At 36.9% G+C, this 61,778-nt stretch overlaps 2 protein-coding genes and 1 long non-coding RNA gene across 6 annotated transcripts; 1 reads left to right on the forward strand and 2 right to left on the reverse strand.

The window, feature by feature from the left end:
* Positions 1–1,654: 1,654 nt before the first annotated feature.
* Positions 1,655–2,546, reverse strand: LOC125186000. 2 transcript variants are annotated; one of them, XR_007170345.1, is made up of 3 exons: positions 2,283–2,546; positions 1,960–2,017; positions 1,655–1,843 (listed from the first exon to the last, which is right to left on the reverse strand). It is a non-coding gene; the product is annotated as an uncharacterized LOC125186000 (long non-coding RNA). The 2 variants fall into 2 exon arrangements; XR_007170344.1 differs by having other exon boundaries at positions 1,960–2,546.
* A 20,204-nt stretch (positions 2,547–22,750) lies between these two features.
* Positions 22,751–24,889, reverse strand: LOC125190589 (vesicle-associated protein 1-2-like). Its single transcript, XM_048087919.1, has 7 exons — positions 24,648–24,889; positions 24,486–24,556; positions 24,331–24,412; positions 24,123–24,238; positions 23,466–23,609; positions 23,218–23,295; positions 22,751–23,076 (listed from the first exon to the last, which is right to left on the reverse strand). Exons 1-7 carry the CDS (start codon positions 24,697–24,699, stop codon positions 22,975–22,977), a joined length of 645 nt encoding a protein of 214 aa, XP_047943876.1. The 5' UTR covers positions 24,700–24,889; the 3' UTR covers positions 22,751–22,974.
* Positions 24,890–29,187: 4,298 nt separating this feature from the next.
* On the forward strand, positions 29,188–35,617 carry LOC125190860 (protein NPG1). 3 transcript variants are annotated; one of them, XM_048088270.1, is made up of 7 exons: positions 29,188–29,317; positions 29,605–29,837; positions 30,697–30,958; positions 31,113–32,323; positions 32,457–32,604; positions 34,970–35,310; positions 35,433–35,617. In XM_048088270.1, exons 2-6 carry the CDS (start codon positions 29,664–29,666, stop codon positions 35,287–35,289), a joined length of 2,115 nt encoding a protein of 704 aa, XP_047944227.1. In that variant the 5' UTR covers positions 29,188–29,317; positions 29,605–29,663; the 3' UTR covers positions 35,290–35,310; positions 35,433–35,617. The 3 variants fall into 3 exon arrangements, with proteins under 3 accessions (XP_047944227.1, XP_047944225.1, XP_047944226.1); XM_048088268.1 differs by lacking the exon at positions 35,433–35,617 and having other exon boundaries at positions 34,970–35,431; XM_048088269.1 differs by lacking the exon at positions 35,433–35,617 and having other exon boundaries at positions 29,642–29,837; positions 34,970–35,431.
* Positions 35,618–61,778: the final 26,161 nt, after the last annotated feature.

Consider the following 61,778-nt stretch of genomic DNA (forward strand, 5'->3'; position numbering starts at 1 on the left):
TGTTATGCTAATTCTTTTGGTTAACAACAATGCAGTTATTGGCGATGATTTCCAAAAGTGCTACGACGAATGCATAGCCAAATATTGCCCAAGCGAGGGTTGTGAAAGAGGCTGCCGATCCTTGTGCGCTCGAGGTGGCCCACCAGGTACCGCCATGTTCATATATAGATTCAAATTAAAAAAAAAAAAAAAATTTGATAGAGGGAATTGCATAATACTCGGTAAAAAAAAAATGTCCACGATCTTGAATAACACAAGGTATTAGATGGAGTAGTTGAGTATATAATAAAGTAGAGTGATAAAAGTAATTAAATATTTTAATGAGGAGAGAGAATAGATGTATTTGTTTCTAAATAAGAAAAATAGACATCTTGAGTAAGAAAAATTAAAAATGAAATGTAGACATCTTGAATGAGATAGAGGGAGTAAATCATTAATTTATACTCCCTCCGTCCCGCTTTAGCAGTCCCATTGACTTTTCTGTCATCTTTTTGTAAAAATGATAAAAAATAGTTAAAGAGGAGAAATGGTAAATTAAGAGAGAGAATAATATAGAGAAGAGTCTTATCTACATTATTGTCTCTCTTACTTTACCATTTCTCCACTTTAACTATTTTTTTATTATTTTTACAAAAAGAGGGCAGAAAAGTCAATGAAATTGCTAAAGTGGGACGAAGGAAGTATATAATTTGTGATTGCACATTTGAGTCATTTGATTGTGCTATACTAAACATTTTGGTTAACAATGATGCAGTGGTTAATGCAGTAGGATGAATGCGCAGCTTATTGCAAAAAGGATTGTGAAAGAGTGTGTCGATCCAAGTGCATTCGTTCATAGACCCAAATACAAATCAAGAAAATAATTCTTAATATATTCAATTACTTATTTTATTAAGTTTCTATGCAATAACCAAGTTTGTATCTAGCACATGTCGTTTGTGCAAATTTATAAATGAAGATTGGTTGTGTTTGCTAAAGTCACTATACCGATTAATTGTTCTTATATGAGAACTCTAATGAATATTTTAGTGTGAAGAATTTTATGTTTTAGTTAGTTTGAACCATATCAAATATCTTATATCCATGATCTTAGTCGAATTAGTTTGAGTAATGCATAATCAATAATGTATGTATTTGCTTAATGCTGCATTATAGTATATATCTTGACATTCCGATATTGTTATTGTTCATTGACGCCTTAAAGATAAAAACTTCTGTTGTACTATAGTTTTGCTCACAAATTTTAAAAGTTGTGATTCAAACATCCGTCAAAATTGAATCTAACTGTAACACCCGCCTTTATTATTACCTTTTTATGTTAAGATTTTGTTTTGATAACGAGAGAGTGATAGACCGTGAATAAAAATACCGTCTTTGTTTTAATTGGTTGCGAAGGGAAGTAGTGAATGCTTGAATTGTTGTCGAATTGTTGGTTAATTTTGTGGTGTAAATAGTCGACGATAATGACGTGTGATTCGTTGATGGGAAATATTGGGCGGTTGTTTATAATTACTTGGAATAACACCAAGGTGCTAAAAATAAAACACCACAATTTAATCAATGCTTTAAATCAAATATTTAGGTCTATCACTTTTATCTATCTTATACCAGCCCATTTATCCTATTTCAATTGGGCTACTTTTATCAATCCATATTTAAAAACCCGCAGTCAAATCAATATCAATCCATATTTAAAAACCCACAGTCAAATCAAATTTCTACTCCTAATTTCAAAATACATGGTTTTTCCCATATCTCCACCCTCCTTAAAAATCTCCAACTAAAAATCCCTTCTTCTCGTATAATTCCCACACCGCAACTTCATGCGGTTATTTTTCTTCTTCTGCATCAAAAGGTAAATTCTCCTCATTCCATTGAATATAAAAAATCTCCATACTTATTGATTCCATAATTCGACATCACAGTGTGAAGGAGAAACTGAGAGCGCGCTGTGATTACCTTCTGTTTGTGCAAAGTTTGTTTCGTTCCAAAGGTATATCCATTTTTTCTGAATCCCCTGCATTCCATACCCACGTACATACACCTTATAGTACACTGTGAATCTGGAACAATTTATCTTAGAAATTTCTGAAACTTGTTGAATGACACTCCCTCCTAAGCCTTCGATCTTTAAGGCTTAGGAGCTGCCTCTTGTTTGTTCTTCAATTTTAAATTCTTAAAGTTCCAATGTTTGCCCAAAATGTTTGAATCGAACATGTTAGAAAAATTTTAATAAAATATTTAGATTGTGGATGTGGAAAGGGAGAGAGATAGTACTTAACTGTGTGAGACGGCTGCTGCCTGGCCGGAGTACGCTGGCTGGACGGCGCTAAGGGCCGATTGACGGTAGTGGCGGTGAGCTTTTACTGACGGTGAGGAGAGACCGAGAGAGGCAGAGAGAGAGCGAGCTATGACTGGGGTAGAAATTGGTGCTTCTGTGAAGAAATTTTTGAGAGATGAGTTGTGAATTTTTTAGAAGAGAGTTGTGAGAAGAGGCCGAGAAAGAGAGACTGATTTGTTTGTTGGAACACTTTTTAATTTTTCCTATTTTCTTTTTGCAAATGTGTTGATTTGGAAATACGCGTCATCTTTACAGGGGTGTAATCAAATACAAACCCATATCTATTATACAAACTACAAACTTTAATCTCATCCACTACTTATGCTAGATCTACGGTTAAATAATGGGCTGAATTTCGATGTCAACAGATAGCCACAATTCTGTCAACAGGGGTATATATGGATTGAGATTGTGTCATCAGTTACAAACGTCCCTAATTTCACTCCCAAACTATCATACCACTAACAATAATATTCTGTAACAACTTACTCCATGAAAAGTCAATGATCGTCCCTAATTTATCTCTAATCTCCCAAAATACAAATATTCACATGTTTGGAAAGAGATTACATTCAATAAATCAATATTCTACATTTTCTCTCCGGATTAATCTTCTTCGGCGTAAACTCCACGGATCTATTAACTAATGTCAACGAATGTAAAAAAATTGATGCAATTTTGTTATTTTTTCAAATGTTTAAACAACAAATGTCAAAATATTTTTTATTTATGCAGTTTCAATGAATTTTTCGCAGCAAGGATTTTCTTTCATAATCAAACCCTCTACAAAGAATCCACCTGAATAACAACACTTTATCATAACGAAACAAATCAACACCATTTCATAAGGAAACCTGTTCAAAATGAAATGCATTTAAAATGTAAACCGAGAGAATGGCAAAACCATGTTTCATAACTTGAAACAAATTCCTAATGTTTATAATTCATTTTAACAAAAGTGATTGCTTCTCAAGCCAAAAAATTCCAATATCAATATCCAAAAACTACCATTAACATTTAAAAAACATATTGTCAATTCCAAATCAACTCAATTCAACTTGCTTTTCTTCCTCGCGGGCTCATTGTGTTGCTCGTTGTTGGGAGCCTTGTTCAACATGCTATTCACTTGCCTCGCATAATCTGTTCCAAAATTAGGAGTCACGTTGATGTAATTACTCATGTAGGACGTGAACCTTTCTCTGGCAATGTTGAACGGTCCAAGGAGTATGGTCTTGCATTACCTCCCTCTCAAAATCTGCAGAGTCCTCACACTAACTCCTTGAAGACCAATAGTCATTAAATTGGCAGGGTTAGCAATGTAAGTCTCCTTGTGTCTCATCAAGAATACTGCCGAGTCATTAGTGAGCTTGGTTGTCTTCCAGGGCAAGTCCAGCAAGCGCGTTCTACGCTCCTTGATTATTACTTCAGACGGTGCGTGCAGTCCCTTGGACTTGAGATAAAAACCGAGAAAACCCCTCTGTAAAAAAGATCGGTTGTAATGTAAGCTCTTTCATATCAGCCTTGATCCATATATGTAAATAATGTCAAGAAATATTTCCATCAGCAAGCTGGAATGTCAACCAAATTTCAAAGGGAATGATCACACAACAGGGCTTGACTGTAAACTGGATGAAGTGGAAGCACTCTAGCCAGATGTTCAGAAACAACAACCAAAGCAGCTTTTGCAGGCTTCCTGTGCAACATATAACAATTTAGCTTTGTGTGCTTTACTTGAACAGTGGATAATATCAACAATAAATGTGTAGTGTTTTTACTTTGCTTAAATGAAATCACACTAAGATTACATTCCAAAAACACATAAGCATCATATCAGTAAAGGACTTAGTCCTTATACAATGAAAAACATACCGATTTGACCAACAACAAATCAGTGAAGGACTCAGTCCCTATACACAATCTCAACAGCCAATATCAACAAAAATAGTACGACGTCAACAACAAATATTACCAAACAAAGTGCAACAAATGTTAATGAGAGCAACAAATGAGAGCAAAAGTTGCAAAAGATGATGTTTACTGAAACACCAAAATGTCAACAACTCGTATTAAAATGTCACCATTCTGTGGTGACAATGTGTAGGCCACGTTAAGCAATGTCAATGAGAGCAACAAATGTCCACATATATGTCAACACTGAATGTCAATAAAAAATCCTAACAAATTAAGCAAAAAAATTATGTGGGTTTAACAAAAAATGTCAACAATATCAACAAAAACATCCAACCATACCCTTTGTAAATGCCAACTACATATTTCAACGACAAGAGATTAGTAGATAATGTCAACCACTCAGAGATCAACAACAACATAAAGTCACTATTGTTTCCACAGTCAGTGTTATGTACCAATGTTGCTACACAAAATAAGCCAACCAAGATTTTTCATTTTAGCACAACTCTAGTTTCTAATCTGCAAACGTTATTCATCAGCACACCATCTATTACCATATCACTATAGAACCTAATTGCTTACCAGCTGCTCCAGATTGCTTTGCCCTCACCATGTGTTGCTGCTTTACCCTTGGATTGACGTGTTGCTGATCCAGCTAAAACACCAATCATTGCAAAATGTCAATGAATAATGTCCATTACAGCACCAAATGAAAGATTTAATTCATATTATTTCATTGTCAACACCATCTTATTTCAATATCAACACTATCTCATTTCAATGTCTAACACCATCTTATTTCCACATCTATCATAAAATTTCAAAAAAATATGAAAGAATTTCACAACAATTGGATTCAAAGTCTAACCCAAGAACAACAGAAAAAAAAGTGGGGGGGGGGGGGGGGGGGGGGGACTGGTTAATTCGTGTAGAATTCTCAACAAAACAAACAAAAAAACGAACTAGAAAGCAAAAATCCGTGTGGGCTTTATGGTTTCTCAATAGAACGAACTTAAAATCGAATCATGTCAATGAAAGGAGGAAAAGTAGTTAATTGGACCAAAATAAAACAAAATTACAGGTCTAAAATTAGAGGAATGAAAATTGCAGGACTAAAAAATGTCACCACAGTTTTAAACTAGGGTTTTTTCACTGGATATCTCACCTTCGACCGACTCAATAGACTACTTTAGCAACAAAATTACAAGAATAAAAAATGTCACCACAGTTTTAATCTAGGGTTCTCGCCGGATAACTCACCTTCGGTTGACTCAGCACGTCATCGAACACAACTCATGTCGCCGCCGCCAAGAACTCGCTTCAACACCGCCGATGAATTGATCATGCCGCTACACACGATTCGGTTCAATGAAGACGATTAAGTTCAAAGGAGAGTCGAAAAGGTGGAATGGGGGAAAGAAGAGAGAGGAGACGTGAATAGTAGGCGGAGCGTCGAAATGACGGAATTAACGGGATTTCATAATCTCAACAAAATTAATTATTTCACCTTATTTTTTTTTACCCTAAATTACCCTCTGTTGACTGATTTAATAGGAAACGTTGACATTTGAAGAGCCCATATATTAAGACCGTAGATTAATTATAATGAGTGGCTAAGATTTAAGTTTGTAGTTTGTACACTAAAGGGGTTAGTAGATTATCATGACCCTATCTTTACATCTCTCATTTATTTTATTAATTATCATTATATTTTATAGGTTTATATAGTTATCTGTCAGACTGTCACGCTATTTTTATAGGCGGGTGTAATCTGTTTGATTAATCATCTTTTCATACACATAACATAAGGATCTTTTTTCAAAAAAAGTAATTGAAGCAATTGAATATATCCTAATCGGACTATATGACCAATCATTTAAAAACAGCCACACTGCAGTGTCCAAAATTTCTTAGAGCATCCACAATGGATGCCTGATCTCACACCCGATCGGCCGAGATCGGGCTCGGGCATGATCGGGCATCCATTGCAGGCGTCGGTCACGCCCGAGGACGACCGAGAGTTTGGTCGCCCATTGCAGGGGCGCGCCCGAGCCTGAGCCCGAGCCCGATGTTTTCCGATTTTTTTTTTTAATTTTAAATCATTTAACCCTAATCTAAGTTGTACCAACGACAGTTCGGGTAGTTCAAGCTGTACAATGTTTGGCTGATCTTGAAGGACAAGGCGAAGTTCAACGGAGGGATACCGGTTGGATCCTCGACTGCGAAGCGGACGAAGACCACCGCCACTGGCGGTTACACGAGCAGCGACCCATCTCCTGTGGATCTGAACGCTGAGCCGGAAGGGAGTTCCGACACGCCTAAGTCTACTTTTAGACGTCCCATTGGTACCAAGGCTGCTAAAGCCCAGGCCAAATGGAAGGCGAAGGCGGGCGCGTCTGGATCGGCGGCTCCCCCGCAGGCTGCGCCTCCTCCATCTGCTCAACTCATGGATAGGGCGATCGAGGAGTTCGGAGGTTATCGCGAGGTGGTTGAGTATAGGTTTATACTTGACGCCCAAAACAGCCTTCGTGAAGAAACCGATCCGAAAGCCCGACAGAGGACTAAGAATATGATCAAGAATTTGGCCCAGAGGTTGAATTTAGATGACTAGTTTGGTTTTTTCTTTTTTTAGTATTTTAGTTTTAATGTAGTTTTTTTTCTTAGCTAAGCATGATGTAGTTCCACTTTTCAATTAAGTAATGTACTTTTTTTTTTACATTTGTGGTGTTTAAAATAATATATTTTGGTATTTTATAGTAATTAAAAATAAAATTAAAAAACAATGATTTAAAATTGAAATGAAAAGTGGATAAGAGATAGGACATGCACTAGGGCTCTCACTAGGGCTTCCACTAGGGCATCCATTGTGGATGCTCTTACACCTGCTATTTGCAAACTTTGAAATCCATCTCACTTGAAACAAACATTAGCAAAATGACAAAATGCGCATGGAGATGGCTATCTATATATAAAACATGACCAATAGTTCTGTGGCGAAGCAAACCATTGGAGTGTTAAATCACCTGCTCATATGTAACTCTCAATGTGTTTAATGTTAGAAGTCTTTTCAACTACGATACATCAAATGTAGGACTTGAAAAGACTTAGAATGCATAAGGTCTTGTGTTTCTATTGATTACAGATTCAATATGTTTAGACTATAAATAATCTTGATGTGCTCATTTTGGGGACAGATTTCCAATATACAATATCAGATCCTTCTTATTTTCAAGAAACGAATAATCTAAAATGTCTTTCTTGTCTTGCCTTATTGTTTCTTACTGCGTTGGTGAGCTGGGTTGGTACCTCTGATATGGTATCAGAGCCAATCCATCCATCCTCTCTTCCCTCTTCCATCTATCTTTTACATTAAACATGGCAGAATCTTCTTCTAAAGAAACAGCAACTCCCTCAGCTCCTATTCAACTACAACCTTAGTCTATCTCCTTCAAACTTACCGATGACAACTATTTGATCCGACGACAACAGATCCTAACTACTGTTCGTGGCCTTGGGCTAGAACACTACCTTGTTGGTAGTGAAATTCCTCCTCAATTTCTTCAATCTGAAAATGAAGAAGTCTTGAATCCAGCTTATCTGGCCTGGAATCGACAGGACCAGCTTCTTTCGGCATGGATCCAGTCGTCACTCACCGAAAGTGTTATGGTGCTTGTTGTTGGTCTGGACTCCTCCAGAGAGGTGTGGAATGCTTTGGAAACCAATTTTTCCAGCCACTCTAAGGCAAAAGTTATGCAACATAAACTCCAGCTGCAGACCATGAAGAAGGATTCTCTTTCGATGAAAGACTACCTCAACAAAATCAAAATTTGTTGCGATCAGCTCGGTGCAGCAGGATGTCGAGTGCTCGTAGAGGATCAAATACTTCACATACTTGCCGGGCTAGGCCCTGAGTATGATTCAGTTATGGTCAACATAACATCTAAAGAAGATACATGGTCTATAGCAGATGTGAGTGCTCTACTGCTAAGTTTTGAAACAGAATGGAATCTTCAAAGTCAGGCTGTCAATATGGATGGATCTCAACCATCGGATAATATGGTGCAATCCTTTGGTCCAAGAAGGGATGCTGGTACAGGTTTGAGCACAACTTTGCCCCTCAAGCTCCACAGTCCTTTGTGAGACAACAACAACCGCAACACAACTTTCATTCCAATCCAGCGGCCAATGTGGTTCAGGCAGGAGGCAATCATGGATATCAAGCTCCTTATATTCCCACTTCAAGTCAGTCTGAATATGGTTTTGATGGTAGATCCACTACTTCTTGGTATCCTGATTCTGGAGCCACGAATCACATCTTAAATGATCTCTTAAATCTAAACTCCAGCAGTGAGTATAATGGAGGTAACTCTCTTCAAATGGGTAATGGTTGTAGTGTTAAAATATCTCATATTGGTCAATCTACTTTCATTGCTTCTAACTCTAGACCCCTCATCTTAAAAGACCTTCTTCATGTCCCACAAATTATAAAAAATTTACTTAGTGTCTCTCAGTTTGCAAGAGACAATAATGTGTTTTTTGAATTTCATCCTCAATTTTGTTTTGAGAAGGATCTAGCAACCAAGGATATCATCATCCGGGGCAGCCTTGATCGTGGGCTCTATCGTTTTCTCATTCACAAGAATCCTCCCTCTTCCATCAAGACGCAATGTCAACCTCTTCAGCTTCCCACCAACAATAAGACCTCCCCTACAATATGTTCAGCTACTTTAGGGTCTCCCGCACTTTTTTCTACTTCAAATGTTGCTAGCTCTCCTACTTTAAGTATTGAGTTATGGCATAAACGTCTTGGTCATTGTAATTTTGATGCTGTTACTAAAGCTCTTCAACATTGTAATATCCCTTTTAATACAATGAGAACAAGCCTTTTATGTCATCCATGTTGCTTAGCAAAAAGTCACAGACTTCCATATACCTCTTCCAGCTCTATTACACTGCTCCGTTACAACTTATACACATTGATCTTTGGGGTCCAGCCCCTCTTGTTTCCCGAAATGGTTTCTCCTATTATGTTAGTTTTATTGACCAATATAGTAGATACACTTGGCTTTATCTTTTGAAATCCAAACGAGAGGTGATTACAGTATTTGCTCATTTTAAAAGCTTGGTTGAGAAACAATTTAATTGTTCTATTAAAGCATTACAGAGTGATTGGGGTGGTGAGTTTCAAGCCCTCACATCTCTTCTTCAAAGTGTTGGTATTGTGCACAAGGTGTCTTGCCCCTACACTCCTCAACAAAACGGCTTGGCCGAAAGAAAGCATCGCAATATTGTTGAGATGGGTTTGGCTTTACTTGCCCAATCTGGTCAGCCATCTAAATTTTGGGACGACGCTTTCACCTCTGCATGCTTCCTTATCAACCGCACTCCATCCAAGCCTCTACAATTCATCTCTCCCTTCGAAAAACTCTTTCGTGCCAAGCCTGATTATCATATCCTCAGAATGTTCGGTTGCCTTTGCTATCCCTATACACGTCCCTACAACAAACATAAGCTTGAGTTTCGTTCTGCTGCCTCCACATTCCTTGGTTATAGCCCCTCCCACAAGGGCTATAAGGCTCTCCTACCTAATGGAAAAATCATCATTTCTAGAGATGTTACTTTCGATGAACACACATTCCCTTTTGTGTCTACTAATCTCACTCCCCATAAACCAAAGCCTAATCCACCAGTTAGAGACTTTCTACTACATTTCTCTCCTATTATCCCTCCTACTCATACAGTTCCAATTGTTCCCCTCTCACCAGATAATCCTCCATTACAAAATCATTCTCATCAGCATGATAACATCACTCCACCTTCGTCTCCCTTGCTCCATTCTCCTCATACTACTTCTCCTGTTCCAAGTGATACATCTTCAGTATCCTCCCAAACTCCCATTCAACCTACACCTTCTTCCGTTCCAGCCCCAGCTGCTCCTTCCCATCCTATGATCACCCGTGCGAAAGCTGGCATCTTCCGTCCTAAAATTTACCTCAATACCACCTACTCAAAATCCTCAATCGTTGTCTCCCTTGTCCTCCCAAAGTCAGCTACTACCGCTTTGCTAATCTCTGTTTGGAAGCAGGCAATGGAAGTTGAGTTCTTGGCCCTTCTCAAGAACAAAACATGGACCTTGACCACTCTCCCTCCTGGAAAGAACTTGGTAGGTTGCACTTGGATTTTCAAGTTAAAAAAGCATGCTGATGGCTCTGTTGCTCGCTGATAAGGCTAATTTCATGCATCGGTTATATGTGAAAAACGTTATAATTGCTGGGTCTAACACGTTTCCTAAGCCAGGTGTGTGAAGAAAAATCGCTAGATCGAGGAAATGCTGAAGGAGATGATCTAGCGAAGGAAAGAAACGAAGTGAGCAGGATTTAAAAGAAAAGAAGGCGTGACAGAGGAGTCAATAGCTGAGGGCAACAAAGTCTTATCTATACCTCGCTGGGCCCCACTCCAACGCCTATATATAGAAGAGCATGCAACGCACATCATATCACTTTTTCATTCTCTTCTTAGCTCACACACATTACACACACTTGGGAATGGGAGATCTGGGGTAATCGGGTACGAAGGGTTATTTTCTTTAGAAGTTTCGCGTTGCAACACCGTCCGAGTGTGGACGAAGATACAATTTCTCTTAATTTCAGTTGTTTGCTCGTTTTGCTGTCGAACTTCACTTTTGGGAGTCGACTTGGTTGTTGATGATACTTATTACCTTTTCGCTTTGGTAGATTTGCGTTTAGTAGTTGAATTTCAAGTTGATTTACGTAGATCTCTCTGCTGGAAGTTTATTTTTACAAGTATTATGTCAATCTCTGTTTTATTTTGATATTGTGGTGTTTGATATGGGAATTTGGTGATAGATCTGTGGTTTATTGACACTTTGGAGGTTGTTGTTCAAATCTGAAGTGATGAAGCGTTTCTGTTGGTTGGAGTTCGTGTTGGACGCTTGGATCCGGAGTGGATTTAGCGTCTGAGGTTGGATTCGAAGTGAGAAAAGAAAGTTGTTAGATGGATTTGAGTTTTCTTCTTGTTTTCTGTTTTGCTTCGTCTAGAGTCTGCAGATCTGTTCAGTTCTTCGTTGATTATGCTTTGATTTGACTTAAAATTAGTTTGCTCTGTTTTGATTTCGTTCATGTTAATTTTCTTATGAGTTTTACGCAATTTGGTTGTAGAAGATGATGTTGCTGTTAGTTAGTACTAGAGTTAGTTATTCTGCCAGCTTTTCGTACGTACTCTGCTTTTTCAGTCATGGTCCCCACAGTCAGTTTGTTTCCTAGGTCTAGGTAAGTAGAGCAGTTTTCTTAGATCAAGTGTTGAGTAGTTTATTTCCTTTGCAACGTTCTCTTATAATTTCACCTAGGTCTAGCTGTTAGCTTAGGAGTTTTAAAGATTCCCAAGTCAAGTTTAATTTGTTTTCCTCAACCCAAAAAAATGAGTGGCAGCAGCCAACACCAAAAACACACCCAAATCCTTGAATACGAGTATTACGCATCCTTCTCTGTGGGATCGATCCCTACTTCCCTGTACTAGGTTTAGTAAAGTGGTTGAGGGTTTTTGAAAGAAGTGCTATGTGTGTCCGACGACCAGGATTTCCTGCGACCAACGAGTTCCTAGACCGCGTGATCTAGTGGATTTGCTGGACCTAGGGAACCTGTTATTTTGGTTTGTAAGCTTAATAAGGCTATCTATGGGCTAAAACAAACATATCGGGCTTGGTTTCTCACAGTTCAAGGTGCTCTTTTTTTCCTCGGATTCTCTCAATCCTCGCTCTTTTACCGAGGTCAAGATAATGAAACTATTTACATTCTGTTATATGTTGACGACATGCTCATCACGGGTTCTTCCTCATCTGGAATCAAGAAAGTAATTCAACAGCTCAGTGATCACTTCTCGCTGAAAGATTTAGGGGAAGTGAGTCAATTCCTTGGTATTGAAGTCACTCATTCTATCGATGGGATACATCTCAGTCAGAGCGCCTATATTAAGGAACTTTTAGAAAAATTAAAGATGCAGGATGCTAAGGGTCAGCCTACGCCCATGATCTCAAATTCCAAATTGAGCAAAGTTGAAGGAAATTCTGTGGCTGATGGTAAAGCATATCGAAGTGCCGTCGGGGCCTTGCAATATGCAACGATAACACGACCAGAAATAGCATTCTCTGTGAATAAGGTAAGTCAGTTCATAGCCTCTCCTTTGGATGCACATTGGAAAGTCGTGAAACGAATCTTCAGATACCTAGCCGGAACGACGGATTATGGGCTTCACATCAAACATTCTAGAAACATTGTGAAGGCTTTTTCTGATTCAGATTGGGCAGGAGACGTCGATGATCGAAAATCAGTAACTGGTTATTGTGTCTATCATGGTGAAAATTTGATCTCGTGGTGTTCAAAGAAACAATCTGTGGTGTCTCGTTCCAGCACTGAAGCAGAGTATCGAAGTCTTGCCCAAGCGGCAGCGGAAGTGAGTTGGATTACCTCTATTCTTGGTGAAATTGGAATGAAATCAAAGGGAGCACTGATAATTTGGGTGGACAATCTAAGCACTATCGCCTTAGCATCAAACCCAGTTCTTCATGCACGGACAAAACACATAGAGTTGGATGATCATTTTGTTCGAGATAAAGTTGCTGCGAAGCAAACTGAATTGAGACATGTTCCGTCTTATGATCAAGTAGCAGACATCTTCACCAAGCCACTGAAGTGTTAAACCACCTGCTTATATGTAACTCCCAATGTGTTTAATGTTAGAAGTCTTTTCAACTACGATACATCAAATGTAGGACTTGAAAAGACTTAGAATACATAAGGTCTTGTGTTTCTATTGATTACAGATTCAATATGTTTATACTATAAATAATCTTGATGTAGTGCTCATTTTGGGGGCAAATTTCCAATATACAATATCAGATCCTTCTTATTGTCAAGAAACGAATAATCTAAAATGTCTTTCTTATCTTGCCTTATTGTTTCTTACTGCATTGGTGAGCTGGGTTGGTACCTCTGATATGGAGTTCCATTTGAAATCTTCATGTAGTTTTGAGAGTTGAAACTAATATCTGCGACGCGGCCGCCGTCTTCTCACTTGGGGTCCGAAAACATGTAAATACAGAGAATTCCATAGGGCAAGGAAGGCCGTATAGATGACTTTAAGCCACCTCCAACACAGATCAAGAACATACTCCTTGATAGCGGCAAGAAAAGCAGAAGCTTAAGTAAAGAAGAATACTCTTAATCCACTCTTCTGCAGCATCTAAAGCCTTACTCCTTATCATCCACAGACCCACCCTTACTGGCAGCGGGAGCGCTCACATAAATCAATTACTAATAATCAGATCTATTTAGCAGATTATTTAGACAAAACCTATTCGCGTAATTATCACATGTATCATAATCATAACTTGAATTAATCATGCTTTAAGAATAATGAAACATAAAACATGCTTTTCTACGGAGCAGAAAAATACCTAATTAATTCTCCAAAGAATTGAAGATGGCTAGCTTCTTCTCCACGTGATGCTTTGAGTACTAGACCACAAATCTTCTCTCTGGTTCCCGAACTGTATCCCAATATCAGTGTGGGCTGATCTTACTAGAATACTAGGACTTAAATAAAGAAGACAGAAGAAATCCTTTTTGGAATATTAAGTTCCTTTTGGGCCCAGACAGGGATCTATGGAAGGTTTTGGATATGGGCTCATCCAATTTACTTTTTACTAATTAAATTGAACCCACAATTTAATATAAGTTATAATTGGAATATTACGAGCAGCCACTACAGAAGTAATATTGAACTCTCCCCATCCAAATCCGAAATTACAAGTAATCCGGGTTTCCGTTTAACTTTCATTTCCCGTGCTTAAGATTAAAATGTCCATTAATTAATTAATGTCTGCTATTGACTTAATTAATTAACTTCTTATTAATTCCAAGAGTGGACTTAGCATGAAACACTTATTTATTATTCATAGAGTAATCATACTCCAACTAGCTAGGTTCCGAATAATAAAACCTTGTTTCGCGCTCCTCTTGAGGACATTATCAAACGAGACTCACCTCGTGCACGATTCAATATAATAGCAATCCTAGCACCGCTAGATATCGATCACCACTACCCAATATATCAGGATAATTGGGTTACGAAAAACCCGCACCATTTGATAAGTCAAAGTAGTGCATAATCAATACCGTATGCTCAATGCTAACCTACATTGATTAAGAAATAAATATTTATCAAGACCTCGCCTTTCAGTAGATAGCCTAAGGCAAGTCTTGCTGTTAGATCCGTTCAGTGCTATACCACACCAATGTCATCTTATTTCAGTAAGGCTTAGAAATATGCGGACTGACATTGCAACCTTTCTCGATGGGTAGTCTAATTCCATCTAGGTTGTGAAATTCATATTTTTCTTTGTTTAGAACTGACCGTATTACCTTAAAGTGGACGACGCCCACAACCGGTCTACTAAAACAAAGACTTAGACTTTGTTAAGTTAACTTATACATTTAAACATGCATTAACATCCATTAAATGTAAAACATAACAACATTATGACAAAAATAATCTGTTTTATTCATTGGAAAATAAAATAAGAGTTTTACAGTATTCAATCACTCGAAACGTGATTTCTAGTATACAAACTCTAACAATCTCCCACTTATACTCAAAACACTTTCGAGTATACAAAAAAATGTGCTAACGTCTAAATCTCCCACTTATACTGAAAGCGGATTGAGGTCTTGAATTAGTCGAACTCCCATTCCTTCAACATGGCTTTCATACGGCTTTACCGCTAATGCCTTCGTGAAAGGATCTGCCAGGTTGTTTTCTGACTCAATCTTGACCACTTGTATGTCTCCTCTCTGCACTATATCTCGAATGATATGATACTTCCTCTCTATGTGCTTGCTCGCCTTATGAGCCCGTGGTTCCCTCGAATTTGCCACAGCACCAGAATTATCACAATAAATGGTGATGCTCTTGGGCATATTCGTAACCACACCTAAGTCCAGAAGGAAGTTCTTAAGCCATACAGCCTCTTTTGCAGCCTCCGAAGCGGCCACATACTCGGCTTCCATGGTAGAGTCTGCAATGCATTTCTGCTTTACACTCTTCCAAATTACGGCTCCACCTCCTAAGGTAAACACATATCCGGAAGTTGATTTTCTCGAATCTACATCAGCTTGAAAGTCTGAATCTGTATATCCTAAAGGACAGAGCTCGGCTGCATTGTAAACTAGAACATAGTCCTTAGTCCGATTAAGGTACTTGAGTATGTTCTTTACGGCAGTCCAATGTCCTTGGCCGGGATTTGATTGATATCTTGCTACCATGCCAACAGCAAAGCAGATATCGGGTCTAGTACAAAGCATAGCATACATGAGACTACCAACTGCCGAGGCATATGGTATTCTTCTCATCTCTGCTATCTCAGATGCTGTCTTAGGACACATCTCTTGAGATAAATGGATGCCATGTCTAAAAGGTAGGAAACCTTTCTTGGCATCTTGCATGCTAAAGCGTCTAAGTACCGTTTCGATGTAAGATTCTTGGGATAAGCACAACATTCTCTTACCTCGGTTCCTAAGAACCTTGATACCGAGAATGTGTCCCGCATCACCCATATCTTTCATCTCGAACTGGCTGGACAACCAAGTTCGCACTGATGACAACATCTTTTTATTGTTTCCAATTAGAAGAATGTCATCTACATACAAAACTAAGAACACAACATTTCCTTTTTCAACCTTCTTATACACACAGCTTTCATTAGGGCATTTTTCGAATCCAAACTTTTGAACAGTTTGATCGAAACACTGGTTCCATGATCTAGATGCTTGCTTGAGGCCATAAATGGCCTTCTTAAGCTTCCAAACCATGTGTTCCTTGCCCTTTACTACATAGCCTTCGGGTTGTTCCATGTAGATGGTCTCCTCAAGACTCCCGTTTAAAAACGCAGTCTTAACGTCCATCTGCCATACTTCCCAATCCATGTAAGCTGCTATAGACAAAAGTATACGGATCGATTTGAGCATGGCCACTGGGGAGAAGGTCTCATCGTAATCGATGCCTTCCTTTTGGGTATACCCCTTAGCCACTAGTCTTGCCTTGAAGACTTTAACTCGTCCATCGGGTCCACGTTTACGTTTGTATATCCACTTGCTCCCAATGGCAGTACAGCCTTCGGGTAGGACAGACAAATCGTAGACGTCTTTGTCTACCATTGATTGTAGTTCCGAATCCATTGCTTTCACCCATTCGCAATGATCGACATCTGCCTGCGCCTCTGCAAAATTCCAGGGATCAAGTACATTGCTGTCCGAGGAGTGATCCATGCACTCTCCCAAACCAATGTATCTATCGGGCTCATGAGAGACCCTCCCACTGCGGCGCGGCACTACAATATCTGGAGTATTAGTTGAAATTTCTGGAATTGTTGTTACACTAGGTAATTGTTCTTGGTTAATGGAAGTTGTGACTTGAGTTAGCTCTTCAAGAGCTATCTCACTGCTGGACTTATGATTCATTACATAGTCTTCCTCTAAGAATGTGGCATGAGTGCTCACAATCACTTTCTGATCTCTGAGACTATAGAATTCATAAGCTTTCGTTCCTCTAGGGTATCCTATAAACACACAAACCTCAGTCCTAGATTCCAGCTTAGTTGGATCCTTTTCCAATACATGAGCCGGACACCCCCATACTCTGAGATGTTCTAGATTGGGCTTTCGCCCATTCCACAACTCATATGGGGTAGTAGGAACTGATTTAGAAGGTAAGTTGTCTAAGAGATAGTTTGCTGAAAGCAAAGCATGCCCCCAAAACGAAACAGGTAACCGTGCATAACTCATCATCGAGCGGACCATATTTAATAAGGTCCTATTCCTTCTTTCAGCTACGCCATTCTGCTGGGGTGTGCCCGGCGCAGTCGTTTGGGATTGAATTCCCGCTACTGATAAGTAGTCCAAAAACTCGGCACTTAGGTATTCGCCTCCGCGATCAGATCGCAGGCATTTGATAGTCTTACCGCCCCTTGCCTCGGTTGACATTGGTCCACACACATCAGTATGAATGAGCTCAAGTACTTCCTTGGCCCTATTCCCCTTTGACCTAAAAGGTCTCTTAGTCATCTTGCCTTCGAGACAGGATTCACACTTCGAAAATGGTTCCTTCTCAAGACCTTTGATAAGATCTTGATCAACCATCGCATGAATCCTTCTTTCGTTGGCATGACCAAGTCTAAGGTGCCATAAGTACGTTTCATTCATTGAAGTTGAAGGTTCTTTTCTTTTCTTAGAAATTTTCGATGTAGCATTGAGTTCTGATTTACGTTGATTAAATTGTGTAGAAGTGATTGTGTACAGATTGTTTTCCATGATACCACGACAGATATAAGAACCATCTTTCTTAATAACGCAATTGTCATTAAAAGAAATTGAATATCCATCAAAAGACAATTTAGAAACTGAAATTAAATTTCTTCTAAAAGAAGGTATCAACAAAACATTCTTCAAAATAAAAAATCTATCACTAGAAAAACGTAAATAAACGTCTCCCACTGCAACGGCCGCCACTTTCGTAGCGTCGCCCAGCTGGACTTCGATCTCACGATCATGTAACCGTCTTGTCACCTGCATTAAGTCAGGATCAAAACATATATGATCAGTTGCTCCAGTATCAATAACCCAAGTATGAGTAGATGTCGAAGCCAAACATGACTCGACTACTAGAGCATGGTGCATACCTGTAGCCTTGCCCTTCTTAGGACAATCTGGCTTCCAATGACCTTTCTCTCCACATTTGAAGCACTTTCCAGTAGGCTTCTTGTCACCCCGCTGTTTCTTCTTTCCCTTAGCATTCTTAGCTGCCACTGGGTTCGGTGCCTTTTTCTTTCCTTTTCTAGGCTTAGAGCCAGAGGAATTAGGCGCCAAACTCAGCATAGCTACCTTAGCTTGAACCATAAGGTCCTCCGCCGACTGAAGTTCAGTCAGCAGCTCAGCCAAAGTGTAATCCCGCTTGTTCATCTCGAAATTGAGCTTGAACTGCTGGAAGCTAGGGGGAAGACTCTGAAGGATTATAGTAATCTGGGACTCGGGATCGATCGTCCCTCCCAAAACCTCAATCTGATTGAGGTGGCTCATCATCTCGAGGACATGTTGCCTCACAGACGTGCCTTCCTTCATAGACTTCGTCATGATACTCCGAAAGGCTTGAGACTTAGCCGTTCGATTCTGAGTACCAAACAGATTTGTAAGATTTTGCATAATCTCGGCGGCAGTCGCCATGGCAGAATGCTGATGCTTGAGTACTGAAGACATAGATGCCAACATGTAGCACTTAGCCATCTCATTCGCCTTATGCCACCGTTTATGCGCATTCTGAACTCCCACCGAGGCGTTAGCCGCGGGGACTGGAGGCTGTGGAGTAGTGAGCACAAACTTGTACTCTTCAGCTGTGAGAACGATATCCAAGTTTTGTTTCCATTCTATGTAATTTTGGCCCTCGAGTTTGTTTTCTTTGAGAATGGCAGAAAGAGGATTAAAAGACATCTTGACGGATTTTATTGCACTGCAAACAGAAGATTTTACTATTTGTCATAAACTTATGTAAGGAAATTGAGTAGATTAACCATAAAACTTTTCAAAATCTTACAACAGCAAAATTAATAAATTGTATCCTCCTCTGGAGGTTAATACGCATTAAAATTTTGACAATTTACTGGTCACAACACCGACGTATCAATAGCTTCCTCCTCTGGAGGTCGACACGCCTAATGCTGCCTAAGCACGACCATCAGGTTTAGCATTACAGAATTTTATTTCTACAACACACTCCCATAACAATGTTCATGTGTTGATAACAAAACCAAGCTATCTCATAAATTCTGATTGAACCCTGAAACTCGTAGTTCCTTAGGATTATTGTCCCTACTCTGTAGGTGGCGATAATATTAGGAACCACTTTCTAGTTCATTCTATTTATTATTTGAGAAGTCCGCCCTTATGAACTTACTGTTTTCGTAGGATTATTGTCCCTACTCTGTAGGTGGCGATAATATTAGAAAATCAGCTTCACAAAATTTGGCAGTCCAACCGATGGAGACCATATATAAACTTTTAGTTCATAATTATCGCTTAGATATTTGTGTTATGGTTTTAATTAATTATCCTTTAGCCTTAAGGCAGATTAAGACTAATTAAATTCTGTTGGTATTTAATTGACTGGATAATTAAATTCATATAATTTCCAAGTTCAAGATTAGGAAGAAAATTAAATTATATTATTTAATGTAATCTTACATATATCTATCTTATTATAGATTCTAGATATATTATATTTAGGAAACTATTAAATTATTCTTATCTATGTCATCTAGGATATAAAATATTCATAGATATAGAAAATAATCCAAATATTCCTAAAATCTAGGGAAATCTTCCCAAAATATTTTATTTCATTAAATAATATTATTTTTAATGATATCTATTAATTTATGAATTAAATAATCATTAAAATAATCTTTCAGACATACATACATGAATTTGCGAAATTTAAATCCAAATAATCGAGCCAAAGACTGGCTCGATACCAAATGAAGGAACTGGCAGTGGTGAGCGCCACATAAATCAATTACATAATAATCAGATCTATTTAGCAGATTATTTAGACAAAACCTATTCGTAATTATCACATGTATCATGCTCATAACTTGAATTAATCATGCTTTAAGAATAATGAAACCTAAAACATGCTTTTCTACGGAGCAGGAAAATACCTAATTAATTCTCCAAAGAATTGAAGATGACTAGCTTCTTCTCCACGTGATGCTTTGAGTACTAGACCACAAATCTTCTCTCTGGTTCCCGAACTGTATCCCAATATCAGTGTGGGCTGATCTTACTAGAATACTAGGACTTAAATAAAGAAGACAGAAGAAATCCTTTTGGAATAGGAGAGGAATTCGAAAATTCCTACAGCTGGGGAAGCTGAAATTTTCGAAAAATACAAATAATGAAATTGTGTTTTTTTCTGTCTCCTTTATTCTCCTATTTATATTAAGTTCCTTTTGGGCCCAGATAGGGATCTATGGAAGATTTTGGATATGGGCTCATCCAATTTACTTTTACTAATCAAATTGAACCCACAATTTAATATAAGTTATAATTGGAATATTACGAGCAGCCACTACAGAAGTAATATTGAACTCTCCCCATCCAAATCCGAAATTACAAGTAATCCGGGTTTCCGTTTAACTTTCATTTCCCGTGCTTAAGATTAAAATGTCCATTAATTAATTAATGTCTGCTATTGACTTAATTAACTAACTTCTTATTAATTCTAAGAGTGGACTCAGCATGAAACGCTTATTTATTATTCATAGAGTAATCAAACTCCAACTAGCTAGGTTCCGAATAATAAAACCTTAAATTTTAGCACTCCTCTTGAGGACATTATCAAACGAGACTCTCCTCGTGCACGATTCAATATAATAGCAATCCTAGCACCGCTAGATATTGATCACCACTACCCAATATATCGGGATAATTGGGTTACGAAAAACCCGCACCATTTGATAAGTCAAAGTAGTGCATAATCAATACCGTATGCTCAATGCTAACCTACATTGATTAAGAAACAAATATTATCAAGACCTCGCCTTTCAGTAGATAGCCCAAGGACAAGTCTTGCTGTTAGATCCGTTCAGTGTTATACCACACCAATGTCATCTTATTTCAGTAAGGCTTAGAAATATGCGGACTGACATAGCAACCTTTCTCGATGGATAGTCAAATTCCATCTAGGTTGTGAAATTCATCTTTTTCTTTGTTTAGAACTGACCGTGTTACCTTAAAGTGGACGACGCCCACAACCGGTCTACTAAAACAAAGACTTAGACTTTGTTAAGTTAACTTATACATTTAAACATGCATTAACATCCATTAAATGTAAAATATAACAACATTATGACAAAAATAATCTGTTTTATTCCTTGGAAAATAAAATAAGAGTTTTACAGCATTCAATCACTCGAAACGTGATTTCTAGTATACAAACTCGAACATTTACCACCAATATTGGGATCACATATATCAAAGCCCTGTTAGAGGAATTTGTCATGTCTAGGTAACTTGAATGATAGTGTTTCAATAATGCTAAATTTGGAATATCAAACCACTTTCATCAATATTAGCAAGGATGCAAATAGATAGATGATTAGAGGAATTTGTCATGTCTAGGTAACTTGAATGATAGTGTTTCAATAATGCTAAATTTGGAATATCAAACCACTTTCATCAATATTAGCAAGGATGCAAATAGATAGATGATTACCTTAGAATCGCCATCGCAAAGTACCAGAATGCCAAGCATATATGAACAGAACGATGAGGCCAATCTTCCACAAATGCCAATAAATTGATAATAATAATAATAATAATAATAATAATAATAATAATAATAATAGTAATACTAATAATAGTAATACTAATAATAATAATACTAATAATAATAATAATACAGTAATAATACAGTAGTAGTAGTAATAATAATAATAATAATAATAATAATAATAATAATAATAATAATAATAATGATAATAATAATGATAATAATAATAATAATAATAATAATAATAATAATAATAATAATAATAATAATAATACAGTAATAATATAATAATAGTTATAAACTTGGAGATGTGAATACATGCCAAATGCAGATTACAGCACATGAACATGATTGCTAGTATTGGGAATCGATGTTTCTAAAATTACTCTTAAAATGATCTTTTGTAGGATACACAAATCAATGAAGAAATAGTGATAGAGAAGCAACCTCAAAATTGGGTCTCTGACGCATCGCTTACGCCGACGAGTGATCCAAGAATTGAGGCAGTGAAACTCTTCTCCTCTGGGGGGTTTCAGAGCCTGACAAGGAAGAAATGAGGTAGAAATGGAGAATAATACTATCAAAGACATTGAAAAATATTGAAAGAAAAAGACTTACTAGTTTATCTAATCAAATACAGAGCTGAAGTCGTATAAATTTTGTATATAGAAAAGGGTGGAAATTGCAGGCAGGTTGCAGTAGAGAACGAACGAGTCTTTGATCATGTTTTGAATTTTTCAAATATTCCCACCAACAATAGTTATCAGGTTTGGCTGTTGGCTGTTGTGATATGTGACTACCAAACACATTTCTAATGTTATGTTTTACATCAATCTTATCTCTTAGAGAAGTGAAAAAATACTGCTATCTCTGTCTACGATATATATTTATGTTTTTCATTTTTGGTCATCCAAAATTAGTCTATATTTATTATTGCAAGTTTTTCTATTTAATAAAGTGAGCTATATTTTCAATTAATAATATTTCAACCACTTTCTCTTATTATCTTCTGTACCCAATTATTCATTAAAACTCATATTGCTCACTATCAATAGAACTTTTTATAGACGGAGATAGTATATTTAATTGATCAAACAATAGTCATAAGATACAAATTCGAAGACACTTTTTCCCCTCCGAATCCAAAACATGCATACATCTAACGTATTTTCTCCAAGGTACAAAAAAAATGGAAGAATGCTATTAAAGCACTGTCTGTCAACGTCTAAATAAGATTGTAAATCTACCTCTAATCACAAAGCTTAATAGCTTATATCATAAGTAGAAAAATAAACAAGGTAACTGGGAAGATCGATTCTACTCCACGGTCATGTCCTTTTGACAAGGTACGCGATAACAATACCTATCACACCAATAACGATAACCAGAGTGATGGATGATACTCCTCCAGTTTTCTTCTTCAACACATCCTACACACAAAAACATTATTCGATAAGCGAGTGCAGCACATTAGAGAGGCAAATAGAAGAAGAGAGAGCAGATATAAGCCTATATTGAATCCAACTAATACAGGTATCTTCAAACAATTTCAAGTGTTCAACATAACTCACCGTTTCCTGGCGCATTTTGTTTCCCGGTTTAGCTGCAGCAGCTTTTTCCTCAGTCGACTTAGTAACACGAGATTTTGCCTGAGAATTTGAATAATTAAAAGATCTGGTGCAATAGATTTAGCATATATATACATCCGGTACATCTAGCTACGCCAATCTCAATAAACCGAGAAAAGTGCCTAGCCATATGTGGGATAAGATGAAAAGAAACTCTCAGGAAACATAATGTTAGCTATATTGATACGAACTTCACTGCCGCTGTTATCCATTGTGTTGTTGCAAGCTGAAAAGCCCTCATCTGCTTCCTCGCCAACTGAAAATGGTGGTTGTTGTGGTGCGACATACACAACCCTCAACTTGCACTCTTCCACCTTGCCTTGATCCTTATTGAACTACAATAACAAGATACCTTTAACCACACATAATCTTCACCATAAAGCTATAACCATCAAGAGTAGTAAAACCAAGATAGTCTCACTAGTTCGACAAATTTCAACCTCGCCATTCCCCTAAGAACACCTACTACCATAACTTGCCCAAAATCTTTTAGGCCTCCTGTCATTTCCTCTCATATCGGTACCAGACAATTTAATTCATAAATGTATATCAATTTAACTTGACTAAATAAGAGGAGTATTTAGCTTGCAGCCTCCGCCAAAGTGAATATTTTCATTTTTCGTCCATCGCACAAATATGGCTAAAAAGGTTATGTTCACCTATTTATGAGACGACAAACAATGAAAATTTCGTGTCTTTATGTTGTTTATTTGAAGAAGGCATTTGGCTCATGTCTTTCTAATCAAATTTGATCACTCCACAAATAGTTTGCAGGAACAAACACTAAACTGGACATTTTGTCAAAGCTTAAGCTATTTAAAAAGATGAGCATTTAATTAGAGAGAAACCATTTCAGCAGTGATGTCTTTTGGACCTGCACCAGCAGGCGCAATTACACTTTGAAGCAAAAATTTATCCTTGCATTGCATTTCTGTTGGAAGCTCCTTTTGTGCTTGCATTGTAACTACGAATCAGAATTCAAAATAGCCAGCATTAAACATTCAATTTCATCAAAAAATGAATCATCAATGATATACAATTGAGCATTGCAATTACCAACAATATCACAGTTGCCATTGGGCGAAACGATCCCAATGTTTGGCCGAACACAATATTTCTTCGGATTCGTGGTCTTAATCTGAAAGAAATCCAAAACAAAAGTAAGATAAAATTGAAAATTTTACCAGAAAATTCAGATCTAGTGGCTTTACCTTGAAAGCCACATGATTTTCGGTCTTATTCGTCACTTGTAGAGAACAAGATATCTGCTTCTTTAACTCAACTAATCAACCAAACAAAAATGAAAAATCATCAAAACAATTAAAAAAAATATTAACACAATAAAGGATTGCAGATTGAGAGAGAAAACTCACATGGAAATTTCATTTCCACCGGATCAACGTCGAGAAGTTCTCCGGTACTCATTTTGTCGGTTTCAAAAAGCAAAATTGAATTGACATGAAATGAAAAGAAGGTAACTGTTAGCTGAAAATGGTGCTAAAAAATGTACAAAATTCTAATTTGGGATGCAAGATTACAAAATTTTTGGAGGTGATCCGAAATTTACTGAGAGTGAGGTTAAGGAGGGAAATGAGATGAGATTGTGGTTGCCTTTCATTTGAATTTTGAATCATTAATATTTTTAACTAATCAAATTAATTCTGATAAAATGAAAACAAGTAAATCTCTGTCATTCAACCACAACTAATACTCCAAAATATGAGAATTTATTTAACTATTTGTTGAATAAAGTTATTGATTACGACCAATTGATTATTTTTATAAAAAAAAAATGCAAACACGCAAAATATTCGAATATACTATGATCCATAATTGGTAACTATTCAAATGGAGTACTACTAAGCATTAACATTAGCAAATAGTAAACAATATTATTGGTTTCTTCATAAATATCTGACCGTGAGATATCTCGAAGTTCATCTAGTCAATCTGATCAGCTTATAGCTGATTTCGGATTAATCATACTTTGGTGGAAGGTTTATCCGGTCCAGGCTAATTGGACTATAATTTTATTGGATATAAAAAATTTAAGCGTTTGTTCATAAAATTCCATCCCTAGATGAGTTATCACCCCTACCAAATATGTTTTTAAGTGTTTAGATTTCAGCCTAACCACTCAACTAATCGATCTGTTATAGTGAAATTAACATGTGATCATCCTAATGCATAATGATGAAAATTAGTCATATTTATAGAATATAGGGTAAATAGTCATTTAAATCATCAAGTGTGGTCAAAATCTAGTTTATCCCATAAAGTGTGAAATCCACTAGTTAAATCACAAAGTTTCAATTTTTCTAGTTTATCTCATGGGTCGAATTTTAGGCGAAATCTTTACAGATTACATTGAAATCCATCTTGAAATCCCAATCCATTTAAGATCAAGCTCCTTGTGATTACACTTTATATTATACACGCATTTTTTTCGTGATTTAAATCTCAATATATGTCAACAAAGATTCCACCTAAAATTCAACTCATAGGATAAACTAGAAAAATTAAAACTTCGTGATTTAATTAACGGATTTCAAACTTTGTGGGATAAACTAGATTTTGACCACACTTGGTGATTTAAATGGCTATTTATCCTAGAATACATGTACTTCCTCCATCGCCATATAAGGTCTCATTTTGACTTTGCACAAGTTTTAAGATATTGTTAGTGAAGAAAAATGGGAAAATAGGTTGGTTGAATATGAGCTTCACTTTTATATGTATGTTTATAAAAGAATATGAATATAATGAGTTAGTTGAATGGTGGGCCCATTTACTTAAAATGCTAAAAAGCAAATGAGACATTAAATCATGGACATCTTGAAATGATCAATAGGACTTTAAATCGCGGACAGAGGGAGTAACATTTTTGGGATATACACCCTATGTTTGTCTTACTCTAAGTATATTAGTATTTCATATTCAGCACGTGACTGTATGCATTTTTGTTTGTTAGTTGAGTGAAGAGTGAATAAAGTGGATCAGAGAACACAATAGAGATAAGAGCATTCGCAATAGGGACGTCGATCGACCGCCCTTCGGTTAGCGTTCTGATCGGCGCCTATTGTAAGTGGACTGCCGAAGGGCGGCAAACGGCGACAGCCGGAAAAGCAGGCACGACCGAGTGAAATGCGCGCAGAGATTGTTGCCTATTGCACACACCAATCTCCATTTTCATTTTTTTGAGTTATATGTTTTTTTTTTCTCCAGATTATTTGATTTTGTAATTTTATATTTGATCATCAATTAAAATGAATTATAGTGATAGTGAGATAGGTCGAGGATGAGTTTAAGATGGGTTGAGAGATAGGTTGCTGACGTGATAGGAAGAAATTAGAGATGAGCTATGGATGAGATGTCCAATACTGTGAATGCTCTAATGATATTTTTATTTTTAAAAATTGACAATTAGAGTGAGACATAAAAAAAGAAATGTATCACTTAGAATAGAACATAAAGAGTGTGTTTATTCTCAAACCTTATTAGTGTAAAATATATACTTTGTCCAGTCCCATATTTCCTTATATGAACAACTCATAATAAAAGTCTTATTTATTTATTTTTTTATTATTTTTAATAAATGAACCTCACAAGTTAGCCCAATTGACATTTCTAATTTAAAGTAAGTCTGCACATTTTACAATTTTTCGAATGCCCCTGAAATATATTGTAGTTGCTTCATAAAGCATGTGAAGTTTTCTAATTAAAAACTCAATTTATATTATATGTTTAGTCGTTTTAGTCGTTTAATAAAGCATTAGAGCATCCACATCCATGCTCTTGCCAAAGAGTATGGGTGTGGGTCCGGACTCACTTTTATTCATTTTTTACTCTCTGCCCCACCATTGTATTATCCAATTTAAATATTTCAATTACTAAAAACATTTCCACATATTAAAATGCATTAAAAATACCCGAAATACGATTACAAATTACTAAAAAAATAAAAATTACTACATAATTAAAATCCTAAAATTAAAAGTTACATAATTAAATTCATAAAATAAAAAAAACCCACTACTCGTAGCTGAAATTCGCTCAAATGTGTTGGATTAGGTCTTCTTGTAGCTCAATGTGGGTTTTGGTATCGCGCATTGTGTGTCTTCTTTCGATCCTATTGCGCACCATCGTATGCACACCTCGGCGTGGGGGAGACCTTGCGGCTGAGCTTTCGGCTTCATCCTCGTCGAAAAAGTTAGCCGCCCTCGGTCCTTCGTCAGCTATAATCATGTTGTGCAAGATAATACACGTGTACATAATGTCGGCAATATTCTTTGTGTACCACAGCTGAGCCGGGGTTTTCACAATGTTGAATCGGGCTTGAAGGACCCCAAAAGATCTTTCAACGTCTTTCCGAGCAGCCTCTTGACGCTGCACATAAAGAACCCGTTTCGGGTCTTGCGGCATGCTAAGCACCTTCACGAAAGTCGGCCAACTTGGGTGGATACCATCGGGGAAATAGTACCCCCATGTGGTATGGATTTTCATTGACAGTGAAATCGATCACCGGTGCTACACCATTCAAAACATCATTGAAGAGAGGTAAAGAATAGAGCACGTTCAAGTCGTTGGTGGATCCGGCCACGCCAAAATATGCATGCCAAATTCATAGGCGGTATTCGACGACCGCTTCAAGGATAAGCGTTAGGCCGCTTAAGTGTTGCCCCCTCCAAGCATTCAGACAATTCTTCTCCAGTGCATGCAGTCAATGCTGCCAACCATACCAGGAAATCCACGGAGTGTTTCGTGAAGATGAAGCACCGTTGACAATCTTCGTTGGTGGATGCCCGAAGGAATTCCTCACTGAAAGCAGAACAAATGTCGGCGCAAAAATTTTTTAGGCATAGGATTCCAGTTGACCCACCCACATGCAAATACTCATCGAAGAGGTCAGCTGTTTGCCCGGTAGCAAGTTGTCGGAGGGCACAAGTACACTTCTGCAACGCCGAGAGACTCTGCCGACTGGTTGCGTCTCTATGTGATTGTAAGTATTCAACACGGGCGGACAATGTGTTGACAATACGCATAAACAAGTGTTTTGACATGTGGAAACGGTGCCAGAAGTAATCTGCCAAAAACCGCGACTCGTCGGAAAAATAGTCGTCAACGAGCCTTTCGTGGGCTCCTTCCCGGTCACGAGGAATGCAGCGGCGATTTGATCTCGTTGGTCGAGGAGGAGGGGTGGGGGCAGTGGCGGCGATATAGGCTTCATAGGCGGCATAATATTGTTGATAGTATTCTTGTTCTTCGCGCTCCGCTTCCGCTGCGATATTGTTCATATCCATTTTTTAAGTTAGAGAGTGTTTGAGTGAGAGAGGAAGATGTAGGTGAGTTGTATGAAAAAATATGAGATAAGTAGGAGTATGAGATAATTCGATGTGAAAAATGGATGATGAATGTGTGTATTTGTAGATGATTTTGGGATTAAAAAAATTTGAAAAAGAATTTAAAAAATTCAAAAAGACGGTAATAGAACGGCTATATTTTGGGGAATCTAATTTTTTTTTTTTTTTGGTATTATTTTCAATTTAACAAAAAATGGCAATTTCATCGGAAATGTCGTTGGCCAATCAGTGAATGCCACGTCGCCCTGCTTTTCGGCACGACGGTGCTTGATGCATCGAGCACCGATGTAGGTGCTCTTAGCGGAGTATATTTTTAAATTTTAAAGTCGATTATTATTTTTCACTTTTTTAATAATGTTAAAATTTAAGTAAGTAGAAGAAAAGTTTCCCACTCTAGTTTCAATTTATTGCAGACACGTGTACAACAACAAATCATTAATCATTTTATTAATAAGTGCATTCTCGATTTAGAGGAGAGGTTTATCATTGATTTTTTTAAACCAACAATAAATTTCTTATATATAAAAACTGAAAACAATACATATAGCCTATTTCCAAAAAAGAACGTGCATCAAAGTTTCACCAGTTTTCTATAGATCCATTGTTTTGATCGATCTGTCACCTCTCTCTCTCTGGACTTTGCTCTCGGAATAATTTCATTGCAGAGCTCCGCATACTGGAAGGTAAATGTGACAATTTTAATTTTAATCGCTTATGTTTTTCGTTTCCTTTTTTCGTCATTTTTTGGCGTACAGAAATTTGTTTCGTTCATTTATTGCAATTTATTAAGCGTTGATTTTGCCTTCAAATGCCGATTAATTGTCTGGGTTTATTCCCCTAACGGCTACTGCTAATTTGAATAGATTCCACGAACTCAGTTAAAGCGAACAAGCCGGCAAATGGCATTTAGGGCATAATCATTTTTTGCTGCATTTGTGGTTGTGTTGTTGTTGATACGGTAGAACTGCAGGGGTGATGGGTAATCGCGTTGTTTTGGTTTGATCTAGTGAGGGAAGGTTGCGATCAGCGATGTCAGGAGGCCAGCCATCGGGCTCGGGTCAACCCGACAAAGATCCATCCGTTCGACAATTTGTTGCGAATGGGGTTTCCATGCAAACAAGTGAAGTTGAGGCAAAGCTTGATGAGGGCAATATTCAAGAGGCTGAATCTGCTTTAAGAGATGGCTTATCACTCAATTTTGAGGTTTGATTATTGAAACGCCACCGTTTTTTGACTTCCCTAATTGTTAGTGATATCTAGATGTTATTAGTCAATGCTTTACAAGTCTGGGGCTTGTTTGTTTGCAAATTGTAATTTCCAAATTTTTTTAGATGCTAGTCAACTGATAACTTAAACTAGGGCCCTACCATACAATCTACCTGACAAAGATTAAATTTTCATACCTACAACCTGAAAGAACTGGAAATTGGAAATAATGATACCAGTTGGCTCCTTGTCTGTCATTGTAATGAGAAAGAAAAAGTTGTTTTGTTGCTGGATGTGTTTTAAGAAACTCATATTCGTGGCATTAAAGTTTGTGCATAATAGTAGCTGATCTTTTTTTGTTCCTACTTCAAGCCTGACACTTTTTCCGATTTTTTCTTCTCTTTTCATTTTCTCCTCTGCAATTTTTAAGTAAAAAAGGGAATGGTTATTTTCTTTTATTTTCTTTTCATCTCTTTTTTTCTAGTATAAGAGGAGGAACATTTTAGTGATCATCAACTGGCGATTTATAACATACATTGACATTTAGGCGTAAATTTTATCGGCCAATGGGCTAGCCCGAAATCCAAAAGTATGGGGGTTAGGGCCAAGAATTTTGATCTGAATTTTTTTTAGCTCAGTTGGCCTGAGTGCTGAGCCAAATAACCCGACAGTTTGATAGGGCTAGCCCAAACTTGAATGGGTTGCCCCGATTGACACCCTAGCAAATACTCTTGTATTTCTGAAGTAACATTATTTGATAAAGTTTTTTGCTGATAATATTCCTAGCCCAAAGTTTACCATTTTATCTCATCACTCTAACAATTAATCCCAAAATGACATATTATTAAATTTTTAGGAAGCAAGGGCCCTTCTTGGAAAGTTGGAATATCAACGAGGAAATGTTGAAGGTGCTTTACGAGTCTTTGATGGTATTGATCTTCACGCAGCCATACAAAGGATGCAACAATCTCTAGGTGATAAGCCTACTACTACTAGTACCAAAAAGGGCCGTACTCGCAGCGATTTAGGATCTGTAGTCTCACAGCATGCCACTAACCTTGTGCTTGAGGCCATATATCTAAAAGCTAAATCTCTTCAGAAGCTGGGGAAGTTAAGTGGTAATACTTTTAAAATTATTTCAAAAAAGTTATGAGATAATCTCAATTTCTTCCAATATCCCATAATTTTATTGAAAAAATTTAATTTCCTAGAGAACTTGTTCATTTGAATAATTTATCTGATTAAATACAATCTTCTCTTGATATATTCTAGAGGCGGCTGAAGAGTGCAAGAGTGTGCTTGATGCAGTAGAGAAGCTATTCCCTGATGGAATTCCTGATGTGTTGGTAGAAAATAAGCTTCAAGAAACTGTAAGCCATGCTGTCGAACTTCTCCCAGAGTTATGGAAACAAGCTGGACACTATACTGAAGCGATGGGTGCCTACCGCCGTGCCCTACTAAGTCAATGGAACGTTGACAACGATCGATGTGCAAGGATTCAAAAAGCATTTGCAGTTTTCTTGCTGTACAGTGGGTTTGACGTCAGTCCACCCAGTTTAGCTTCTCAGGTCGAGGGTTCATATGTACCTAAGAATAATCTGGAAGAGGCCATTTTACTTTTAATGATTGTTATGAGAAAGTTTTGCCTTGGTAAAGCCAAGTGGGATCCCTCAGTCCTAGAACACCTTACTTTTGCTCTATCTATATGTAACCAAACTTCGGTTTTAGCAAAGCAGCTTGAAGAGGCCATGCCCGGAGCAATGCATCGTATCGAGCGATGGAAAGCTATGGCATTGGCCTTAAATGGAGCTGGACAGAATAATTCTGCCATAGAACTACTGAGAAAGTCATTACATCCACACGAGGAACCAGATGATATCATGTCCTTGCTGCTTGCAGCCAAAATATGCAGCGAGAATATTGTTTTTGCTGCAGAGGGAGTCAAATATGCACAGAAGGCAATAATTAATGCGCTCGAATCAAAACCACATTTAAAAGGTGTTGGCCTCCGTATGTTGGGCCTTTGCTTAGGAAAACAAGCAAAAAATTCTTCCTCAGATTCTGAGAGATCTCGTCTTCAGTCTGAGGCTCTGAAATCATTAGACAGTGCATTAGCCTTAGAGCCTGAAAACTCTGATCTCACATTTGAGTTGGGAATTCAATATGCTGAACACCGGAATCTCGATGCAGCTTTTCGATATGCCAAACAGTATTTAGATGTGACAGGTGGATCTATGATAAGAGGCTGGAGACTTCTTGCTTTGGTTCTATCTGCCCAACAGCGCATTTCGGAGGCTGAAGTGGTTACTGATGCCGCATTGGATGAAACTTCGAAGTGGGATCAAGGACCACTCCTGAGGATGAAAGCAAAGCTAAAAGTTTCTCAGTCACTGCACAAGGATGCGATTGAGACTTACCGCTATCTTCTTGCCTTGGTACAAGCCCAAAGAAAAACTTGTGGAGCTCTTGCAAGTGCACCTCAGGTTGAATTCTGATATCTATATTGAGGATACCTATGCCAATCCCTTTATTTGAATTAATGATTCTTGAACATTTGCCATCTTTATGGTCACCCTTTAGTTTCATAACAATCATAATCTCATGTATGTTGTATAGGTGGAGGATGGGAATGCAAATGAATATGAAGTTTGGCATGGACTTGCAAAATTATACTCTATTCTTTCTCATTGGAAGGATGCAGAGGTATGTTTGGGGAAAGCCAGAACGCTGAAAGAGTATTGTCCAGAAACACTGCACACAGAAGGTAAGAACTCTCAAACTCTTTGCCTTGTTACTCGTAAAGTTTAAAAGAAAAATAAATTGAAAGCGACACATAACTTGTTTGGCACGGGATTTTCTGCATTGTTGTTTAGTGTGTTAAGTGGAGAGAAAATAAAGTAGAGAGAACAGTGTTTCTTTTTTTAGAAACGTTGTTCTTTGAGTCGGACATCCCAAAAAGGAAAATGTGTCACTTTTGAGTAAAATAGAGGTGGTAGTATTTTCTTAAGTATCTATTTTTTTCCAGATTCTATGAAAATAAGAGGTGAATAATGGTCTTTGTTGAGTTTAATATGTGGAACCAGTAGTCCAGGATCCATGTCTTTCCAGATTCCATGACAAATGTGCTGCAATCAGTTTCTTCATAAATGCTTTTCTTCTTTCAATTTCCATGAACTTTAATTGCTAGAGAGATGAAGGTGATGGTGATCCAATCAACTAATATATTGTTAAAAACTATTCATGACTCCATGTATTGTATAAGCTACCTAAGCAGGATATAGAATGAGGCGGCTAATAAAACTTCATAAGGCTGTTATAAAGTTATTATGTTTTTCTATTAAATGAGAAAGGGCTGAAATGGTGAGTCCTACCTCCATTCCTTCCCCATTCCATTCCATCATACCAAGCATCTCATAAAAGTCTATCAATTAAACATGGTGAGAATGTAACTGTGACATTCCATTTGAATGAACTGAATGCAATCCAAAGAAATGGTCTATTCTAAGAGCTAATTATTATAAAAATACAAAAGCACCTCATATATGAAAGAGATGTAAACCCAAGTTCAGACTGACCATACAAGAGATAGATCTTCTGAAGAATGAGGCCTATATACTTTCATCTTCTTGGTTTATAGTGAATCAACCAAAGTTGTAGGGAAATGGTGAGAGACACTTGTGCTCAATCGAAGTTGTGGGAATATGTGTGAGTAATGCTCACAATAGTGTGCTCAATTTGTCATTTTTGTCCGAGCCACAAGAGTGTACCCATTCCTTTTCTGGAAACTATCCCTTATATATTTTGAACCATCTTTTCAACTTATTTACAACAATATCAAGGATGGTTGACATCCTTTATTCTTTAACAACAAAGGTGGGACCCTTTCTCCACTTACTTAACGTAAAATACCCCTGCAAGAAAACATGGGACCCCTTCTCCAATCAAAACCACCGCTACCTAATTTTTATTAAAACCTTTGCCCATAAAGACCGAGGACGCTCTTATGAGACAGGGGGAATATATTTGTGTAAGGGACATGAAATCAGTAAAACCTATTGCAGTTGATATGTTTTGTAGGCTCGTTGAAGTTTCAGGAGTTTCCAGCTAGTTTATGGATATTGACAAATGCTATTTGGCATTTTCCTTTAGGGTGGCAGAATAATAATATTTCCTTTATGATTCATGGCAATATTATTTTATTTGATTAAGTACATATTTATTTTCTATAAATAGAAACAAAAGCCATCCGAGTTTATAATTAAAAGGTTAAGCCCCATTTTACATACATAAATAGTAAAATAAAACCATACTTATATTATTTGTAGAGCTTCTTCTTCTGTTGAAAATTCCCCGTCCAGGAACCCTTCTGAGACTTGTCAAGTTTCGGTGAAACTTGTTTGCTGCATGTCAAATCATGTTAGATATTTGTTTCAACAGTTGAATCTAGGGTGGAAGTTTCCGTACTGCAAAAATATACTCTTGATTATACCACTAAATATGTGCATAATACATGCTATATTATTCTACTCATTACGGAAAGATCTTAGATTTGTTAAAGTGCTAAGTACAATATTATTAATATATATACTTCCTCGCTTATTTGTAGTATTAGAAAAGCTTAAGACTTGGTGGTTATGATAAAATGATATTTGTTGTTCATTATCAGTTGAAATAATGCAACCCTATATCGTATACTTTGCATGTTGACATATGTAATTCATGCCTGGATGCTTTCTTAGAATAAAGAGGATTTTGATGGGGATGGGAATGGAGAGGTTGAATTGATAAACATTCTTATAATAACTTTGGACGCTGCTCACCCTATTAGTTTGTTAGCTTTATATCATTTTTTAACTCGAATGTTGTATGTGTTCAAATTATAGCTTTTAATTCAACAATAGAGCACAAATATCATGTCAAATTACAAGAATGTAGAGCCACAAAGAAGAAGCCTACTATTGCCTGAAATGTAACAATAGGCTAAAATTGTGCCACAATTTTTTGTTCCTCTTTTTGTAGAACAGAGTTGATAATGATTGTGGTCCTCACGGATGACTGAAAGAGTAGAGTTTGGAGGTCTCGATGAAATAAAGAAACATGCTTAATATCCTACTCATATTTTGTTCCAGGTGTTATGCATGAAAAACAAGGGCGTATAAATGAAGCTTTGGCTTCGTATATCAATGCCCTTTTGCTGGAACCAAAATACGTACCTTGCAAGATTCTAATTGGCTCGGTTTTGTCTAAAATGGGACCCAAGATGTTGCCTGTGTCTAGAACTCTACTTTCAGATGCATTGAGGATTGAACCCACCAACTCCATGGCTTGGTACCAGTTAGGCATAGTTCACAAGGTTGATGGGCGGATGGCTGATGCTGTCGATTGTTTCCAGGCAGCATCGATTCTTGAAGAATCTGAACCAATCGAGAGTTTCAGTTCCATCTCTTGATTTTTTTCTAACCAAATCCAAGTATCATTCTTTGATTCTTTGTTAACGAAGTTTAATTTACTTGTTTCTGTAATGATGTTATATAGCTCCTTCGAGGTGAAGGGAAACGTTCGATATCAGTAACATTGTAATTCTTTCTGCAGAACTGCTACGACCTTCAGAGCTATCCGTTACTGGCAAACCCTGTAATTGTTCATTGTTGAGAGGTAAAAAAATGATGGAAGAAAATAATATAGAAGAGAAATTGATAGAATTTTTGGAATTGTAATTTGCACCGTTATGTAGTAGGTCGTTTTTTGAAGAGTCGGCTCCCTTAATATTATTACAAATCCGACCTAATGTATGTAAAAAGAAATTGTTAGACATTATTTTGTGGTTTATAATTATAAAGGTTGTACATTTGGATGTTATGTATATGAGATTGATATTTCTTAATTTTGCAGTCATATAAATAAAGATCAAATAGTCATATTTTTTGATGGGGTGGAGGAATGTCACTGATGTGAGCGTAGATTGAGAAGAATTTTCCCACTTTAAATTGAAGTGATTATTCATTCCTTGATTATGCGCAAATCGCAATCTCATTTAGCTGATAACTAGTAGTAGTACTACTATTTAAAATAACCCAAACTATGTTAAGGTAAAATCGCAAGCTTCGCGAATAAGAAATTTGGTGGATAAAAAATGACAAAATAAAAAAGTACTACTCCCTCCATCTGACAACTAATGTCTCATTATTTATTTTTCATCCGTCTGCTAATAAATATCTCATTTCACTTTTACTATATTTAATAAGTGGACTCTATATTACACTTATATATTATTATAAAATTAATATATAAAATAAAGTCAAACAATTTATTAAAACCCGCGCCGATCAAATATGGGGTATTTAATCACGGACGGAGGGAGTATATCAATATTAAAAATTATAATTTGATTGTAAAACTAATTTATGAGGCTACGTGTCCTAAATTTGATTATCAATAATTTGTTAAAATGTGTAATAAATACTCTCTCCGTCCGCTAATAAATATGATTTTAATATAAATACTCCCTTCGTCTGCTAATAAATAATGATTTTAATATAAATAATCTCTCTAGCCGCTAATAAATGTCTCAATTTTCATTGATGTGAATTTTAATAAAGTGTTTAACTTTATGAAATAATATTGGGAAAATAATTAGAGGGAGGTGACGGAAGAAGTAACTATATTTAATATTGCTAACCATGTTTTTGCCAATATTAATTCATTTATAATTATTTGAAATCATTTTATTTTACTTCCTCCGTTTCGCCATAGTTGAGGCGAAACTTTTCGGGTGACACGGGATTTTAAGAAGTGTTGGTAGGTGAAATAAAGTAGAGAGGAAAATGTAGTTGAATATTTTAATGAGGAGAGAGGAAGTTATTTCCAAAATTGGAAAGTGGCCATCTTGATTGGAACAAACAAAAAACGAAAGTTGGTCATCTTGAATGAGAAGAAAGGAGTAATTCATATTTTTAAATTATTATCTATTTTAATTAATTAAAAATTAAAAGATATATGTAATGTGAGATTTGAATTCTTAAAATATCAATAAATTTACATTAAATGAGCTCTCAATGTGTTAGGGCCAAAATGTGAAAAATAAGTTAAGAAGGACCTCAAATGCAATAAATAATTTTTTTAGAGACCTGTGGTGATATTATTTATAATTTCTAGGGATCAATTTTAAAATTCACTCTTTTAATTAATTGATTTAACCCAATCTCTTAATTTTTAGGTCTAAAAGTTTTGGCTCAATTTAGTCTAGCTGGTCTGTGTATGAAAATAGGAAAATCCAAAATCAAGTCGATAAATTATGAGATACTATTGGGTAGGCCTGTCAAATTGGGTACCCGCAGATACCCGATCCAAAATTTTTGGATATCCGATCTCGAAATTTTCAAAATCTAATACCGGATACCCGATCCGAATTTGATTTCGAGTACCTAGATACTCGACTCGGGTATCCAGTCCCGAAAAATTGGGTATTCAGTCCTGATTGTAATTTTGATTTTAAAAAAATTAACTACAAAGTTTTACAATTTATTTAATAATTATTTAGTTCGAATAAATTCAATACAAAGTTGGAGTCGTATTCAAGTAAAAACAACTACTCTCTCTGTCCCACAAAAGATGTCACACTTTCCTTTTTAGTTTGTCTCACAAAAGATGTCACATTTCCATTTTTGAAAAAAGTTCTCTCTCACATGAATATAAAAATAATATTTTCTCTCTCCATTTAACACACAAAATAAAACCTCCTAAAATCTCGTGTCATCCCACAAGTGTGACATCTTTTGTGGAACGGGGGGAGTACAAACTTTTAGACATACAAAATTCTTGTAGTAGTTCGAATTTAAGAGAAAAATAACTACAAACTTTGAAAAATACAAAATTCATAAGTTATAGTAACATATTAACATCTTTCATCCATCCTCACCAAGAAAATAAATTACATTAAGAAATTAAATTATCGTATATTAACATCTTTCATTCATCCACATGTAATTAACAAATTAAATTTCATTTTTCATCTTTCCTCCATCCACAATAAGAAATTAAATTAAATTACATCTTTCATCCATCTACAATAAGAAATTGACATATTATAGGGATGGCAAATCGTGCGTGTTGTGTCGTTAGACGACACGACACGATAACAACAAACACGAACACAACCCGTTAAGAAAACTCTAAACACGAACACGAACACGGCCCGCTACCTTTAGACACGAACACGACACGAACCCATTAACGACACGAAACACTTCGGGTCAACACGACATGATAACAACAAATATATAACGCGACACAATAACAACACTATATTATAATATATAAATATTATTTCTTATATTAAATTTTAAAATAAATAATAAAATAATAATATTATACTCCCTCCATCCCTGAGAATTTGTCACATATTTCCTTTTTCGTCCGTCCCTAAAAATTTGTCACATTTCACTTTTACCATTTTTGGTAATGGACCCCACATTCCACTAATCCATTCTCACTCATATTTTATTTTAAAACTAATATATAAAAGTAGGACTCACATGCTACCAACTTTTTCAATTCACTTTCTATTACATTTCTTACAACCGTGCCAGATCAAATGGTAACGAATTTTGGGGGACGAAGGGAGTAATATATTAATATTAATTCTTAACGTGTAACACGAACACGACATGAAGTTTTCGTGTCCTTATCGTGTCGACACGATAAGGACACGGACCCAATAATCCTTGACACATACCCATTAATTTTGTGTGGGTTCGTGTCGTGTTATCGTGTCGTACCAAAAATTGTCAGCCCTACATATTAACATCTTTCATCCATCCCCATGTAATTAAGAAATTAAATTACATTAATTATAATAAAAATATAATTTATTAATTTAAAAAATATAACTCGGATAATTCGGATATACCCGATTGGGTATCGGGTTACCTTATACCCAATCTTCCAAATTTCTCACTACTCGATCCTGATCTGATACCAAAAAAATCGAGTTTCGGGTATTCAATTATCTAACTTTAACCCCTACCCGATCTTCCAAAATTCTCACTACCTGATCCCAATCCAATACTCGAAAGTTGGATTTTGGATACCCAATTATCTAATTTTTTCGGATTTGAATTTTGGGTACCTAATACCCAGTATTCTTTTTACCGGGCCGAGTATCGGAATGAATTACCTACCACAAATCCTACTCCATCACTTAATACACACACACAAACATGATAAGTGATAATGGGGTTTATCACACATGCTTATATGTGTGTATTAGGCAGTGTTTTAAAAACCGGACCGGCCGGTCCGACCGGTCCGGCGCGAACCGGTAGCATATCCGGTTCGGTTTGGTCATTAAAACCGTTACCCCTTTGAGCCGTTTCAGACCGGGTAAACCGGCCGGTTGGGCCGGACCGTTTTTATATTTTTTTTGAAAATCTCTTGCTCCAACTTTTTTTTTCTGCCGATATGAACCTCTACTGCAGCTTATTTCAGATCCAAGCACCACCTTGCCCACGAAATTGCTTCCCTTTCTCCGAAATCCAACAAAATAAAAATTATTAATGTTGAGCTTACTTGATTGCAACAAAAGTGAGGCACAATTAGTTGGCCAAAATCGGTATATATACGACGATTACATCACAAATTGAGTAACAGAATAAGAAATTAGAAGGGGAGTGAAGAAGAATTAGCAAAAGCTGGAGGATAAAACAAAGAGAGCTGTGGGCCTGTGGCCTATGGGGGTTTCAAAATGGAGAAGGGGTTGGGGTCTTCTAAACATGCGGCGGCATGTGGGGATGCAAAATAGGGTTTGTGGCTTTGTGCAATTGGAATTTTACTAATATTTAATTCTGCTTTATAAAAAGTAGTGCTGTCTTTTTATTTAATTTCAGACGCAATTATATTAACTTATACTAATACTATATATATGCGTGTGATTCGGGAGATTATGGAAGGCTGTCTATTTAGGATTTGAATTTTGAATTCTGATTTTATTAAAAATATATTATTATATGTTTTATGTATTTAATATATATAATTTAATATAGGGTCCTATTCTAATGCTTTTAGCACCCTAATCCAAAATCAAAACTAAATCTCCACCATTGGATTTTAAAATGAGTGGATGAGATTAAAGCTCACAAAATCTCAATAAATAGTAGACAAAATATCAACAAAAGGGTAATATCGTCATTATGTTATCATATGACAATTTTCGTGAGTGTTTTTTTATATCAACATTGTGTATTACAAATATCAACACAAGGACAAGAAAATATCAACACATTTTTATTGAGATTGGACATGCATAATATTGAGATTTTGCCTACAATATATTGAGATTTTTTGTTGCATTTGTTGAAAATAGCTGCTTATGCATTTTACGAAAATTGAAATATAATTTATCAAATTTCATCACCCGAACATCGTCGGAACATATGCAATTGAGATCTCGTTGGAATCCTTATTAAATTATCTTTAATTTGATATATTTTTTGCGAAAAAATAATTTAAATTGAGAGAGTTACGTAAATTTAAAGATTTGAGATGATTTTGAGGAGAGAGAAAGTAGTTAGTTATAATTACTACATATAGGATTTGACATTAATACCCTTTTAATTTAATTAATAATTATTTAAATTTAAAATATATTACACTTGGCATTATATTAACCACAAGATCTTCTAATCTAATGATTGAAAATTGGTCTCAATTTGGGATTGGTAATTAGTTACCAATTGATTTCATCCCATTTAATATATATAATATTATTGCTACAGTATTTCGGTTCAACTAGTGGTTCAATCGGTCGGACCGGTTGAACCGTAAACCGATAACTTCATCGGTTCGTTTGCCAGTCCGATTTTTAAAACATTGATATTAGATAATGAAGGAGAATTTGTGGTAGGTGATCCTTACCGGATCAAAATGGGGAATAAGAGAGTAGAATTTGCCAAACTACATCCATATATTTGAATTTGGGGAGGCGATAAAGGACAAAAGTTGTAGGAATATGGGTATCGTATTGGGACCCGCAAATAGCACACGTGCAATATAAGAGAAGGAATGATTTCGATAGAAACGCAATGCGTGTGAAAGTTGGCAGACAGCTGGCTGTGAGCAGACATCTTTGATGTCATCTTCCCAAAATTTACTTTGCAGCTATTATTATTGGCGGCCACTTTTGTCCTCTTCTGCCTCTCCTATTAGTTCTACACTTCTACTATTTCATTTTTTTTTAATACAGTTCCTCTCTTTATTTTTAAATCGCACACGTTTCAATTACTTACAACTTGGCTTGAATTGGCTTGAATTTTAAATATCAATAAAATCTCCTTAAAAAAAATCAATAAAACCAGAACTTTTCAATCACATTATAAATCACTTGTTAAATCAATAAAACAAAACTTTTCAATAATATTATACATAAATGTATAATCCACCGTCCCTGAAAAATATGAACAATTTTCTTTTTAAATCCATTCTGAAAAGTATTCTAATTTTAGAAACTCTTTTTTCTCTAATAAAGTGAGATTTATTCTACACTAACAATACTCTAATTATTTTATCTTCTTATCTCTCTTTTACTTTACCAATTATACATTAAAATTTATGTCAAACCTAATGTTACTGGATTTTAAGTCCTTATTCTTTGCTAAAAAAAGGGAACCATCAAATGAAATGTCAAATTCAGTTTATATTTTCTGAATTATAAACATTAGGTGTTTTGTTTTAATATATACTCTCTCCGTCGCATTATAATAGAGTCGTTTTTTTTGGCACAAGATTTAAGAAATTGTGTTAAAAGTGAGTTAAGTGAAGAGAGAATAAAGTAGGAAAAGAAAAAGATAGAGAGATGAAGATAGAATAAATTAAGAGATAAGAAATTTGATTTTTTTTGCCAAAATATAAAATAACTCAGCTATAGTGGGACAACAAAAAAAAATACATCAAAAATTTCAATATAATGTATGTAAAACCTCAATAAAACAGTGTAAAATCTCAATAAATTGTGCTGATATTTTCGTTTACTTGTGTTGAAATGTTCATATCATTGTGTTGATATTTGTAATACATTATGTTGATATAAAAAAAACATGAAAGTTATGATATGATAACAGAATAACGATCTTACCCCTTTGTTGATATTTTGTCTACTATTTATTGAAATTCGTAAGATTTAATCTCATCCACTCATTTTAAAAATCTAATGGTGTAAATTTGGTCTTAATTTTGGATTATGATACTATAAGCAATAGAAGATGACCCATGTACATGATATTTATATAATATAAATGATGTTCATTCTTAAAATTGTGTAAAATAGTACTCCATCCGTCCCTAAAGAATATGCACTTTGGGTTCGGCACGAGTTTTAATGGAAAATTGGTAAAGTAAGATAGAGGTAGAGCGAAAAAGTAATTGAAGTATTGTTAGTGGGGTATGGGTCCCACCTCATTAGAGAGAAAATGGTTACCAAAATTGGAAAGTGCATATGCTTGTGAGACGAACTAAAAAGGAAATAGTGCATTTTCTTGTGGGACTGAGAGAATAATATTAACATCCTAAAACTAAAAAATATATGTATAGTATTAATTTGAATAGGTTACAGTTACTTTATTTATATATTTATCGGTTAAAATTTCATCAAATATTACATGTAATGCTATTGTTATACTAAGGCCAAATAATAATAACGAAAATCAATACTCGTATTGATTGAGTGTATATTAATATAAAAATAATGGGTCATCTTCTATTGCTTATAGCATCCTAATTTAAAATCAAAACCAAATTTCTACTCTTAAATTTTAAAATGAATGGATGAGATTGAACCTTACGAATTTCAATAAATAATAGACAAAATATCAACAAAAGGGTAATATCATCATTAGGTTATCATATGATAATTTTCGTGAATATTTTTTATATCAACATAGTGTATTACAAATATCAACAATATGACATAAAGATATCAACACTAGTACAAGAAAATATCAACACATATCTATTGAGATTTTTACATGGTTTTATTGAGATTTTATATGCATTATATTGAAATTTTTTGATGTATTTGTTGATAAAAATCTGGTTATCAACATTTACGAAAACTAAAATAAAAAATATCAAATTTCATCATTCGAACGTCGTCGGAACATATGCAATTGAGATCTCTTTGGAATCCTTATAAAATTATCTTTAATTTGATATATTTTTAGCGAAAAATAATTTAAATCGAGAGAGTTACGTAAAATTTAAAGTTTTAAGATGATTTTAATGAGAGAGAATTGTAATTAATACCCTCTAATTTTATTTATTAATTTTCTTAATTAAAAATATAATCCATGTAGCATTATTTCAACCAACTAGATCTTCTAATCTAATGGCTAAGATTTGGTCTTAATTTGGGATTGCTAATTAGTTAGCAATTGATCACTTCCCTATAATACTCCATATATTTATTATTATCATCATCATAATAATAAGGTTTAATTTATATTTTACTCATTATCTACTTATATATGAACTTTATGTTTTTGTATAAACTGAATATGGAAAATATAAATTCAATGTTAAATTTGAATTCATATTTATTAATGAATTTAGTTCAAATATGTACTCAAGAATTTTAGGGGTGAAAATGAGAAAAAATCAGTGAAAAATACTTGAAATGTGATTAATGATTTTTCAGAAACATTGCAAACCTTATTTTCAGGAACCTAATTTGAAGTTCATTCTTAATAAAATATTAATGAATTTAATATAGATATATTCTCAAGAAGTTCAGAGGCAAAATGAAAAGAAAATACTTGGAAAAACACTTTGAAATGTATTTACTATTTTTTTTAAATTTGTGATAGTATTTATTCAAGTTTAAGAATTCAAAAACTGCAAACTTCATTGTGTATTAATTTAATTTAACATTTGATATTCATTGATCAGATTACTACTAATATTATTGTTATTATTATATTTTAATCTAAAAAGTTGAGAATATCAAAGATCTCATTGAGATAGAATAGCAAGTCACTCTCACCAAGTCCAAGGTATTATATCTGTTAAATTTAATAGACTCAAGAACTTTATCCTTTCATTTCACATACCCAGGGCTCTAAAGTTACTTTTTCCGTCCCCAAAGAATATACACTTTAGATTAGGCATGAATTTTAATACTCCCTCTGTCCTGCTTTAGGAGTCTCAATTGAGTCGGGCACATATTTTAAGAAAGTGTTTAAATATGTAATAAATACATGTTGTAGTGGATGTGGGACCCGCTTTTAATTGATTGTGTAATAAATAAATATTGTAGTGGATATTAAAACCCACTTTTAACATTTTTTTACTTATTTTGTGAGTATTTTTTATTAGTTTATCCCAATCGAAACTCCTAAAACGGGACGGAGGGAGTATAAAATAGGTAAAGTAAAAGAGCGGTAGAGAAAAAAAATAATTAAAGTATTGTTAGTGGAGAATGGGTCCCACCTCATTAGAGAGAAAAAGACTTTCCAAAATTAGAAAGTGCATATACTTGTTGGATGGACTAAAAAAGAAAGAGTCATATTCTTGTGGGACGGAGGGAGTATTAATCATCCCTGTTCATTATCATCCTCACATAATTTCTTGATACGATTCATGAGCAGTAAAGAACGCACAACCAAGTCGGCTGCACTCATAAAATCAGTTGATTTTTAAATAGCTAAACTCGAGACTTAGAGCATCTACAACGGATGGCCTACCGCCATGTCTCTACTCTTTGCCACATTATTATTCTATAATTTTCTTGGAGGTGAGCATGGACTAGTTCTTCGTGCATAGAAGCACGATGGGATGCAAACACTCGAAATTATGTAGGCGCACCTTAAGTTAGGGTTGCTTACGATGGATGATCTAGAGGCATTGATTCATCATGTCACACCGTCATGTTGTCTCCTTCATGTTCAACTATCTTGTTATGCATTATGAGACATGCATACTACTGGGGTTTGTATACTAAAAGTAACTTCGAGCGTATATGTACATGTACTCTAGTTAAGTATGAACTGTGCTAGAGTGTTGTAGATGGACCTTGTATAAACCATAACTGTGAAAGCACATCCCTAGAATCTTTGGTTTATTGCTTTCGTTATCTTACAAGTTTTTAGTTTTCAAAATCGAAAAATCTTTTGTTTCTCAAAATAGTAAAAGCAGCTTAGGAGATGATAGACAGTCTGTGATAGTTTCCCCGTGATCAATAACCGGTACTAACCTTTAACTATACTATATATACTTCATATACTTGCAGGTTTATTTTGTGTTAATAAAAAGTGTATCAGCTGCTTATTGTTAGTTCCTGCCAGATTTGCACGGGAGGGCTCACAGATTTCCTGGAATGCTGGGAAGCATAGATTGAATGCACTGAGTGTGGAAGAATTGTCTGACGGCTTGGAGATGCTAGTTCAAGACTGGTGATACGCTCGAATTTTGCACTATTTTAAGGCCGTTATTTGGTCCGTTTTTATGTCAAAGTCACTCCACACGTCCATTATTTGCATATTTTGTCTATATTGGTATTTTGACGTGTTTTGTGAGAAACGTGCATAATTGAGCCAAAAAAGGAAGCCAAAACGCAAAGTCTGGAAATCTGGAGTCAGACGGCGACCGCCGGCGCCCGGTGGGCAGATCAATGCAGCGGTCCGCCTCGGAAAAATACGCTTGGAAGAGAAGTCTCGCCGGCGACCGACAAAATTTGTGCGGCGGTCCGCCGCCGAGGAAAGCAGACTCTCTGGACTCCAACGCGGCGACCGCCGGCCAAGGTGCGGCGGCCCGCCGGAGAAAGGCGGCGAATTCGAGATGCCCTAGATTTGCTCCAAGATTTACCATATTTTGAAGATCTTTTCCTTCTACAACAAGGATTGGCTTTCCCCTATAAATACGACCTCAAGCTTTATCAAAAGAGAGAGCTTCTACTTGCAAAATATCCGTTTTGTTTTTACTTTGTTTCTTCCCTAAGTAGTTTTGATGCTGCATGATTGAGTGACACAATCGTGTATGATTTAATATAGCTTGCTTCATAACTGTGACAGAGTTCTAGCGAGTTAGATTCACTTAGTAGACGCTACAGTTAGCTTCCCTTAAAACGGCACTGTTAATTGAGAGTGAGGACTTTTCAAGGGTCTTAGGAGCTTTATGGAGTTACGTGTTAGGATTGACAACCCTAATTTTGTAATCAACGTTCGCATCGCATGAGCATAAGCTAGGTGACTCGTTCTATCAAAGTAATAACTGTGCTAGGGTATTGAAGTTTGGAACTTGTATAACCATAACTGCGAACGCACATCCCTAGGATTCCCTTATCTCTATCGATTATTTCCGTGTTTTATTTGCATTTAGTTGTTATATGCTTTTTATTGTTTTTAGTTTTCAAAAGTTTTCCAAAACCTACTGCTTTTCCAGATAGTAATTGAGTCTTAGTAAAGGATAGACACTTTGTGTTTGTCTTCCCCGTGTTCGATATCCGGTACTGACCTTTGGCTATACTATATATACTCTGTATACTTGCAGGTTTATTTAGTGCTAAAAAATAGTGCATCAAGTTTTTGGCGCCGTTGCCGGGGAAGACAATTCACTTTGGAGTGATATCTTCAAACGGATAATTTTACTACTTTGGAATTTAATTGCTTTCAGTTTTTATTTTTAGTTTTTAATTTGTTTTTGTTTTTGATTCTTGCAGGTTTTGTATGCGAACGCGCTCTGGGAAGGACAGCCTAGAACCGCTCGATTTAGAACTTGAAAGAACTCGTAGGAAAATAAGGAGTGAAAAAGGATCAGGATCGATGGGTGACAAAACGGAACTCGAAAAATTGCAGGAGATGGTCAAGATGTTGATGGACGAGAGAGATGCGGAAAGGGCAGCTCGCAAGGCTTTGGAAAAAAAGAACAAGGAAATACAACCCGTGATGAACATGTTCAATCATGGGAATATGATTACTTTTCCCGAAGGACCTCGTATTGATGCAAACAATTTTGAGTTACGCATGCCCCTTATCCAAAGGGTCGAGCAAACTCCTTTTGCAGGTAGGGCTATAGAGGATGCCAATCGTCATCTCTCTAAATTTGTGGATATCTCAAACACTCTCAAGTTAAACGGTGTCGATGAAGATGCCATAAGGGTAAGACTCTTCCCCTTTTCATTAACTGATTCTGCTAAAGAGTGGTTTGAATGCATGCCCATAGAAAAGGTCTCCACATGGAAGGACATTGTAGATGCCTTCCTCGACAAGTACTATCCGCCAGGAACAATCTTGAAGCTCAAAAGCGAGATCTTCCAGTTCATCCAAGGCCATGACGAGCCCCTCTACGAGGCGTTTGCTCGTTTCAAAGCTCTTCTCCGAAAGTGCCCTAACCATGGTTTCACCGTGGATCATCAGGTAGGAATCCTCTATAATGGATTTAACGAAAAGATTTGTGTTATTCTTGATTCATGTGCAAATGGAGGATTCTTAAGGAAGTCGGGTGAAGAAGCCATGGCGGTAATACAGGAATTCGCCACCAACAGCAGGGGGTGGTCGAAAGAAAGGCATAGCATGAAGAGGATAACTGCAATTGAAGAGGCCGAGGAAAGTTCTTTTGCGAAGGAATTGGCTGAGCTCAGAGTTAGGGTGGACAAAATGGATACATCAAGGAAGGAGGATCCGATTCCACCGACCTCCATCATAGCGGTGTCTAAACCCGAAACTCCTGCCCCGATAGTGGACGAGATCAACTACATGCAAGGAGGCGGTTCCAACAGAAACTACAACAACAATTATCGCCCTAATCAGGGGGGCGGTAATTTCAATAATTATAATGAAAACCGACCTCATCCTAATCTCTCTTATTCTGACAATAATTACTTGCAACCCCCCGCAGGATTTAGCGTTGGTAAAGGAGGAGTAGTTGAAACAACTAAGAAGGAGGAGAAGTATGACCAAGGGATCACAAGGATCTTGGAAGTAATCACACAAGATAGGAAGGTTAATGACACCAAGATCGGAGTGGTAGAAGCTAGAATAAACAACCTCGAGCAGGGAATGAACACGATCTCAACTGCCATAGCCTACATCAACACTCAAATGGAGCAAAAAGAAGTTGGATGAGGACAGGGCAAAGGCAGCCGCACAAGTGGATGACATCAACAAGAAGTGGGTGGCAAAGCAGAAAACTGAGGACTGCCCAGTCGCCGGTGGACCGCCACAACCACTGCAGCGGGCCGCCGCTGAAGCACCGAATAGAGTTTGCCCAGCCGCCGGCGGACCGCTGCACACCCTGCGGCGGGCCGCCACAGATAAGGCAGAAGCACCCACTCAGCAAGGACTCGTTCGACATAATGAGATTGTGCTACCTTTCCAATCAAAGAGGAAGTTTAAGCTCGAAGAGCAGTTCAAACATTTTTTGAACATGTTTTGTAAAGTTCATACTAACATTCCTATAGTTGAATCGTTGCAGGAGATACCTAAGTATGCAAAGCTACTAAGGGAGGTGGTGATGAGGAAGAGAAAGCCAACAAAAGCCGACCTTAAGCTACTGCATCATTGCAGCGAGATCATCCAAAAAGAAAAGGCAGTGAAGCAGAGAGATCCGGGCCAATTCATTATCCGATGCCGGATTGGAGAGAGAAAGGTTGACAAGGCCCTATGCGATCTAGGATCTTCCATCAATCTCATGCCACTGAAGTACTACGAAAAGCTCAATATTGGGTCACTCAAAACTTCAGACGTAACACTAAGGTTGGCCTATAACTCGTCCATAAAAACCATAGGTATGATTGAGGATGTCTTAGTAAAAGTCGATGATTTTATTTTTCCCGCTGACTTTATTGTGCTTGACATGAAAGTAGACAAGAACGTCCCTCTAATCTTAGGGAGAGATTTTCTTGCTACTTGCAAAGCTTTGATTGATGTAGGTCGTGGCGAGATCACATTAGCGATAACTATAGCCAATCCACCTATAAGATCGAGAGCGAGATGCTCAAGTTTGAGGAAGCAAAGCGGGCGAAGATGGAACGGCAGTGTAGGGCAATCATGGTCACGGATTTGAACAAACCCCAAGACCCCTTTGAACTGGAGGATCCTACTACCTCCACTATTTACATTGTCAACGAGGTAAGACGTTCCCCTGAAAAGGACGATACTAACTCCTCTGCCTCTATCCCGCAGAAGAAGAAGCAAAAGAGGAAGAAAGCACCCAAAGAGGACCCCGAGATATATGTTATCAAAACCAATAAGGGGAAATACAAGTGGTGGAAGAAGCTAGGGACCAAGTTGCTCCCAATGCCAATTTTCAGCACTCGAGTCGCTGATCCGCCCAATTGGTGGGCCACTTCAAGTTGAGCTAACGACTAAAAACAAAAGCGCTTGTTGGGAGGCAACCCAACTTCTTTAGTTTCGTTCCTTTCTTTCTTTATTTTCGTTTTTCTATATATAAATATATATATTTAACGCGTGGCGGTAGCCGCACTTAACACGACGGTCGCCACACGTGTATTCACATGTGCAGGATAGGTCGGGCTTAAGGCAGGCTTAGGACGGGCCGGAGGAACCGCTGGACGGGCTGCGGTGGCCCGCCAGGAAGCGCAGTTTTTAAACGACCCGTGCAGCGGCCCGCCACGCAGCGTGCGGCGACCGCCGCGCGCAGTCCTTAGACGGGATAGCTCTTTTAAAAGGTATGTTTTCCATTCCTTTTCCCATTCCTTCTCAAATTCCTTCCTTGCACATAACCCCCACCTTTATAAATTACCAATTTCACACACCCACACTATCATTCTATCAATTCTTTCCAAGTTTAGAGTTCTTCTCCTCCAATTCTCAATCAACACAAGGTATGAATCCTAACTCAATTTCTGAGCTTTGTTTCACTTCTTTCATGGATTTGTGCATGTTTTGGATGAATTGTTCGGTGGAAACCCTTATTTTACGATGGGGGATGATTGTGTATACTTATTTTTTTGATTTTCCATGGTGATATTGTGTTTTGGTGATGATTTGAAGCTTTGTGGATAGTGATTCCTTCTTGTTTATACTTGTTCTTATGTTGCAATCATGGTCATAGCATTGTGAGGCTATTATTACTTCTATGAATTGCAATACTTGAGTATTCCATAGAGATTGTTGATACGTATTGATTTATTGTTGATACGTCTCTACATGGGGGATGAATTCATGTTGGGGGATGGATTTTTGTTTCCTAGTTTGGATGTTTATGCTCCACACGTTTCCATGCTACCATCTAGGAAGATTTGAACAACTAGCTTGCACCTATATGATGATTCTTTGGTATTTCTTATAAGAGTGCAAGTTTGGGGGAACCTTTGATTTCCCATTGTTTGGTATACTTTTTAAGTATTGTAATTTTCTTTTATAGGAAAATGGGATCAAAGGGAAAGCCCGAAAACGCGAATAACTATGGCATTAGTGTTGCCTCGGACGAGCAAAAGGCTATGTGGAAGAAATTGTCGGCGCGAGAGACGGCGCCCTCGAGGTACCCCCACGATTTTCCTCTTCAAACTTTGGGGATCGCGGAGGACTTTTGGGCATTGTGACGTGGGTGACGGGAACGGCCTTCGATACATGTTCGAGAGGAAGTGGCCGTCTTTTAGGAAGTATACTCTTGAGTTCCTAAGCTCGTTGAAGGTCACCAAGGACCGCCGGCAAAACATACCTCTTAGCATCGACTTCCGCCTAGGCAACCGATGGCACTCGCTCACCATGGAGGATCATTGCGGAATCTTCTATTGCTTCGATCCCAACCCCGAGGCCGACAATGAATGACTTTGATGAGGTTTGGGGAGTGATGACGAATGAGCACGAGCACGCCGCGGGCAATGCCAAGTCTTCTTCGATCCGCAACAAGGTTTTGAGGTACCTCCACCAAGCTATGACCCAACTTATGTTTGCTAGGGTCGATGGGGGGAGTGTCTCCCAAACGGAGTTGAATGTGATATGGTGCCTCCTCAACAAGAAGGGATTCGATTATGGAACCCTTTTTACTATCTCTGTGGACCGGAACACGAAGAAGGATGGAGGCGTTATATGTTGTGGGGGTTTGATCACGGCGATCGCCGAGCACTTGGAGGTTTCTTTTGCCGGTTTGACGGAAGATGGCGGGGAGCGCTTTATCACTTATGAGGTGTTCTTTTCGGTGGGGATGTTAAAGACCGATTATTGGGGTCAAGGAGTTTTCTTACAAGTGACAGGGGATCACTTCCCCGTTCCCATCCCGCAGTTCACTGAGGTCGATGTTTGGGCAAACCAAGTCAATTGGAAGCTCAACACCCCGGCGCACCGAAGAGCCATTGAGGCCAACCCCATCAATGGGGAGTTTAGGAAGAGAAATATCCCGGCTCGCATCCCCATCTTTGAGGCCGATGATGACTCCGCCTATGATGCCATCGATCACTACAATGAAGAAGGGGAGCATTCGCACGCCCAAGAGAGTCATGCGCCGCCGCCACCCCTTCCCCAACATCACCAAGAATAAGAAGAAGAGGAAGTAGAGGGCCATCGCCGCCAAACCCGAGCAAACCACCGCCGTGGAAGGCCGAATCCCAATGATGAGTTTCAAGCAAACACCTCAGCCCAACTAGGAGATACCTACTCCTACATGCAAAACGTGTCCAACACTTGGGATACTCGTTGGGCGGAGCAACAAAGGGAGAACGCCTACAACCGCCAAGGATGGACGACTCAAGGTGATTGGCGCACGGCGGGGCAACAATTTTGGGAGCAACAACGATTGGAAGATGGGCATCGCCGTCAACAAATTGAAGAGCTCCAAAGGATGGCCGTCGAGGCTCGCAAGAGCGCCAAATCATGAGTGGTGACATCGCCTATCTTATTGGCGCCTTCGACGACCTCAAGGCCCGCTTCCCTCCTCATCCTCAAGATTGAAGAAGTCAAGCTCAATGACTTTAAATGAGCATTTGTACTATGTTTTTGGATGTTTTAAGACAATTTCTTTTTATGCTTTTGACAATTTTTGCTTTGATTTTGAGTATTTTTTGTTTTAGTTTAATTTTGTGTTTTGAAAATTTTTTCGCAGGGTCTGACCTCTTCGTGGCGACCGCCGCATGTGCTGCGGCGGTCCGCCACCTGCTCGCTGGAACAATCTGTTGCTGCGCGGCGACCGCCGGACATTTCGTGGCGGGCCGCCACCTGGGCGCAATTTCCAGCGCAATTTTTCGAAATTTTTCGATTTTCGCCCAGTCAAGCCTCGACGCGAAATTTTTCAAGGTACGGTTTTTTGTAAGTAGTTTACTCATGTCCCTACCAACTCTACAAACTTATTTTACACTTTGTTGTAAATAAGTTTGGGGGGATGAAGTGGTGGACCATGAGTTTAGGTTTTTGTTTTCAAGTTTTTGCTTTTGTTTTTTCAAAACCCCGTAGGTGAATTTTGTGTTCTAAAAATGTTTTCTTGAATCCATGTCGTGAACTTAACATGAAGAACTTAGAAACACGCATGCTTAGAGACACACTTTAGACCAAGTTGCCGATGATATTACATTCCATCTATGTTTAAGTGTGGCTTAACGTTTTGATTTGATGGTTTGCTGATTATATTACATTCCCTTTGGAGCCAATTTTGAGCCTTTAAGCCTATTCTTTGGAAGCCAACATAATGGGGACAATTCCTTGGGTTCATTAGTATGTATTATTTTTTGTATAGGAATTGGAGAGATAAGGAGGAAAGTAAAAAAAAAAAAAGTAGCGTGTTTAAATAGAGAAAAAAAGTACAAGTTGTGGAATAGTGAAAAATTCAAATATGTGCTTAAGAAAAATAAAACAAAGAGAAGAAAAGAAAATAAAATAAAAAAAATATGAAAGGTTATAAAAAAAAAATCAAAGGATTGGAAAGTGAGTTGAAGGAGAAAAATAAAGTGTTAATAGTGTCTTGGGTTTAGAAAAGTTGAGTCAATTTTACTCTACTTGGGATATTTTATCTTTAGTCACTTTTTAGCCAAATATTCCTCACCTACCAAAGAGCCTACATTACAACAAAAGATCAAGACCTTTCGGACTTTTGATGCTTAATCACATCTAGTAGAGGAGGGATTAGACTTTGAGAAAGCCTATGGTAAACTTTGCATGATGGATAATTTGAGTGCTTATTACACATTCCCTTCATACACTTCGAGAGTGAGAGAACACTTCCCATCTTTGGAAGTTTGCCACGTGTGAGGGCTTGAATTCAAGGTTTTCCACGAGTTAGTAATGAAAGTGCACTAATAAGCCTTGCTTGATTTGATTGCGTTAATACATGCTTAATCTGTTCTTTCATCTTTTGAGGCAATTATGACGTTTAGTCCTTGTGCAATCCGTGCGCCTATTCTTGTGTATTCATTGTTTTGTTCGAGGATAAACAAAAATGTAAGTTTGGGGGAGTTGATACGCTCGGATTTTGCACTATTTTAAGGCCGTTATTTGGTCTGTTTTTGATGTCAAAGTCACTCCACTCGTCCATTATTTGCATATCTTGTCTATTTTGGTATTTTGACGTGTTTTGTGAGAAACGTGCATAATTGAGCCGAAAAAGGGAGCCAAAACGGGAAGTCTGAAAATCTGGAGTCAGACGGCGACCAGCGCCCGCCGGCGCCCGGCGGCGCAGATCAATGCTGCGGTCCACCTCGGAAAAATACGCTTGGAAGAGAAGTCTCGCCTGGCGACCGCCAGAAGTCGTGCGGCGGTCCGCCGCCGAGGAAACAGACTCTCTGAACTCCAACGCGGCGACTGCCGGCTAAGGTGCGGCGGCCCGCCGGAGAAAGGCGGCGAATTCGAGATGCCCTAGATTTGCTCTAAGATTTACCATATTTTGAAGATCTTTTCCTTCTACAACAAGGATTGGCTTTCCCCTATAAATAAGACCTCAAGCTTCATTAAAAGAGAGAGCTTCTACTTGCAAAATAATTCATAGAGATCAAAAGCTAGAGTACTTCACTTGTGCAAGGAGTTGGAGAAGGATTTCAAGAACATCAAGAACGACAAGGATTCAACCTACGGGTTTTAATTGCTTTAGTTTTATGTTCAAATTGTCTTCCCTTCAATCTATGTGTTTAGCTTATTTCATCATGTGTAACTAAACTCATAGGATTCTAGGGATGTGTTAGTAACGACTTTGGTTATACAATTCCTTTTTTCTATTTAATATCCGTTTTGTTTTTACTTTGTTTCTTCCCTAAGTAGTTTTGATGCTGCATGATTGAGTGACACAATCGTGTATGATTTAATATAGCTTGCTTCATAACTGTGACAGAGTTATAGCGAGTTAGATTCACTTAGTAGACGCTACAGTTAGCTTCCCTTAAAACGGCACTGTTAATTGAGAGTGGGGACTTTTCAAGGGTCTTAGGAGCTTTATGGAGTTACGTGTTAGGATTGACAACCCTAATTTTGTAATCAACGTTTGCATCGCATGAGCATAAGCTAGGTGACTCGTTCAGCGGAAGACTTGTACAAAACAAATAAATCAGATACGGATCTATTTGACCGATTATGCGATTAATCAATTCACATGTTAAACAGATAATTGCATGCTAGAACGCAAATAATTCATGCTCAAAGAAAGTAAATCCTAAAACATGAATTCTACGGTTTAGAGTTACCGATTTGATTCTCCAAAGAATCGACGATTGCTCGCGCCTTCTCCACGTGATGATCTTCAATACTAGACCACGGATCTTCTCTCTGGTTCCCGAACTGTATCTCGATATCAGGGTGGGCTGATCTTATCAAAATACTAGGACTCGAATAAAGAAGACAGAAGAAATCCTTTTGGGAAAAGGAGTGGAATTCGAAAATTCCTACAGCTGGGGAAGCTGAAATTTTCGAAAATTACAAATAATGAAATTGTGATTTTTTCTGTCTCCTTTATTCTCCTATTTATATTAAGTTCCTTTTGGGCCCAGACAGGGATCTATGGAAGGTTTTGGATATGGGCTCGCCCAATTAGCTTTTTACTAATTAAATTGAACCCACAATTTAATACAAGCTTATATTGGAATATTACGAGCAGCCACTACAGAAGTAATATTGCACTCCCCATCCAAATCCGAAATTACAAGTAATCCGGGTTTCCATTATTTATATTATTTATTTCCCGCGCTTAAGATATAAATGTCCATTAATTAATTAATGTCTGCTATGGACTTAATTAATTAACATCTTATTAATTCCAAGAGTGGACTTAGCAAGAAACACTTATTTATTATTCATAGAGTAATAAAACTCCAACTGGCCAGTTTTCCGAATAATAAAACCTTGTTCGAGCTCCTCTTGAGGACATTATCAAACGAGACTCACCTCGCGCACGATTCAACATAATAGCAATCCTAGCACCGCTAGATATTAATCACCACTACCCAATATATCAGGATTATTGGGTTGCGAAAAACCCGCACCATTTGATAAGTCAAAGTAGTGCATAATCAATACCGTATGCTCAATGCTAACGTATGTAGATTAAGAAATAGTTATTTATCAAGACCTAGTCTTTCAGTAGATAGCATAAAGACACGTCTTGCTGTTAGATCCATTCAGTGCTATACCACACCAACGTCATCTTATTTCAGTAAGGCTTAGAAATAATCGGACTGACATTGCAACCTTTCACGATAGGTAGTCTAAGCCTATCTGGGTTGTGAAATTCTTCTTTTTCTTTTGCAAAGCATTGCATAGAACCGACTGTGTTACCTTAAAGTGGACGACGCCCACAACCAGTCTACTAAGCAAAAGACTTAGACTTTGTTTGCTTCTTATACATTTAAATGTTTATAAAACATCTTATAAATGCACAAGCAAACACAATGTAATAATATACTGATTCTATTCGTGCGAAACTGCTCGAATAATACTGAATCGGGTTAAAAGTGGATTATAGAGTTTTACGTATACAAGCAAGATTCTATTCGAGCGAAACTTGCTCGAAACATGCTTTTCAGTATACCAAACCTAACAATCTCCCACTTATACTCAAAACATGCTTTCGAGTATACCCACTGCCAAAAACTCTCCCACTTATACACAAAGCAGGTCTTGGTACTAGATATATCGAACCACCATTCATTTCACATCATGTTTGAACATGTTGCCACAAAGGCATTTTATGTGAAAAATCTGCTTGGTTGTTCTCTGATCATATCTTTTCCACCATCATGTCTTTGCTGCGTACTTGATCTTTTAATTAATTTCATCTCTCTATGTGATTGCTTAGCTTTATTAGCTCGTGTGTCCCTTGAGTTAGCCTTCACTAGAGTAATCACAACCAAACGTAATACTCATAGGCATACTCAAACTTACGATTAAAGCTATTAGGAAGATACTCCTAAGGTAAACACATTTTCAGAGGATGACTTACTCGATCACTGATTAGTCATAAAACTAAGTCAGTGTAACCCCAAGGACATTACATGAATGACTGGTAAACTAGAATATAGCAATTAGTCTTTCTCAAGCACTATGGTATACTCTTTACCTCAATCAAAGTCCTTTGCCATGGTTAATATGATATATACTTGTCATGCATAAGCACAACTAATATCAAACTTAGTACACATTATAGCATACATGAGACAACTATCTCCGAAACTAGTCTCATAATTCTTGATCTCACTAAGCGTCAAACGACACTTGACTAGAGACAAGACAATTCCATCTTGAAAGGTATAAACCTTTTCATGGAATATCTAATGCTAAAATGTTCCAAGCAATGTGTAGATATAGGATTCCTAAGAGAATCTCAACATTCTTTCTAGCAATCTTAAAAGGACTTAGATGCTAAGAATGTAATTAGTTTCTCTTAAATCCTTTATCTTAAACTGGGCAGACAACCAGTTTCCTACGCCAGATGTCAATCTTAGTTGTTTGCAACTTTTGTAGATTTCATCATCGTAGAGTACCAATAATACCATATGTAATGCACTTTCAACTTCCTTGTGCTTATAGCACTGATAAGGACACAAGTCAAATTCCAAATATTTGACAATTTGATTAAACACATATACTCTGATTTAGATGCTTGCCTAAGACCATGAAGGTCTATATAAGCTTCCAATCATGCATTTCTTGCCCTTAATTACATATCCATTAGAATGTTCTAGTAGATGATTTCCTCAAGACTTCTATTTATAGAAGGCTGTCTTGACAATCATAATACATACATTCTAATTTATGTAAGTTCTAATAGACAATATGATCGATTAAATCCTGGCACAACGATAGCGAGAAGATAATTCTCCTTGGGCATAACCCATTGTCATTGTCTTGCCATTTGAGATCCACATTTACACTTGCAAAGATACTTGCTCCCACTGACTGACACAGCCTGTAGGTAGTATTGCAAGTCTTGTAAAACATGTTGTCTATCTTAGATTGTAATATGGAATCTATCACCTTTTCAAACTTGTCTTAGAAAGACTTCGATTCCTTCTTACATAACTATCCCATTCATTAGATGAATGCTTGGATTCGTTAATGGAGATTAGACTCCCACTACTGATCATAACCCTTTGCTCGTCTCCTTATGGTGCAAACCATTGAGACTTGCTAGTCTTTCTATGTTGCACTTCTATAAGTATTCTGAATCTCTTGAAAAATCAAATGATTCTAACTCATAGTGCATCAAATAGACTTTCTCAACTCTCAAGCTATTTAACGAAATGTTAAAATCTTGATAGTCTAGATCAGTTCGAACAATTGCTAAGTATTTTCTTGGCCTTATGACTAAGAGCCATAAATACCTTATCATTCAATGATTAAGAAGTTGATGTGTTGTTGAATACTCAACCTTGTCGCACTTATATTATTTTAATACTATGATGCCTTAAGCATCAACCATAAAACAATAGTTGAGCATTAATAGCTCCCACTGCAACAAAAACCTAACTGGATCAAGATCTCTTACTTAGAAGTTGCATTGTCATGTAAGTCATTGTCCTTCTATAAAATAGGTCAATCCAACTCACAAAACATCTTTTCTCGCTTTAAACAAACTTTGATGACAATTCAGGCTCTCCCATTTCCATATCTAGTCTTTTGTTCAAATGAACTAGGACTTAAGAAAAATGCAGCCTTTATGAATTCGCCATCCATCATGTTACTTTCCTCTAACAGTAATATAACGACTATTAGTCTGAAGATTTTCTACTTTTCAGTTAAACCTTCTTGTAGTCAATTCTTATTACTTTAGGCGATGACTTGTGTGTCAGAAACTATTTGAGTGATCAAAAGATCCTCAAAACATTCTGTCACTATAGGATATTCCAATCGAATCATCTTGACAGATTCTATTGATATCCATCTTTCATCGTCATTAACCAAGACTTGTCGTGCTACTTAAAGGAAAATAGCTTGACCTTATTCCTCAAAGAACTTGTCAAGTACATGCATAATGCATTCTCGAACATTCTTCGTGGAATTATGTCGAGGAAATGGAGGACATGAATCATTGAATATAAACTCCAAGCTTTCAGCGATGAGAATCTTATCCATTTTCGTTTCCAGTCTACTTAATTTAGGCATTCGAGTTTACTTTCTTTAAGGATCGCAGACAAATATTAAATGACATAATGAAGATTTGGCAAATAAACTTATTATCACATACTCATGCTCAATACATAATCGCAAATAACCACAAAACAATTATGTATCTTGCAACTGTAAAATTAAAATTTTGTACCCTCAAGCAGAGGTCAATACGCATTAAAATTTTAGCAATTTTACTGGTCACAACACCGACGAATAGTCCAGAGACCGCAGCACGGCATGGCCGCCAAATGTTGCCTAAGCACGACCATCGGATTTAGCATTACAGAATCTTGTTTCTACAACACACTCCCATAACAATGCTCATGTGTTGATAACAAAACCAAGCTATCTCATAAATTCTGTTTGAACTTCTGAAACTTGTAATTTCTTAGGATTATTGTCCCCACAGCATGGGTGGCGATAATATTAGAAACTACTTTCTAGTTCATACTATTTATATTTGAGAAGTCTGCCCTTATGAACTTGCTATTTCTTAGGATTATTGTCCCCACAGCATGGGTGGCGATAATATTAGAAACTAGCTTCATAAATTTGCAAACCAACCGATGGAGACCGTATACAACGCACTTGTTGTAATCATCACTTAGATATTTTTATATGGTTTTTGCATAATTATCATATAAGCAGATAAAGCAGATAATCCACTTGAAATAGATAAACACCAAATAAACAGATAAATCCATTTAATGCATGGCATTTAAACACACATGATAATTATCGAAAATTATTTAATCTAGTCAAGGGAGAATCAATTAAATAATTAAGTTTTATCTTGGATAATTATTATCCAAATTTATTTAGGATTTATCAAGATAGTGTTAACTATCTAAATCCATTTAGGATTATTCTAGATTTTATTTCGATAAAATCAAATCCTACAATTCAAGATAACGTTGATCTAGGATTATCATTATTTAAATCGTACTAGGATATTACTAGATAGAAATAAATCCATCATAATCCATAAGATAAAAATAAAATCCCATCAACCAAGATTTATATAAATCTTAATTCTATTTGGAATAGACATCTAAAATATATCAAATATTACTTAGGATTTCTTAGATAAATGAATTTATCTAAATCCAATTAATAAGGATTTTCTTATATATCATTAACATCCTAATCTATCTAGGACATAAATCCAAAAGATAAGGATAACTTGGATTAATACTTATTTTAATCCATCTAAGATTTGTCTTAATAGAATTAAATCTATTCAAATCCATAGGATAAATAAATTAATATAAATGTTTATCCTAATTCATCTAGGATTTATCTTGGAGTAAATCCATACAAATCCATAGAATAAGATAATATTATATTATAATATTCAAATCTATCCAAGATTTATCTAGGAATAAATCCATATAAATCTATAAGATAAGAATAGAATATTATATTATCACTATCCAAATCCATCTAGAATTTATCTATGAATAAATTCATATAAACTCATAGGATAAGAATAAAATAATATTATCATTATATAAATCCAACTAGGATTTTTCTAGGGATAAATCCACATTAATCCATAGGATATAAAAAAAAAAATTAGATTGTCATTATCCAAATTTAACTAGGATTCACCTAGGAATTAAATCCCTATAAATCCATAAAATAAGGATAAAATCTATAATTAATCCATGATTTAATACAAAATCAAATCTTATATAATATATAAAATCCATAAAAGATATATTCAAATCTTATTTCCAAATTAATCTTGATTTCTTTCCAAAATTGAATCCAAGCATTTGGAAACCCTAATCAAATTTGGAAACAATCTTAGCCGAACCATGCTCGGCAACACCGCACGAGTCCGGGCAGCCGCCTTCGGAGGCTCCCACTCGCACCGCCAGACTTCCCTCACCGTCGCTGCTGTTGCTGCGTCATCGTCGCTACTGCGACGTCGCCTTAGCATCAGCTGCTGCTGGGTGCTTGTGGAACTCCCACTGCTTCGGCACTGTTCGTCTCGAGTCTGGGAAACTGCCCACGGAAGGCTCCCACTCGAACCGCTATTGTCGCCGGCAGCCTGCTGGACCATCGTTATCAACGTGCTGCTGCATCTCTGGCGCTGCTGCTGAGTCGTCGTCGCTGCTGCGACGTCGACTTCGCCGCCGCCTTGCTGCTGCGTTGGTGTCCGTCTGCTCGCGAGGACGCACCTGACGCTGCGTCGTCTCTACGTTGACAACGCTGCTGCGTCATCGCCCCGAGCCGGATCACCGGTGATCTCCGCTGCCGTTCCTGCCGTATCTGCAGCCGCCGGAGATGCACATGTGCAAACCACCGTCCTCGGCCACACGACTTGAATTGATTATGATTTGATTCAAATCACGTACAACGGTGTACGAATTGATTCAACATGTATTAATTACTAAGTAATCATTACATTAATTAGTGAAGAATGTTGAGAATTAATTTCCAACGCATCCCAGCTATTCTCGACGGCGTGGCTTTGCCAATTTGGCAACGTCATCGTATAACCATTCTTCGTTATTGTGATAAGATAAATAAACACACAAACCAACAAAGAAACTCATGCATTCAAGCAATTCACATAACATTAAATTAATCCACATAATCAGAGCCAAAAATTGGCTCTGATACCAATTGCTGGGGTTTGGTGCCCCTTGCACAGCGGAAGACTTGTACAAAACAAATAAATCAGATACGGATCTATTTGACCGATTATGCGATTAATCAATTCACATGTTAAAGAGATAATTGCATGCTAGAACGCAAATAATTCATGCTTAAAGAAAGTAAATCCTAAACATGAATTCTATGGTTTAGAGTTACCGATTTGATTCTCCAAAGAATCGTCGATTGCTCGCGCCTTTCTCCACGTGATGATCTTCAATACTAGACCACGGATCTTCTCTCTGGTTCCCGAACTGTATCTCGATATCAGGGTGGGATGATCTTATCAAAATACTAGGACTCGAATAAAGAAGACAGAAGAAATCCTTTTGGGAAAAGGAGTGGAATTCGAAAATCCTCCACAGCTTGGAGAGTTCGAAATTTTCGAAAATTACAAATAATGAAATTGTGATTTTTCTGTCTCCTTTATTCTCCTATTTATATTAAGTTCCTTTTGGGCCCAGACAGGGATCTATGGAAGGTTTTGGATATGGGCTCATCCCAATTAGCTTTTTACTAATTAAATTGAACCCACAATTTAATACAAGCTTATATTGGAATATTACGAGCAGCCACTACAGAAGTAATATTGCACTCCCCATCCAAATCCGAAATTACAAGTAATTCGGGTTTCCATTATTTATATTATTTATTTCCCGCGCTTAAGATATAAATGTCCATTAATTAATTGAAGTCTGCTATGAACTTAATTAATTAACATCTTATTAATTCCAAGAGTGGACTTAGC

Source organism: Salvia hispanica, chromosome 5 (genome assembly GCF_023119035.1).
Source record: "Salvia hispanica cultivar TCC Black 2014 chromosome 5, UniMelb_Shisp_WGS_1.0, whole genome shotgun sequence".
Classification (NCBI taxonomy): domain Eukaryota; kingdom Viridiplantae; phylum Streptophyta; class Magnoliopsida; order Lamiales; family Lamiaceae; genus Salvia; species Salvia hispanica.

Coding starts and splice junctions, on each gene's coding strand:
- LOC125190589 (XM_048087919.1), bottom strand. CDS start 24,699: ATGAGTACCGGAGAACTTCTCGACGTTGATCCGGTGGAAATGAAATTT. Junction 24,557..24,647: donor GGTGGAAATGAAATTTCCAT/GTGAGTTTTCTC, acceptor TTGGTTGATTAG/TTGAGTTAAAGAAGCAGATA. Junction 23,610..24,122: donor AAGACATCACTGCTGAAATG/GTTTCTCTCTAA, acceptor TTGTTATTGTAG/TTCAATAAGGATCAAGGCAA.
- LOC125190860 (XM_048088270.1), top strand. CDS start 29,664: ATGTCAGGAGGCCAGCCATCGGGCTCGGGTCAACCCGACAAAGATCCA. Junction 29,838..30,696: donor GCTTATCACTCAATTTTGAG/GTTTGATTATTG, acceptor TTAAATTTTTAG/GAAGCAAGGGCCCTTCTTGG. Junction 30,959..31,112: donor GAAGCTGGGGAAGTTAAGTG/GTAATACTTTTA, acceptor GATATATTCTAG/AGGCGGCTGAAGAGTGCAAG.